Genomic DNA, 72,089 nt, shown 5'->3' on the forward strand with positions numbered 1-72,089 from the left:
AGAAATCAAAAGATATCTTAAGACAAGTGAAAATGAAAAAACAATGACCCAAAAATATATAGGAAACAACCAAAGCAGTTCTAAGAGTGAAATTCATAGTAATACAGGCCTACCTCCAGAACACGAAAAATCTAAAATAAATAACCTAACATTTCACCTAGAGGAGCTAAAAAAAGGAACAAAGGAAGCTTACAGTGAGTAGCAGAAAGAAATAATAAATCTCACAGTAGAAATAAGTGAAATACAGTTAACAAAAAACAATAAAAAAGATAAGTGAGATATGTGGTATATAAAACTGCAAATAACAAAGAACAAGACAAACAAATGAAGAAACAAACACTCATAGACACAGACAATACTTTAGTGGTTATCAGAGGGTAAGCGGGGAGGGGAGTGGTCAATGAAGGTAAAAGGGATCAAATATATGGTGATGGAAGGAGAACTAACTCTGGGTGGTGAACATACAATGTGATGTATAGATGATATATTACAGAATTGTCTACCTGAAGCCTATGTAAATTTACTAACAATTGTCACCCCAATAAACTTTAATTTTATAAAAATCAGTGAAATCAAGAGCTGGATCTTTGAAAGATAAAATTGATAAACCGTTAGCCAGACACATTAAGAAAAAATGAGAGAGGAGGGAGACGTCATCAAAATGGCGGCGTGAGGTGAGCCTCTGTAAAGCTCCCCTGGAATTTACAACTAATCGAGCAACAATAACTCCACAAAGAACTCCGTGCACAGCAGACAGGCAAGACGAAGAGGCCCACTACTGAATTCACCGAAAGGTGGGCAAATCGCACGACCGGGGAGGAGGAAAGGGAGAAGTGTGGAGATGGAGCCGCGTGAGCGGCACAAAACGCAGACCTAGCTCAGTGCTCCGAGCCCACTGCATCCAGGAACTACCGCATCTGCGGGAGAGGGAAGAAGTCAGACTGCTAGGGCTCCGCTTATGGCCCACAGGGCTGAGGGGCCAGCATATAACACGGCTGAACCCAAAGGTCACGGCAGAGACCACGGAGCAAAGACTGACAGAAGAAGGCTGAAAACGGTGGTTTAAGCCCTCACTGTTGAGCAGAGAACGGAAGTCTTAGGCACTGAGACTAGCCGCCCCCTCCCTACCCTCCCAGAGCTCGCCCCACCCCCAACTGCCCAGTGCTAGAAGCGTAACAGTAGCAGTGTCAGATCAAAAGAACAGAATATTTGCTGTTCTGAAAACTGGACCGCAGACACAGATTCGCAGCCCAACTAGTTCCCGCAGAGGGGAGGGAGCTGTGGAAGCAGGACCGGCTGTGGTAGTGGTTCATGCCATTGCTCTGGGCCACATCTCACAACTCACCCCGCCCCTGTCCCCACCTATCTGGGCGGATCCCTGCAGGAGTAAACAACTGCTGAAACATAAGGGCTCTGAATCTGGTGCAGGAAGAGCTTTGGAACTTCAAAAGTTCTCTGCATACCCACAGGGTCACTGCGTCCTGTAACCCAGGCGAACTATTAACAGAGGAGAAGCCCATCTCCCAGGGAATCCCACCATTCTGTGAGAAGCTTGAATAGTGCAGAGAAAATATAGCACTACCATGTCATAGAGAACCAAAAAGGTGCAGTTGGAGAGAAAATAAAACATTCTACCAACAAGTACTGAAAAACAAAAGAAAGACCTCTTCCTATCATACTGTTGCAGAGGCCACTCCTGTAGATGTCTAGGAAGAGAAATAATAAATCAGTAATTGCCATGAATAACCAAGGCAACAAAACAGCTCAGAAAGAAAGTGAAAAGTCTCCAGAAAAGGAACTTAAAGATATAGAAATATGTGACTTAAATGACAGAGAATTCAAGATAGCAATTCTGAAAAAATTCAATGAGATGTAAAAAAACACAGAAAGGCAGTATAATGAACTCAGAAACGCAATCAAAGAACAACATGAGCATTTTACGAAAGAGATTGAAATTTTAAAAAAGAACCAAATAGAATTTCTGGAGATTAAGAACTCAATAGAAGAAATTAAGAATGAAAAAACCAGCTTAGGTAGTAGAGTTGACCAGATGGAGGAAAGAATCAGTGACATTGAAGACAGAAACCTGGGAATTACACAAATGGAAGAAGAAAGAGACTTGAGACGTAAAAGAAATGAAAGAACTCTACAAGAACTTTCTGACTCCATCAGAAAGAGCAATATAAGAATAGGGGGCATACCAGAAGGAGAAGAAAGAAAGAAGGGAACAGAGAATATCTTAAAAAAATTGTTGATGACAACTTCCCAAACTTGTGGACAGAACTGGATCCTCGAATCCAAGAAGCAAATAAAACACCTAATTACCTAAAACCAAGCAGGCCTCCTCCAAGGCACATTGTATTGAAGCTGTCTAAAATCAATGACAAAGAAAGAATCCTCAAGGCAGCCAGGGAAAAGAAGACAGTAACCTACAAAGGAAAGCCCATTAGATTATCATCAGATTTTTTCAGTAAAAACTCTACAAGCCAGGAGGGAGTGGAACCAAATATTCAAACTATTCAAAGACAGAAATTATGAGCCAAGAATAATGTATCCAGCAAAGATATCATTTAGATATGAAGGAGGAATAAAGCCCTTTCCAGACATACAGAAGCTGAGGGAATTTTCTAATACACGACCTGCATTACAAGAAATACTAAGGAGGCTATTCGACCACCATCAATAAGGACAATTTGTGGCAACCAAAACATAAAAAGGGAGAGAGTAAAGGCCTGAACCAGAATATGGGAATGGAGAAAGTAAGCGTGCTAAAGAAAATGGAATACTCTAAATATCAAACTTTCTTTCACTTAAACTTAAGGGTAACCACTCAAGAAAAATCGTGAACTGAAATATATACTGTAATAAAAGAAGAAACAGAGGGAAACATCATAAAATACCACCATACAGAAATAATAGACAACAACAAAAAGGCAAAGAAACAATGGAGACACAACCTTCCCAGAAAACTAAAGATAAAATGACAGAAAATCCTCACATATCAATAATCACCTTAAATGTAAATGGACTGAACTCGCCATTAAAAAGGCACAGACTAGCAGATTGGATCAAAAAACTACACCCAACCATATGCTGTCTCCAAGAGATTCACCCCCAGTACAAGGACAAACATAGACTCAAAGTGAAAGGGTAGAAATTGACACGCCAAGCAAATGGTACCCAGACAAAATCAGATGTATCCATGATATCAGATGAAACAGACTTCAGGGTGAAAAAGATAACAAGAGACAAAGATGGACATTTCATAATGGTAAAGGGGACTATACAACAAGAAGACATAACAGTCATCAATATTTATGCCTCCAATCAGGGAGCACTGAAATATACCAAGCAACTACTAACAGAACTAAAGGGAGAAATTGACCAAACACAATTATACTAGGGGACCTAAACACATCACTGACAGCTATGGGTAGATCTTCCAAACAGAAAATAAATAACGAAATAGCAGCCCTAAATGACACAGTAGATGAAATGAACATAATTGATATATAGAGAGCACTTCATCCTAAAATATCAGACTATACATTCTTTTATAGTGTACATGGAACATTCTCAAGGATAGACCATATCCTTGACACAAAATCAGCCTCAGCAAATTTAAGAATATTAAAATCATACCTAGCATATTCTCTGGTCACAGGGCTTTGAAAATGGATATCAACTGCAAAAAGGAAGCAGGAAAAAACACAAATACATGGAGATTAAACAACATACTTTTAAAGAACGACTGGGTCAAAGAAGAAATAAGAGGAGAGATCAAAAGATACATAGAAACAAATACCAATGAAAATACATCCTACCAAAATTTTTGGGATGCAGCGAAAGCAATTTTAAGAGAGAAATTTATAACATTACAGGCCGATCCCAAGAAACAAGAAAAATCCCAAATAAATAACCTCATGTTACACCATAAAGAACTAGAAAAAGAAGAACAAGTGAACCCAAGGTCATGAGAAGAAAGGAAATAACAAAAATCAAAGCAGAACAAAATGAAATAGAGAACAAAAAGACAATAGAAAAAAATCAATGTGACGAAGAGCTGCTTCTTTGAAAAGATTAACAAAACTGACAAACCCTTGGCTAGACTCACTGAGATAAAAAGAGAGAAGACAATACTTAACAAAATCAGAAATGAAAAAGGGGAAGTTATCACAGACACCACAGAAATACAAAGGATCATCCAAGAATACTATGAAAGAGTATATGCCACTAAATTAAATAACCTAGAAGAAATGGACAAGTTCTTAGAAACATATAGCCTTCCTAGGCTGAACCATGAAGAACTGGAAAATCTAAACAGACCGATCACCAGTAATGAAATTGAATCAGTCATAAAAAACCTTCCCAAAAGCAAAAGTCCGGGACCAGACGGCTTCACTAGTGAATTCTACCAAACCTTCTAAGAGGATCTAATACCAATCCTGCTCAAACTCTTCCAAAAACTGAAGTAGAGACAATACTCCCTAACTCATTTTATGAGGCCAACATTACCCTGATACCAAAACTTGGTAGGGACAATACACACACAAAAAAAATAAAGACCAATATCGCTGATGAATACAGATGCAAAAAGTACTAAACAAAATTCTAGCGAATCGAACACAACAATGCATTAAAAAGATTATTCATCACGACGAAGTGGGGTTCATCCCCGGGCCACAAGGATAGTTCACATCTGCAAATCCATCAATGTGATACATCACACAAACAAAATAAAGGACAAATATCAAATGATTATATCAATTGTTGCAGAAAAAGCATTTGACAAGATACAACATCCATTTATGACTAAAACACTTAATAAAATAGGTATAGAAGGAAAATACCTTAGCATAATAAAGGCCACATATGACAAGCCCTCAGCTAATCTCATAATTAATGGTGAAAAACTGAAGCCCTTTGCTCTACGTTCAGGAACACGACAGTGCTGTCCCCTATCACCTCTGCTTTTCAACATAGTTTTGGAAGTCCATGCCAGAGCAATCAGGCAAGAGAAAGAAACAAAAGGCATCCATATGGGGAATGAAGAAGTTAAATTATCACTCTTTGCAGATGACATGATGCTACATATAGAAAACCCTAAAGACTTCACCAAAAAGCTATTAGAAAAAATCTGCGAGTACAGTAAAGTTCTGGCTACGAAATCAACGTACAAAAGTCCACTGCATTCCTATATACTAAAAATGAAATCTCAGAAAAAGAAATACAGAAAGCAGTTCCTTTGGCAATTGCAGCAAAATGAAAAAATACCTAGGAATAAACTTAACCAAGGATGTGAAGGACCTGTATGCTGAAAACTATAACACATTTTTGAAAGAAATTGAAGAAGACAGAAAGAAATGGAAAGATATTCTGTGCTCATGGATTGGAAGAATCAACATATTTAAAATGGCCTTATTACCCAAAGCAATATACAGATTTAATGCAATCCCTATCAAAATCCCAATGGCATTTTTTAAAGAAATAGAACAAAAAACATCAGATTTGTTTGGAACCACAAAAGACCCTGAATAGCCAAAGCAATTTTAAGAAAAAAGAACAATACTAGAGGTATCACACTCCCTGACTTTAGCTTGTACTACAGGGCTACAATAATCAAAAGAGCATGGTATTGGCAGAAAAACTGGCAAATACACCAAAGGAAGAGAATTGAGAACCCAGAAAAAAAAACGCATAAATATGGACAGATAATTTTTGACAAAGAAGCTAAAAACATACAATGGAGGAAAGAGAGCCTCTTCAATAAATGGTGCTGGCAGAATTGGAAAGCCATGTGCAAAAGAATGAAACTGGACTGCGATCTGTCACAATGTACCAAAATGAATTCAAATGGATCAAAGACTTAAGCATAAGACCTGACACAATAAACTGCATAGAAGAAAACATAGGTACTAAACTTATGGACCTGAGGTTCAGAAAGCATTTTATGAATTTGACTCCAAAGGCAATGGAAGTAAAAGCTAAAATAAACAAATGGGACTATATGAAACTTAAAAGCTTCTACCCAGCAAAAGAAACCATCGACAAAATAAAGAGGCAACCAACTGAATGGGAGATTTTTGCAAACAGTGCCTCCGATAAGGGGCTAATATCCAAAATATACAGGGAACTCATGAAACTCAATGACAAAGAAACAAACAACCCAATTAAAAAATGGGCAGAGGACCTGAAGAGACATTTCTCCAAAGAGGACATACAAATGGCAAATACACATATGAAAAAACGCTCAACATCACTAATCATCAGAGAAATGCAAATAAAAACCACAATGAGTTATCACATCACCCCAGTCAAAATGGCTGTCATCAACACGACAAATAGTAACAAGTGTTGGAGAGGCTGTAGAGAAAAAGGAACCCTCCTACACTGTTGGTGGGAATGCAGACTGGTGAAGCCATTATGGAAGGCAGTGTGGAGGTTCCTCAAAAAATTACGAATAGAATTACCATATGACCCAGCAATCCCTCTCCTAGGTATCTACCCAAAAAATCTGAAAACATTTATCCATAAAGACATGTGTGCTCCAATGTTCATTGCAGCTTTGTTTAGGGTGGCCAAGACATGGAAACACCCAAAATGTCCTTCGGTAGATGAATGGATAAAGAAATTGTGGTATATATACACAATGGCATACTACTCAAAGGTAAGAAAAGATGGTGTAAGAACATTTGTGACAACATGGATGGATCTTGAGAGTATGATGCTAAGCGAAATAAGTCAGACAGAAAAAGCAGAGAACCATATGATTTCACTGATATGTGGTATATATATCACAATCAACAAAAGAACAAGACAAACAAATGAGAACCAAAAACTCATAGACACAGTCAATAGGTTAGTTCTTACCAGAGAGTAAGGGGGGTGGGGTTGGGAGATGAGGGTAAGGGGGATCAAATATATGTTGATGGAAGGAGAACTGACTCTGGGTGGTGAACACACAATGGGATTTATAGATTATGTAATACAGAATTGTATACCTGAAATCTATATAATTTTACTAACAATTGTCACCCCAATAAATTCTTTAAAAAAAAGAAAGAAAAAAAAACAATATGGAGTTTCCTCAACAAATTGAAAATAGAGCTACCATATGATCCAGCAGTTCTTCTTCTAGGTATTTATCCAAAGAAATCCAAAACACTATTTCAAAAAGACATGTGCATGCCAGTAATTGCAGCATGATTTACAATAGCCATGATATGGAAACAACCGAAGTGTCCATCAATAGACAAATGGATAAAGAGAATGTGATATATATATATATATATATATATATATATATATATATATACATACACACATATACATATATATACATATATATGTATATGTATGTATATGTGGTGGTGTGTGTGTGTGTGTGTGTATGTATATATATATATATATACAAAATGTAATATTATTTGGCCCTAAAAAGAATGAAATCTTACCATTTGCAGCAACATGGATGGACCTAGATGGTATTAGTCTAAGTGTAATACACAGATTGAGAAAGACAAGTACAATATGATTTCACTTGTATGTGGAAGCTAAAATAATAATAATAATAATAAACAAACAAAACAGAAACAAATTCACAAATAGACGAAAAAATTGCTCGTCACTAGCCAAAAAGGGATTGGGTGAAAAATGTGAAAATGATTAAGAAGTACAGCTTCCCAGTTATCAAAATAGTAATGGGTATGCAAAATATAGCATAAAACTATTGTCAATAACATTGTAATAACTATATTATGTATGGAATCAGATGAGTTATAGGGTGATTACTTCATAAGTATATAAATGTCTAATAACTACCTTGTACACCTGAAACTAATATAAGATTGCATGTCTATTGTAATTGAAAAATAAATTTTTTATAAAAAGTTACTAGAATAGCTCTTTATCCCAGATTATGTAAAATAATTGACTTCAGCATATAAAAATCTTAGTGGATTCCAGAAGTTTTAATTGGTCAAAACAAAGAAACAAACAAAACAAAATAAATAAGTAAACAAATAAATAAGGCAGCCTTTCCTTTATAAGAGTCCTGGGACTTGCCTGTAAGATAATTAATTTTCAATTAAACAAAAGGCAAAAGAAGTGTTATTGAAACCAAACTGGGTTAATAGGGAAAGGGATTCAATGTGTACATTTATGCTGACATATATTAAGTTCTTGAAAAATGGGCCAATTATAATAGGATTGTTTTGTGTGTTCAAAGAGGTAGTTAATTTATAAATAAATAAATGTAGTCAGTCTCAGTGGAAAGGATCTAGATAGAAGTCATTTTCACTCTCTATAGCAAATGAAGCATCAATCTCTGTAAGTCTGTGTTTATAATGAAATATGCATGTATTTACTCCCATGTTTGAACAACCCAAAACTTTCACTCTAGGTTTAATATCTTTGTTTCCCTATTTAAAATTTGTATTTCACTAACGAAAATTATGGTGATATGAAAAAATTAAATAATATTTATACTCATGAAATATAAATGGATTAAACCCTCTAATGAAGACAGAGATGAAAAAGATTGATAAAACACATGATCCAACTATATGCTGTTTACTTTAGATCCAGAGACACATATAGGTTAAAAATGAAAGGATGGGAAGATATTCCATGCAAACACCATGTTTCCCCGAAAATAAGACCTAGCCAGACCATCAGCTCTAATGCATCTTTTTGAGCTGAGCAAAAATTAATATAAGACCTGGTCTTAATTTTAAGACCAGGTCTTTATAATATAACGTAATAAATATAACATTATATTATATTATATTATATTATATTATATTATATTATATATCTTATATAAGACCCAGTATTAATTAATTATATCAATTTTTGCTCAAAAAAATGCATTAGAACTGTTGGTCTGGTTAGGTCTTATTTTGGGGGAATCACAGCAGTAACAAAAATGGAGCAGAGGTAGGTATACTAATATCAGACACAACAAACTTTAAATCAAAAACAAAAGTTTACAAAGGACAAAGAATGACATTACATATTAATAAAAGATTCAATATAGCAAGGATATTACAATTATAAACACGCACTAGTAACAGACTAGCAAAATGTATGAAGCAAAAATTGACAAAATTGAAATAAGACATCAATAATTCTGCAATAATAATTGGAGATTTTAATACTTCACTATTAATAATGGACAAAACAACTAGACAGAAGATAAGTAAGGAAATAGAGGACTTGAACAACACAATAAATTAACAAGATCTAATAGACACTCTTCTCAGGTACATGTGGAACATTTCCCAGGATAGGCCATGTGAGGTCACAAATTAAATGCCAGTGGGTTTGTAAAGGTAAATATCATGCAAAGTGTCTTGTCTGACCACAGTGGGATGAAGTTAGAAATCAATAACACAAGGAAATTTGGAAAATCACAAATTTGTGGAATGTAAGCAATATACCTTTGATCAACAGATGGGTCAGAAAAAAAATCAAAAGAGAAATTAGAACGTGTCTTTAGACAAGTGAAAATGAAAACATAACATGACAAAATGTATGGGATGCAGTGAAAACAGTGCTGAGGGAAAATTTATAGCTAAAAAGGCTTACATAAAAAAAATTCAAATCAACAACTTTACTAAAACAACATTAGGAACTAGAAAACGAACAAACTAAACCAAAATCTAGAAGAAAAAAGAAAGTAATAAATATTAGAGCACAGGTAAATGAGATAGATAATAGAAAAACAATAGAAAAAATCAACAAAACGAAGAGTTGGTTGTATGAACAGTTCAACAAAATTGACGGGGAGAAAAAAAGAGAGATTTCCAGTCAAGATGACAGAGTAAGTAAGCATTGTGCTTGCCGACTTTCATGATTACATCAAAATTACAACTAAACTACAGAAAAACCATCATTCTGAATCACCTGATGTCTAGATGAAACAAAGTCCTACAACTAAGGACATACAGAAGAAGCCACCTCAAGACTGGTAGGAGGAACAGAGATGTGGAAAGTGCTGGTCTACACCTGCAGGTAATTGTTAAAAATTGGGAGGGATATCTTGGCTATGGAGGTCCCACTTGGTGAAGCAATGGGCCCAAGCCACCCACCAGGCTACTCAGCTCAGGGTTCTAGTGCCAGGGAAAGAAGTCATCACATTCTCTGGCCCTGTAAACCAGTGGAGATTGTGGCTGGGTGACACGGAGTGCTACTGGAGTTCCAGGTGTGCCTCTTAAAGGGCCTGCTCATGAACTTACTCACTGACAAATTCACCTTCTTTGAGGTCCAGCACTGAGGCAGCAGCTTGAAAGTTGCCAGAGAAGCACAGGAAAGAATTGAGTTGTCTGGATTCAGGATGAGGGCTAGAGGGGCAGGTTTCTCCCAGAGAGAAGTGCTGGTGGAATCCATTGTTTCTTAGTTGAGCCCTCCCCAATGCCAGCCTGCAGACTCAGGTGACCACCATATCTGATCAACCTAACTAACACCATTCATTCTCCCTGCCCAGGTGATTCCCTGAGACCCTACCCCACCCAACTTTTGGGCACACCTAAGCCACTTCCAGCGGCTTTTCCATACAATTGGCGACTCCTGCTGTGGATTTTCCTAAAATCTCTAAAAGGTTCACAAAATACAAACAAGCAGCATCTGGACTCAGTGTTTCCCATACCTCTTGTGGAGCAGCCCCAAGACTGACACTAGTGGCAGCTGTCATCAGTTCGCAGCTTGCCCTCTCAAGGCAACTGCAAGCCCAATGTAGGTGGAAGACATCAGCAAATTGCTTTGTAGCATATGACAGGTAGACCTGGGCAGGGCACAGGCTATGGCTGTAGTTGGTCTGCAAGGGGGGGCCCTGCCAGCAGTCCCCAGGGCTGGCACACCTGGTGGCCAGCATCAGACCAAGCCTGAGCATCATCTGGTAATCTAAAAGGATGACACATGCAAAGGGCAGTCTGGTCAGGCACCAAAGCTCTACTAAAATGAATCCTGCTCCATATGTCAGCCCCTGCACAGCAGCTACAGCCTGAAGGTCAATCTTTCCCATTGACATCCAAACAGCAGCAAAGGCTAAACTACAACAGGAGGGCACACACAACCCACAAAAGGGAAACACCTGTAGCACTCAGCTCAAGTGACCTGGGAGACTGCACCGCTGGACCCCACAGAACACCTACTACATAAGACCACTATACCAAGACCATGAGACATAGCAGCCTTATCTAATATATAGAAACAAACACAGAGAGGCAGCCAAAATGGGGAGACAAAGAAATATGTCCCAAATGAAAGTACAGAACAAAACTCCAGGAAAACAACTAAACAAAATGGAGACAATCAATCTACCAGACACAAAGTTCAAAATACTGGTTATAAAGATTCTCAGTGATCTCAGGGAGAGTTTCAACAAAGAGATAGGAAACATAAAATTGGAAATGGAAAACATACAAAACAACAAGTCAGAAATAAAAAATACAAGAATTGAAATGAAGAGTACATTAAAGGAAATCAACAGTAGATTAAATGAAACACGTGGTCGAATCAGCCATTTAGAAGATAAGGTAGCATAAAACACCCAATCAGAAGAGCAAAAAGAAAAACAGAACCCAAAAAAATGAGGATAGTTTAAGGGATTTCTGGGACAACATCAAGCATACCAACATTCACATCGTAGGAATGCCAGAAGGAGAAAAGAGAGAGCAAGGAATTGAAAAGCTATTTGAAGAAAATATGATGGAAAACTTCCTTAACATGGTCAAGGAAATAGGCATACAAACCAAGGAAGCACAGAGAATCCCAAACAAGATGAACCCAAAGAGGCCCACACCAAGACGACACCACATCATAATTAAAATGTCAAAGGTTAAAGACAAAGAGAAAATCTTAAAAGCAGCAAGAGAAAAGCATTTAATTACTAAAAAGGGAGCTCACATTAGTCAGCTGATTTCTCAATAGAAACTTTGCAAGACAGAAGGGATTGGAAGGAAATATTCAAAGCGATGAAAAGTAAGGACCTACAACCAAGATAATTCTACATAGCAAAGGTATCGTTAAGAATCAAATGACAGATAGTTTATAAGTTCATCAACACTAAAGCAGTATTGCAAAAAAAATGTTTGAGGGATTTCTTTAAGACAACAAATAAATAAATAGCCAATAACTACATATCAACAATTACTTTAAATGTAAATGAATGAAATGCTCCAATTAAAACACATTGGATAGTTGAATGAATAAGAAAATAAGACCTTTTCATATTCTGCCTACAAGAGACCCGCTTCAAATTGAAAGACACACAGAGACTGAAAGTAGAAGGATGGGAAAAGATATTTTATGAAAATGGAATCAGAAAAAAAAAAGGTTAGGTAGAATTACTTATACCAGACAAAATGACTTTAAAACAATAACAAGAAACAAAGACTTAGTAATCTCACTTCTGAACATTTATCCAAAGAAACCCAAAACACCACTTTGAGGGGATATGTGCATCCATATGTTCATTGTAGCATTATTTACAATAACCAAGATGTGGAGGCAGCCTGGGTGTCCATGAATAAATGAATGGATAAAATGGAGGTGGTACATAGATACAATGGAATATTGCTCAGCCATGGAAGGAAACAGGTTCTTGCCATCTGTGGTGGCATGGATGGAACTGGAGGGTACGGTGCTAAATTGAGTATGTCAGATAGAGAAAGATGAGATGCAATGTGATTTTGCTTATATGTGGAATCTAAGGAACAAAATACACAATCAAGTAAAACAGAAACAAACTCATAGATACAGTGAATACTTTGATAGTTGCTAGATGGGAGAGCAGTTAGAGGTAGATGAAAAAGGGAAAGGGATTAAGAAGTACAAACTGATTTTTACAAAGTTGTCATGGGGATGTACGATAGAGCATAAGGAATATAGTCAACGGTATTATAATAATTGTGTATGGTGTCAGATTGGTGCTAGATTTATTGGGGTGATAGATGGGAGGGTGGTACAGTGAAAAAGGTGAAGGGATTAAGAAATAAATTGGTAGTTACAAAATAGTCATGAGGATGTAACAGAAAGCATAGGGAACATAGTCAATAGTGTGTTAATAACTATGTATAGTGCCAGGTGGTATTGGACTATTCAATGGGATCACTTCTTAAATTATATAACTGTCTAATCACTATTAAAATAAAATAATACTGAATGTCAACTGTAACTGAAAAATTAAAAAGGGGGGAGGGAAAGGTGAAGGGAAATAGAGGTTCAAATTTCCAAGTATAAAACAAATAAGTCATGGTGATGTAATGTACAGCATAGGAAATATAGTGAATAATATTATGACAGCATGCTACAGTGTCAGATGGTTTCTGGACTTACATGGTGATCACTTCTTTAAGTATACAAATGTTGAATAACTCTGGGGTATACCTAAAATTAACATATTTTATGACAGATATATTTTAATAAGAATCTTTTAAAAAGATTGAAGATTTAAATTACTAAATTTAGAAATTAAAGGGAGACATTACTACTGAAACTACAAAAATAAAATGCATTATAAGAAAGTACTATGAACAATCATATATCAACAAATTGGATAACCTAGATGAAGTGGACAAGTTCCTAGAAATACAACATCTACCTAAACTAAATCATAAAAGAAATAAAAATTCTTGAAAGACCTATAACTGGTAAGAATATTGAATCCAAAATTAAAAAAAAAAACTCCCAACAAGAAAAATCCCAAACCCGATGACTTCACTAGTGAATTCTACTAAACATTTAAAAAAAAGTCCTTCTCAGACTTTTCCCAAAAAATTGAAGAGGAAGGAACATTTCCTAACTCATTCTGTGAGGCTAGCGTTGCTTTGATACCAAAGCCAAAGACACTACAAAATTGAAGACCACTATCCCCTATAAACATTGATGCCAGTATCCTCAAAAAAATACTAGCAAATTAAATTCAGCAGCATATTAAAAGGATTAAACATTATGACCAAGTTGGATTTATTTCTGGAATACAAGAATGATTCAACATACCAAAAAAAAAAAAAAAAAAAATCAATCAATGTAATACACCACATTAATAGAATGAAGGGGAAGAAAAACACATGAGTATTTCAATTGATGCAGAAAAAGCATTTGAGAAATTCAACTTTCATGATAAAAAACACTCAACAAATGAAGAATGGAAAGAAACTACCTCAATATAATAAAAGATACATATGAAAAATCCACAACAGATTTCATGCTCAGTGGGGAAAGGTTGAAAGCTCTTCTTCTAAGATCAGGAACAAGGCAAGGATGCCCACTGTACCATTTCTATTCAACATAGTACTGGAACATCTAGTCAGAGCATTTAGTCAAAAAAGAGAAATAAAAGTATTCCATGTTGGAAAGGAAAAAGTAAATATATCTCTGTGCACAGATGATATGACTTTATGTGTAGACAATCCCAAAGATTCCACACCAAAATAAAACTTTTAGAACTAATAAATGAATTCAGCAAAGTAGCAGGACACAAAAATTACTAACATTTTTACACACTAATAATGAACAATCAGAAAAGGAAATTAAGAAAACAATTACATTTACAATAGTATTGTGCTTGCTTTGGCAGCACATATACATTTACAACAGTATCAAAAATAATTAAATATTTCAGAATTAACTTAACCAAGGAGGCAAAAGATTTACACAATGAAAACTACAAAACACTACAGAAAGAAATTAAAGAATAAGTAAGCAAATAAAACTATGTCCCATTGTCATGGTTCAGAAGATTTAATACTGTTAAGATATCACAATTACTCAAAGTGATCTACAAATTCAGTACACTCTCTATCAAAATTCCAACAATGCTTTTTTTTGCAGAAATAAAAAACCCCATTTAAAAATTCATATGGAATCTCAAGGAACCCCAAGTAACCATAACTTTTTTTTTGAAAAAAGAAAAGGCACAATGTTGGAGGACTCATATTTCCTAATTTCAAAACACTACCTACATAAATTTGACAACTTAGATGAAATGAATCAACAACTTGAGAAACAGAAGCTACTACAACTCATCAAATATGAAATAGATAATTTGAATATCCCTATAGTTATTAAAAATTGAATTAATAACTAAGAAACTCCCCCCAAATAGATATCTGGTAAATACACTGGAGAATTCTACCAAACATTTAAAGAAGAATTAACACCAATTCTACACAATCTCTTCCAGAATAAAAGAAGAGAACACTACACAATTTATTTTATGAAGCTAATATCTTGACCCCCTAATCAGTCAAAGACAACACGCACACAAAAGAAATCTACATTCCAATATCCCTCAAAAATATGAACACAATAATTCTTAACAAAATATTATCAAACAGAATTCAGCAATTATTTTCAAAAAAAATTATAAACCACATGAAGTTTATTCCAGAGATATTCAATATTCAAATATTGGTCAATGTAATTTATTATATTAATGGGCTAAAGGAGAAAAAAATCACATGATAATATCAATGAATGCAGAAGAACATTTGATAATATTCAATACCCACTTATGATTTTTTTTTAAAAAAAAAAGCTCTCAGAAAAAATAAGAATAAAGAGAGCTTCCTAAACTTAATGAAGACCACCTACAACAAACCCATGGCTTACATTATATTTCATAGTAAAAAACTAAATGCTTTTCTTCTGAAATCAGGAATAAAACAAGATATCTACTCTCCAGTCTTACTAAACATAGTGCTAGAAGTTCTAAATAATGCAACAGGGAAGAAAAGGGCATAAAACATATACAAATTGGAAAGAAAAAAATCAAATTGTCCCTATTTACAGATATAATGCTTATCTGTGTAGAAGATCTCAAGAGATCTACTTTAAAAACTCCTAATATGTGAGTACAGTAATATTGCAGGATACAAGATAAATATAAATTTATATATTTATATATAAACATATTCTATATATTTATGTCATATATAAATGAGTATAAATACATTTTTATATTTCTACACATTAGCAATAAACATGTGACACTGAAATTATAGCACCGTTTACAATCACTCAAAAATTAAATACTTACATTTATATGTAAGTCTAACAAAATATGTACAGGATTTATATGCTGACATCTGCAAAACAATGATGAAAGAAATCAAAGACAATCTAAATAAATGGAATGACACATTATGTTCATGGACTAGAAGACTTAAACATATAAAAGAGGTCATTTCTCCCTAAATCTACATACAGGTTTAATGCAATTCTTATCAAAATCACAGAAAGAATTGTTTGTAGAATAGACAAGATTTCCTAAAATTTATATGGAACAGCAAATTAAAATAGCTAAAACAATTTTGAAAAAGGGAAATAAAGTAGGAGGACTCAGTCTACCTGACTTCAAGAGTTTTTATGTAGCTACAGTAATCAAAACTGTGTGGTACTGGCAGAGGAATAAAAATGTCAATCAATGGAATAGAATAAAGAACCCCAAAATAGATTTACACAAATCTATTTGCCCATCTGATTTCTGATAAACATGCAAAAGCAATTCAATGGAGGAAAGACCAGCTTTTCAACAGAAGGAGTAGGATAAAGATAAGAAGAGGAAGAAATGGAAGAGAAAGGAGGAGATGGGAGGAGAAGAGGAGGAGGAGTACATGAACCTAAGTCTCACCCTTTAAACAAAAATTAAGCCAAAATGGATCACAGACTTAAACATGAAAGCAAAACTATAAAACTACTTTTAATAGGAGAAAATCTTTGGAACCCAGGGCTCAGCAAAGAGATCATAGACTTGACACAAAAGGCACGATCCATAAAAGGAAACATTGATATATTGGACTTCATTAAAATTACAAACCTTTGCTTTGTGAAAGGTCCTAATAAGAGGATAAAAGACAAGCTAGAGAGTAGAAGAAAATACTTGGAAACTACATATCCTGCAAAGAACTAGTATCTAAAATATATAAAGAACTCTCAAATCTCAACAGTACAAAACAAACAATCCAATTAGAAAATGTGCAAAAACCACGAGGTAATATTTCATTAAAGAGAATATATACATGGCAAATAAACACATAAAGATATATTAACTATTAGGTAAATTCAATTAAAACCACAATGAGATAACATTATATACCTCACCAAATGATGGTGAGGATGCAGAAAAATTGCATCATTCATACATTGCTGGTGCGAATGTAAAATAGCATACCACTCTAGAAAAAGATGTAGTTGCTTCTTTAAAAACTAAATACACAACTACCATATGACCACAAATTGCACTCCTGGGCACTTATCCTAGAAAATTTAAGTTATGTTCACACAAAAATCTGTACACACATATTTATTGCAGCTTTCTTAATAAAAGTGAAAAAACTGAAAATAATCTAGATGAACAGGTGAATGATTAAATAACCTGTGGTACATCTACACCATAGAATATTATTCAACAATAAAAAATGAATTATTGATACACACAACAACATGGATGAATCTCCAAAACATTATATACTGTATGATTCCATGCATATAAAATTCTTAATATGACAAAATTACCAAAATGGAGAATAGATCAGTGTTTGCCAGAGGATAAGAAGGAGGTGGAAGTGAGAAGGTAGTGAGTGTGGTTATAAAAGAGCAAAATAAGAGATTCTTTGTGATGGAATTTTGACCGTATCAATGTCAGTGTCCTGGTAGTGATGTACTATAACTTTGCAAGATGTTACCATTGGGGGAATATGGACCAAGGGTACATAATATCGCCAAATATTATCTCTTGCAACAAGATGTGAATCTACAATTATCTCAAAAATAAGTTTAATTTAGAGGACGTCATCAAAATGCCGGTGTGAGGTGGGCCTCTAGAAATCTCCCCTGGAATTTACAACTAATCGAACAACAATAACTCCACAAAGGACTCTCTGCACAGAAGACAAGCAAGACGAAGAGGTTCACAACTGAATTCACATAAAGGTGGGCAAATTGCACGAGCAGGGGTGGAGGGAAGGGAGAACTGAGGAGATAGGGCCACGCAGGCACAAGATGCAGACCTAGCTCAGTCCTCTGAGCTCGCTGCATCACAGAACTACCATAGCCGTGGGAGAGGGAAGAACTTCACTGCTTGTCCTCCTCTTATGGCACACAGGGTTGAGGGGACAGCATATAAAACGGCTGACCCCAATGCTCATGGGAGAGACCTTGGAGCAAAGACTGAGGGAAGAAGGCTAAAAACGGTGGTTTAAGCCCTCACTGCCACAGAGAACGGAAGCCTTAGGCACTGAAAGCAGCTGCCTCTCCCTACCTTCCCAGAGCTTACCAGAGCTTACCGCGCCCCCATGTGCCCCGTGCTAGAAGTGAAACAGTAGCAGGGTCAGATCAAAAGAACAGAATATTTGCATTTCTGAGAACTATGGTACCCAGACACAGATTCGCAGCCCAACTAGATTCGGCAAAGGGGAGGGAGCTGTGTAAGGGGAGGACCGGCTGTGGTAGTAGTTGCCATCATTGCTGTGGGCCACCTCTCACAACTCACCCCGCCAATGGCCCCACCTATCTGGGTGGATCCCTGCAGGAGTAAACAGAATTGCTGAAACATACGGGCTCTGAATCTGGTACAGGAAGAGCTTTGGAACTTCAAAAGCTCTCCGCACACCCACATGGACAATGCATCCTGTGACCCAGGCAAACTATTAACAGAGGAGAAGCCTGTCTCCAACGGAATCCCACCATTCTGTGAGAAGCTGGAATAGTGCAGAGAAAACATAGCACTACAGTGTGAGAGAGAAAAAAATGGCTGCAGTCGGAGAGAAAATAAAACATTCTACCAACACGTACTGGAAAACAAAAGAAAGACCTCTTCCTATCAACCTGTTGGAGAACCCACTCCTGTAGATGTCTAGGAAGAGAAATAATAAATCAGTAATTGCCATGAATAACGAAGGCAACAAGACAGCTCAGAAAGTGAAAAGTCTCCAGAAAAGGAACTTAAAGATGTAGAAATATGTGACTTAAATGACAGAGAATTCAAGATTGCAGTTCTGAAAATACTCAAAGAGATGCAAGAAAACACAGAAAGTAAGTTTAATGAACTCAAAAACACAATCAAGGAACAACATGGACATTTTACCAAAGAGATTGAAATTTTAAAAAAGAACCAAAAAGAATTTCTGGAGATTAAGAACTCAATAGAAGAAATAAAGAATAAAATAGCCAGCTTAGGTAGTAGAGTTGACGAGATGAAGGAAACAATAAGTGACATCAAACATATAAACCTAGAAATGACATGGATAAAAGAAGAAAGAGACTTGACAGTTAAAAGAAATGAAAGAACTCTACAAGAACTTTCGGACTCCATTAGAAAGAGCAATATAAGAATAATGGCCATTCCAGAAGGAGAAGAAAGAGAGAAGGGAACAGAGAGTATATTCAAACAAATAGTCCTAAGAACTTCCCAAACCTGTGGACAGAACTGGATCCTCGAATCCAAGAAGCAAATAGAACACCTAATTACCTCAACCCCAACAGGCCTTCTCCAAGGCACATTGTATTGAAGCTGTCTAAAATCAACAACAAAGAATCCTCAAGGCACCAGGGAAAAGAAGACGGTAACCTACAAAGCAAAGCCCATTAGATTATCATCAGATTTTTCAGCAGAATCTCTACAAGCCAGGAGGGAGTGGAACCAAATATTCAAACTATTGAAAGAGAGAAATTATGAGCTAAGAATAATATACCCAGCAAAGATATCCTTAAGATATGAAGGAGGAATAAAGACCTTTCCAGACATACAGAAGATGAGGGAATTTTCTAATACACGACCTGCACAACAAGAAATACTAAAGGAGGCTATTCGACTACCATCAACAGGGACAATTTGTGGCAACCAAACATAAAAATGGAGAGAGTAAAGGCCTGAACCGGAATATGGGAATGGAGAAAGTAAGCATGCTGAAGAAAATGGAATACTCGAAATATCATACTTTATTTTACACAAACTTAAGAGTAACCACTCAAAAAAAACTCCAGAACTGACATATATACTGTAATAAAAGAAGAAACAGAGGGAAACATCATAGAATGCCACCACACAGAAATAATCGACAACAACAAAAAGGCAAAGAAACAATGGAGACACAGGCTTACCAGAAAACTAAAGATAGAATGATAGGAAATCCTCACATATCAATAATCACCCTAAATGTAAATGGACCAATAAAATGGCAGAGTAGCAGATTGGATCAAAAAACTAATCCTAACTATTAGAACTGATAGATGAACTTAGTACAGTAGCATGACACAAAATTAATATTCAGAAATCAGTTGCATTTGTATATACCAATAATAAAACATCAGAAGGAGAAATTTTTTTAAAAAATCCCGTTTACAATAGCTTCAAAGCCTATAAAATACCTGGGAATAAATTTAACCAAACAAGCAAAAGATCTGTATTCAGAAAATTATAAGACACTGAAGAAATAAATGAAAGAAGATAAATAGATGGAAATACATACCATGATCATGGATAGGAAGAATTAATATAGTTAAAATGTCCATACTATCTAAGGCAATATTCATACTCAACGCAATTCCTATCAAACTACCAACAACGTTTTTCACAGAAATAGAACATATAATCCTAAAATATATATGGAACCATAAAAGACCCCGGAAAGTCTCAGCAATCTTGAGAAATAAGAACAAAGTGGGAGGTATAACAGTACCTGACATCAAATTATACTACAAGGCTACAGTAATCAAAACAACATGGTACTGGCATAAAAACAGACACATAGATCAATGGAACAGAATAGAGAGTCCAGAAATAAATCCATGCCTATATGGCCATTTAATCTACGACAATGGAAGCAAGAATGTACGATGGGGTAAAGACAGTCCATTCAATAAATGGTGCTGAGAAACCTGGACACACACATGCAAAAAAATGAAGCTGGACCACCTCCTTACACCATATACAAAAATAAATTCAAAATGGCTTAAAGACTTAAATGTAAGATCTGAAACCATAAAATTCCTAGACGAAAATATAGGAAGAAACTTCACAGACATTACCCAGAGTAAAATTTTTACTGATATATCCCCTCACTCGAGGGAAGTAAGAGAAAAAATAAACATGTAGGATTATATCAAACTAAAAAGCTTTTTCACAGCCAAGGAAACCATCAATAAAACAAAAAGGGATCCTACTGAATGGGAAAAGATATTTGCCAATGATATATCTGATAAGGGATTAATATCACAAATTTACAAAAAAACTCTCTCAACTCAACTCCAAAAAAACAAACAACCCAAATAAAAAATGGGCAGAGGACATGAAGAGACATTTTTCTAAAAAGGACATACAGATGGCAAACAGACATATGAAGAAATGCTCAACCTCACTAACTGTGAGAGAAATGCAAATAAAAAACAAGATGAGATACGACCTCACCCCAGTCAAAATGACTATCATCAATAAATCAACAAAAAACAAGGGCTGGCCTGGATGTGGAGAAAAGGGAGCGCTTGTGCACTGTTGGTGGGATTACAGATTGGTGCAGCCACTATGGAAAACAGTATGGAGGTATCTCAAAAATCTGAAAATGGAACTACCTTATGATCCAGCAATTCCACTCCTAGGTATCTATCCAGAGAAATCCAAAACTCTAATTCAAAAAACTTTATGAACTCCTATGTTTAATGCAGCGCTATACACAATAGCCAAGACATCGAAACAACTGAAATGCCCATCGATAGATGACTGGATTAAGAAACTGTGGTACATTTATACAATGGAATATTACGCAGCCGTATAGAAGAAAGAAATCTTACCATTTGCAACAACATGGATGGATCTAGAGAACATTATGTTAAGTGAAATAAGTCAGACAGAGAAAGACAAATACCATATTATCTCACTTATATGTGGAATCTAAAGAAAAGAATAAGTGAATGAACTAATTAGAAACAGTTTTGGTGACATAGAGGAAAAACTGACGGTTGCTAGATGGGAGGGGTGTGGGGATAAAGGAGAAGGTGAGGTAACCAGAAAAGAGTCGGTAACCACAAGATGGTCATGCGGTTTTAAAAATTAATTTGGGGAATCTAATCAACAATGTTGTAAAGATTTTGTAGGGTATCCGATGGACACTTGTCTCATTAGGGAGACCACCTCAGGGATGATGTAGATGCCTGATGACTCCACTGTACTTCTAAGCTGAACAATAATGAATGTCAACTATAAATATACACACACACACACACACACACACATACATATATGTATACATGTATGTATATACTTACAAGAAGCAGAGTATAGCATTAGAAATAGAAACATTGGAAATATAATGGCTCTGTGATATGTCACAGGGATAGTGGAAGGCTGGAGGGGGGTTCACACAGTGTGAGGGATATAAATGATAAACGTCTAAGTATTACTTTGCCTTGTGCACCTGAAACTAATTAAAAAAATAATGAAAACAAATAAAAACTAAACCCAACCATATGCTGTCCCCACGAGACATATCTCAGCGACAAGGACAAGCATAGACTCAAAATGAAAGGGTGGAAATTGACACTCCAAGGAAATGGTACCCAGAGAAAATCAGGTGTAGCCATAATGATATCAGATGAACCAGACTTAAGGGTGAAAAAGGTAACAGGAGACAAACATGGACATGTCATAATGGTAAAGGGGACTATACAACAAGAAGACATAACAGTCATCAATATTTAAGCCCCCTTCAGGGAGCACTGAAATATACCAAGCAACTACTAACAAAACTAAAGGGAGAAATTGACCAAAACACAATTATACTAGGGGACGTAAATACATCATTGACAGCTAAGGATAGATCATCCAAACAGAAAATAAATAAAGAAATAGCAGCCCTAAATGACACATTAGATGATATGGACATAATTCACATTTATAGACTACTTTATCCTAAAACATCAGACTCTACATTCTTTTCTAGTGCACATGGAACATTCTCAAGGATAGACCACATATTGGGACATAAAATCAGCCTCAGCAAATTTAAGAAGACTGAAATCATACCAAGCATATTCTCTGGTCACAAGGCTTTGAAATTGGATATCAACTGCAAAAAGAAAGCAGGAAAAAACACAAATACATGGAGATTAAACAACATAATTTTTTTTTAATATATTGGGGTGACCATTGTTAGTAAAATTACATAGATTTCAGGTATACAATTCTGTATTACATCATGTATAAATCCCATTGTGTGTTCACTACCCAGAGTCAGTTCTCCTTCCATCACCATACATTTGATCCCACTTACCCTCATCTCCCATCCCCCAACCCCCTTACCATCTGGTAACTACTAAATTATTGTCTGTGTCTATGAGTTTTTGTTTCTCATTTGTTTGTCTTGTTCTTTTGTTGTTTTTGGTTTATATACCACATATCAGTGAAATCATATGGTTCTCTGCTTTTTCTGTCTGACTTATTTCGTTTAGCATTATATTCTCAGGATCCATCCATGTTGTCACAAATGGTCCTATTTCATCTTTTCTTACTGACGAATAGTATTCCATTGTGTATATATACCACAAATTCTTTATCCATTCATCTATCGAAGGACATTTTGGTTGTTTCCATGTCTTGGCCACCATAAAAAAAGCTGCAATGAACATTGGAGCACACGTGTCTTTATGGATAAATGTTTTCAGATTTTTTGGGTAGATACCTAGGAGTGGGATTGCTGGTTCATAGGGTAATTCTATTCGTAATATTTTAAGGAACCTCCACACTGCCTTCCATAGCGGCTGAACCAATCTGCATTCCCACCAACAGTTCCCTTTTCTCCACAGCCTGTCCAACACTTGTTACTATTTGTCTTACTGATGATAGCCATTCTGACTGGGGTGAGGTTATATCTCATTGAGGTTTTTATTTGCTTTTCTCTGATGATTAGTGATGTTGAGCATTTTTTCATATCTCTATTTGCCATTTGTATGTCCTCTTTGGAGAAATATCTATTCAGGTCAACTGCCCATTTTTCAATTGGATTGTTTGTTTTTCTGTTGTTGAGTTTCATAATTGCCTTGTATATTTTGGATATTAGCCCCTTATCAGAGGCACTGTTTGCAAAAAGCTTTCCCCATTCAGTTGGTTGCCTCTTTATTTTGTCGATGGTATCTTTTGCTGTGCAGAAGGTACTAAGTTTCATATAGTCCCATTCGTTTATTTTAGCTTTTACTTCCCTTGCCTTTGGAGTCAAATTCATAAAATGCTCCTTGAACCCAAGGTCCATAAGTTACTACCTATATTTTCTTCTATACAGTTTATTGTGTCAGGTCTTATGCTTAAGTCTTTGATCCATTCTGAATTAATGTTGGTACATGGTGACAGATAGCAGTCCAGTTTCATTGTTTTGCACATGGCTATCCAATTCTCCCAGCACCACTTATTGAAGAGGCTGTCTTTCCTCCATTGTATGTTTTTAGCATCTTTGTCAAAAATTATCTGTCCATATTTATGTAGTTTTATTTCTGGGTTCTCAATTCTATTCCATTGTTCTTTGTGTCTGTGTATCTGCCAATACCATGCTCTTTTGATTAGCCCTGTAGTACAAGCTAAAGTCAGGAAATGTGATACCTCCAGTATTGTTCTTTTTCTTAAGATTGCTTTGGCTATTCGGAGTGTTTTGTGGGTCCAAACTAATCTGACAATTTTTTGTTCTACTTCTTTAAAAAATGCCATTGGGATTTTGATGGAGATTCCATTAAATCTGTATATTGCTTTGGGTAATATGGCCATTTTAACTATGTTGATTCTTCCAATCCATGAGCACAAATGTCTTTCTATTTCTTTGTGTCTTCTTCAATTTCTTTCAAAAATGTCTTACAGTTTTCAGCACATAAGTCCTTCACATACTTGGTTAAGTTTATTCTTAGGTCTTTTATTCTTTTTGTTGCAATTGCAAAAGGAATTGTTTTTTGTACTTCTTTTTCTGAGATTTCATTGTTAGTATATAGGAATGCAATGGACTTTTTTACGTTGATTTTGTAGACAGCAACTTTACTGTATGCGTTGATTGTTTCAAATAGCTTTTTGATGGAGTCTTTAGGGTTTTCTATATAGAGCATCATTTCGTCGGCAAAGAGTGATAATTTAACTTCTTCACTCCCAATGTGGATGCCTTTTATTTCTTTCTCTTGCTTGATTGCTCTGGCAAGCACTTCCAACACTATGTTGAAAGTAGAGGTGATAGGGGACAGCCCTGTCGTGTTCCTGAACGTAGAGCAAAGGGCTTCAATTTTTCACCATTAATTGTGAGATTAGCTGAGGGCTTGTCATATGTAGCATTTATTATGTTAAGGTATTTTCCTTCTATACCTATTTTATTAAGTGTTTTAATCATAAATTGATGTATCTTGTCAAATGCTTTTTCTGCATCAATTGATAAAATCATATGATTATTGTCCTTTATTTTGTCTATGCAATGTATCACATTGGTGGATTTGCGGATGTTGAACCATCCTTGTGCCTCGGGGACGAACCCCACTTGGTCATGATGAATGATCTTTTTAATGTATTGTTGTATTTGATTTGCTAGAATTTTGTTTAGGATTTTTGCATCTGTATTCATCAGAGTTATTGGTCTGTAGTATTCTTTTTTTTGTGTTGTCCTTACCAGGTTTTGGTATGAGGGTAAAGTTGGCCTCCTAAAATGAGTTAGGGAGTACTGTCTCATCTTCGATTTTTTGGAAGAATTTGACCAGGATTGGGATTAGATCCTCTTTGAAGGTTTCATAGAATTCACTAGTGAAGCTGTCTGGTCCCGGACTTTTGCTTTTGAGAAGGTCTTGGATGACTGATTCAATTTCATTACTGGTGATCGGTCATTTAGATTTTCCAGTTATTCATGGTTCAGACTTGGAAGGCTATATGTTTCTATGAAGTTGTCCATTTCTTCTAGGTTATTGAATTTGGTGGCATATAGTCCTTCATAATATTCTTGGATGATCCTTTGTGTTTCTGAGGTGTCCATGATAACTTCCCCTTTTTCTTTTCTGATTCTGTTAATTAGTGTCTTCTCTCTTTTTATCTTAGTGAGTCTAGCCAAGAGTTTGTCAGTTTTGTTAATCTTTTCAAAGAACCAGCTCATTGTCACATTAATTGTTTCTATTGTCTTTTTGTTCTCTATTTCATTTAGTTCTGCTCTGATTTTTGTTATTTCCTTTCTTCTGCTGACCTTGGGTTTCACTTGTTCTTCTTTTTCTAGTTCTTTCAGGTGTAACATGAGGTTATTTATTTGGGATTTTTCTTGTTTCTTGAGATAGGCTTTTAATGATATAAATTTCCCTCTAAAAACTGCTTTCGCTGCATCCCAAAAATTTTGGTAGGATGTATTTTCATTGTCATTTGTTTCTATGTATCTTTTGATGTCTCCTCTAGTTTCTTTTTTCACCCAGTCATTCTTTAAAAGTATGTTGCTTAATCTCCATGTATTTGTGTTTTTTCCTGCTTTCTATCTGCAGTTGATATCCAATTTCAAACCCTTGTGATCAGAGAATATGCTTGGTATGATTTAAATCTTCTTAAATTTGCTGAGGCTGATTTGATGTCCCAATATATGGTCTATCCTTGAGAATGTTCCATGTACACTAGAAAAGAATGTATAGTCTGCTGTTTTAGAATGAAGTGCTCTATGTATGTCAATTATGTCCATTTCATCTAATGTGTCATTTAGGGCCGCTATTTCTTTATTTATTTTTTGTTCGGATGATCTATCCATAACTGTCAGTGATGTATTTAGGTCCCCCAGTATAATTGTGTTTTGGTCAATTTCTCCCTTTTGTTCTGTTAGTAGTTGCTTGGTATATTTCGGTGCTCCCTGATTGGGGGCATAATTATTGATGTCTGCTATGTCTTCTTGTTGTATAGTCCCCTTTACCATTATGTAACGGCCATCTTTGTCTCTTGTTGTCTTTTTCACCCTGAAATCTGTTTCATCTGATATCATTATGGCTACACCTGATTTTGTCTGGATACCATTTGCTTGGAGTGTCAATTTCCAACCTTTCACTTTGAGTCTATGCTTGTCCTTGTAGCTGAGATGTGTCTCTTGTAGACAGCATATGGTTGGGTTCAGTTTTTTGATCCAATCTGCTACTCTGTGCCTTTTTATTGTTGACTTGAGTTCAGTCCATTTACATTTAAGGTGATTATTGATATGTGGGGATTTCCTGTCATTCTATCTTTAGTTTTCTGGTAAGCCTGTGTCTCCATTGTTTCTTTGCCTTTTTGTTGTTGTGTATTATTTCTGTGTGGTGATATTCTATGATGTTTCCCTCTGTTTCTTCTTTTATTACAGTACATATTTCAGTTCTGGATTTTTCTTGAGTGGTTACCCTTAAGTTTAAGTAAAAGAAACGTTTGATATTTAGAGTTTCCATTTTCTTTAGCATGCTTACTTTCTCCATTCCCATATTCCGGTTCAGGCCTTTATTCTCCCCCTTTTTATGTTTTGGTTGCCACATATTGTCCCTGTTTATGGTGGTCAAATAGCCTCCTTTAGTATTTCTTGTAGTGCAGCGCGTGTATTAGAAAATTCCCTCAGATTCTGTATGTCTGGAAAAGTCTTTATTACTCCTTCATATCTAAAGGATATCTTTGCTGGATACATTATTCTTGCTCATAATTTCTCTCTTTCAATGGTTTGAATATTTGGTTCCACTCCCTTCTGGCTTGTAGAGTTTCTGCTGAAAAATCTGATGATAATCTAATGGGCTTTCCTTTGTAGGTTACCGTCTTCTTTTCCCTGGCTGCCTTGAGGATTCTTTCTTTGTCATTGATTTTAGACAGCTTCAATACAATGTGCCTTGGAGAAGGCCTGTTGGGATTGAGGTAATTAGGTGTTCTATTTGTTTCTTGTATTCGAGGATCCAGTTCTGTCCACAAGTTTGGGAAGTTCTCATCAACAATTTGTGTGAATTTATTCTCTGTTCCCTTCTCTCTTTCTTCTCCTTCTTTTAGGCCCATTATTCTTATATTGCTCTTTCTGATGGAGTCAGAACGTTCTTGTAGAGTTCTTTCATTTCTTATAAGTCTCAAGTCTCTTTCTTCTTCCATCTGTGGAATTTCCAGGTTTCTGTCTTCAATGTCATTGATTCTTTCCTCCATCTGGTCAAGTCTGCTCCCTAAGCTGGTTATTTCATTCTTAATTTCTTCTGTTGAGTTCTTAATCTCCAGAAATGCTACTTGGTTCTTTATTAAAATTTCAATCTCTTTGGTAAAATGTTCATGTTGTTCTTTGAATGTGTTTCTGAGTTCATTAAACTCTCTTTCTGTGCTTTCTTGCATCTCATTGAGTTTTTTCAGATCTGCAATCTAGAATTCTCTAGATTTAAGTAACATATTTCCATATCTTTAAGTTTCTTTTCTGGAGACTTTTCACTTTCTTTCTGAGCTGTCTTGTTGCCTTTGTTATTCATGGCAATTACTGATTTATTATTTCTCTTCCTAGACATTTATAGGAGTGGCCTCTGCAACAGGTTGATAGGAAGAGGTCTTTCTTTTATTTTCCAGTACTAGTTGGTAGAATGTTTTATTTTCTCTACGACTGCAGCCTTTTTTTTCTCTCATATGGTAGTGCTCTGTTTTCTCTGCATTATTCCAGCTTCTCACACAATGGGGGGATTCCATGGGAGATGGGCTTCTCCTCTGTTAATAGTTCAATTGGGTCACAGGGCACAGTGTCTGTGTGGGTATGCGGAGAGCTTTTGTAGTTCCAAAGCTCTTCCTGCACCAGATTCAGAGCCCGTATGTTTCAGCAGTTCTGTTTACTCCTGCAGGGATCGACTCATATAGGTGGCGCCAGTGGCGGGGTGAGTTGTGAGAGGTGGCCCAGAGCAATGGCGGCAACCGCCACCACAGCTGGTCCTGCTTCCACAGTTCCCTCCACTTTGCTGGAACTAGTTGGGCTACGAATCTGTGTCTGCAGTCCATAGTTCTCAGAACAGCAAATAATATGTTCTCTTGATCTGACAATACTACTATTCCACTTCTAGCCCTGGGAAGTTGGGGCAGGACGAGTTCTGGGCGGATAGAGAGGGGCTGTCTAGTCTCAGTGCCTAAGGCTTCCATTCCATTCCATTTGCATCTCGGCAGTGAGGGCTTAAACCATCGTTTTCAGCTTTCTTCCCTCAGTCTTTACTCCGAGATCTCTGCCATGAGCGTTGGGTTCAGCCATGTCATATGCTGCCCCCTCAGCCCTGTGGGCCATAAGCTGAGCCCTAGCTGCTCAAGTTCTTCCCTCTCTTGCAGCTGAGGTAGTTGCACGATGCAACAAGCTAAGAGAACTGAGTTAGGTCTGTGTCCTGCGCCCCCCGGCTCCGTCTTCCCACTTCTCCCTTCCCACCTCCCCCTCTCATGCGATTCGCCAACCTTTAGGTGAATTCAGTAGTGGGCCTCTTCATCTTCCGTATCTGCTGTGCAGGGAGTCTTTTGTGGAGTTATTGTTGTTCGATTAGTTGTAAATTCCAGGTGAGCTTTACAGAGACTCACCTCATGCTGCCATTTTGATGACATCTATAAACAACATGCTTTTTTTTTTTCCTTCCATCACCATATATTTGATCCCCCTTACCCTCATCTCCCACCCCCCAACCCCCTTACCCTCTGGTAACCACTAAATTACGTTCCCCAGATTAATTTTCAAGCCCGTGGCCATCCTGTGGTCACCGATTGCCCTCCAATCCCCTCACCATCCCCCCCGCCTCCCACCCCTCCCGCCCATCTAGCAACCCTCAGTTTTTCCTCTTTGTCTCCAAAACTGTTTCTGATTAGTTCATTCACTTATTCTTTTCTTTAGAATCAGCAAATAAGTGAGATAATATGGTACTTATCTTTCTCTGTCTGACTTATTTCACTTAACATAATGTTCTCTAGGTCCATCCATGTTGTTGCAAATGGTAAGATTTCTTTCTTCTTTATGGCTGCGTAATACTCCATTGTATAAATGTACCACAGTTTCTTAATCCAGTCATTTACCGATGAGCATTTCGGTTGTTTCCATGTCTTAGCTATTGAGTATATTGCTGCACTAAACATAGGAGTGCATAAAGATTTTTGAATTGGAGTTTTGGATTTCTCCCGATAGATACCTAGGAGAGGAATTGCTGGATCATAGGGTAGTTCCATTTTCAAATTTTTGAGATACCTCCATACTGTTTTCCATAGTGGCTGCACCAATCTGCAATCCCACCAACAGTGCACAAGCGTTCTCTTTTCTCCACATCCGCGCCAGCACTTCTTGTTTGTTGATTTATTGATGATAGCCATTTTGACTGGGGTGAGGTGGTATCTCATTGTGGTTTTTATTTGCATTTCTCTGATGGTTAGTGAGGTTGAGCATTTCTTCATATGTCTGTTTGCCATCTGTATGTCCTTTTTAGAAAAATGTCTCTTCAAGTCCTCTGCCCATTTTTTAATTGGGTCGTTTGTTTTTTTGGAGTTGAGTTGAGTGAGTTTTTTATAGATTTGTGATATTAATCCCTTATCAGATATATCATTGGCAAATATCTTTTCCCATTGAGTAGGATCCCTTTTTGTTTTATTGATGGTTTCCTTTGCTGTGAAAAATCGTTTTACTTTGATATAATCCTACATGTTTATTTTTTCTCTTACTTCCCTTGAGCGAGGGGATATATCAGTAAAAATCTTACTCCGGGTAATGTCTGAGAAGTTTCTTCTTCCATTTCCTTCTAGGTATTTTATGGTTTCAGATCTTACATTTAAGTCTTTAAGCCATTTTGAATTTATTTTTGTATATGGTGTAAGGAGGTGGTCCAGCTTCATTTTTTTTTGCATGTGTCTGTCCAGGTTTCCTAGCACCATTTATTGAATAGACTGTCTTTACTCCATTGTACATTCTTGCTTCCATTGTCGTAGATTAAATGGCCATATAGACGTGGATTTATTTCTGGACTCTGTATTCTGTTCCATTGATCTATGTGTCTGTTTTTATGCCAGTACCATGCTGTTTTGATTACTGTAGCCTTGTAGTATAATTTGAAGTCAGGTATTGTTATACCTCCCACTTTGTTCTTATTTCTCAAGATTGCCTTTGCTATTCGGGGTCTTTTATGGTCCCATATAAATTTTAGGATTATATGTTCTATTTCTGTGAAAAACGACGTTGGTAGTTTGATAGGAATTGCGTTGAATATGTATATTGCCTTAGATAGTATGGACATTTTAACTATATTAATTCTTCCTATCCATGAACATGATATGTGTTTCCATCTATTTATATCTTCTTTCATTCCTTTCTTCAGTGTCTTATAATTTTCTGAGTACAGATCTTTTACTTCTTTGGTTAAATTTATTCCCAGGTATTTTATAGTCTTTGGAGCAATTGTAAATGGGATTGTTTTTTTAATTTCTCCTTCTGATGTTTTATTATTGGTATATACAAATGCAACTGATTTCTGAATATTAATTTTGTATCCTGCTACTTTACTAAATTCATCTATCAGCTCTAATAGCTTCTTGGTGGAGTCTTTTGGGGTTCTCTATATATAGTATCATATCATCTGCATACAATGATAATTTTACTTCCTCCTTACCAATTTGGATGCCTTTTATTTCTTTTTCTTGTCTGATTGCTGTGGCTAGAACTTCCAGCACTATGTTGAATAGAAGTTTAGATAGTGGGCAACCTTGCCTTGTTCCTGATCTTAGGGGGAATGGTTTTAGCTTTTCCCCATTGAGTATGATGTTAGCTGTGGGTTTGTCATATATGGCCTTTATTATGTTGAGATATGATCCCTCTATTCCCACATTCTTAAGGGTTTTTCTCATAAATGGCTGTTGGATTTTATCAAATGTTTTTTCTGCATCTATTGATATGATCATGTGATTTTTATTTTTCATTTTGTTAATGTGGTGTATCACATTAATTGATTTGCGGATGTTGAACCACCCTTGCATACCAGGGATGAATCCCACTTGATCATGGTGTATGATCTTTTTAATGTATTGCTGAATTCCGTTTGCTAATATTTAGTTGAGGATTTTTGCATCTATGTTCATTAGAGATATTGGCTGTAGTTTTCTTTTTTTGTGGTGTCTTTGTCTGATTTTGGGATCAGGGTGATAGTGGCTTCGTAAAAAGTGTTTGGGAGTCTTCCTTCCTTCTGGATTTTTTGGAAGAGCTTGAAGAGAATAGGTGATAATTCTTTTTTGAACGTTTTGTAAAATTCACCTGTAAAGCCCTCTGGTCCAGGGCTTTTGTTTGTTGGGAGATTGTTGATGACTGATTCAATTTCCGTGGTGGTAATCAGTCTATTCAGGTTTTCTGTTTCTTCTTGAGTTAGCCTTGGAAGGTTGTACGCCTCTAGAAAATTGTCCATTTCTTCCAAATTGTCAAATTTGTTGGCATATAGTTGCTCATAGTAACTTCTGAAACCTTTTTGTATTTCTGCAGTGTCCGTTGTCACTTCTCCTCTTTCATTTCTGATTTTATTCATTTGGGTCCTCTCTCTCTTTTTTTTAATGAGTCTGGCTAAAGGTTTGTCGATTTTGTTTATCTTCTCTAAGAACCAACTCTTGGATTCATTGATCTTTTGTATTGTTTTTCTGGTTTCTATTTCATTTATTTCTGCTTTGATCTTTATTATCTCCTTCCTTGTGCTCCCTTGGGCTTATTTTGCTGTTCTTTTTCCAAATCCCTTAAGTGTGAAGATAAACTGTTGATTAGTGATGTTTCTTGTTTTTTTAGGTAGGCCTGCAAAGCTATGAATTTCCCTCTTAGGACTGCTTTCGCGGCATCCCATAGATTTTGAGTCGTCATGTTTTCATTTTCGTTTGTCTCGAGATATCTTTTGATTTCTTCCTTGATCTCCTGCTTAACCCATTCATTATTTAGTAATAAGTTATTCAGCCTCCATGAATTGGTGTGGTTTCCAGTTTTTTTCCTGTAGTTCATTTCTAATTTCATAGCATTGTGATCAGAGAAGACAATTGGTATGATTTCAATTTTCTTAAATTTATCAAGACTTGTTTTGTGGCCTAACATATGGTCTATCTCGGAAAATGTTCCATGTGCGCTTGAGAAAAACGTGTATTTTGCAGCATTGGGGTGAAATGTTCTGAAAATATCGATTAAATCCAAGTGATCCAATGTATCATTTAAGGCTGTTGTTTCCATATTGATTTTCTGTCTGGAAGACCTTTCCCTTGTTGTCAGAGGTGTGTTGAAGTCCCCTACTATGATAGTGTTACTGTTGATCTCTGTGTTTATGTCAGTCAGTACCTGTTTTATATATTTAAGTGCTCCTATGTTGGGTGGATAGATGTTTACTATGGTTATGTCCTCTTGTCGGATCGATATCTTTATTATTATATAGTGCCCATCTTTATCTTTTAATATGTTCTTCATTTTAAAGTCTATTTTGTCAGATATAAGTATTGCAACTCCAGCTTTTTTCTCGTTTCCATTTGCATGAAATACCTTACCCCAACCCTTTACTTTCAGCCTGTGTGTGTCTTTTGTTCTGAGGTGAGTCTCTCGTATACAGCATATACAAGGGTCTTGCTTTCTTATCCAGTCAGCCACCCTATGTCTCTTGATTGGAGCATTTAATCCATTTACATTTAAAGTGATTATTGATAGGTGCACAGTTATTGCCATTTTTAAATTTGTAGTTAGGTTGTTTTGATCTTTCTTCTATTTACAGAAGTCCTTTTAGTATTTCTTGCAATGCTGGCTTGGTGGTAATAAATTCCTTTAGCTTATTTTTTTCTGGAAAGCTCTTTATCTCTCCATCAACTTTAAATGATAGCCTTGCTGGATAAAGCAATCTAGGTTGTAGGCCTTTGTTTTCCATCACTTTGAGTATCTCCTGCCACTCCCTCCTGGCCTTCAATGTTTCTGTAGAAAAATCATTTGATAGTCTTATGGGAGTTCCCTTGTATGTAACCCTCTGTCTTTCTCTTACTGCTTTTAGGATTCTCTCTTTGTCTTTAAGCTTTGCCATTTTCACTATAATGTGTCTTGGTGTGGACCTGTTTGGGTTTATCCTGGTTGGAACTCTCTGCACTTCCTGGGCTTGTATGTTGGTTTCCTTCATCAGGTTGGGGAAGTTTTCGGACATTATTACTTCAAATATGGTCTCAATCCCTTGCTTCCTCTCTTCACCTTCTGGTATTCCTATGATGCGCATGTTGTTGCGCTTGATGTTATCCCAGAGGTCTCTTAAGCCATCCTCATTGTTTTTTATTCTTTTTTCCTTCTGTTGTTCCGTTTGGGTGATCTCTGCTACCTTGTCTTCTAAGTCGCTGATTCGATCCTCTGCTTCATCTAACCTGCTGGTAATTCCTTTAAGTGAGTTCTTAATTTCGGTAGTTAGGTGTTCTATTTGCAGAGCGCCTTGCGAGAGGCAGAGTCAAGTCTCATAACGGGTCAGCCCGGGAGTTAACCCCACCTACTCACAAGCAAAAAGCAATTAAAGATCTTCTTGAACAGGACAATATACACAACACAAGAGTCACCATTGGAGCACATGCAGAGGAGAAGGACGACGAGGTGCGAGTCAAATATAAAGAACACGTACTACATAAGATAACCTAGCAAGAACTAAGAACGCTAGGGGATCTACCTAATATATCAAAATAAACACAGAGAGTCAGCCAGAATGGGGAAACAAAGATACACGTCCCAAATAAAAGAACAGAAGAAACCTCCACAACTGGAACCAAATGAAGCCGACGTAACCAAACTTTCAGAGACAGAGTTCAGAACACTGGTGATAAGAATGTTTAAGGAGCTTAGAGAAGACATAAAGAAGGATGTAGAAATCATAACGAACAACAAGTTAGAACTAAAGAACACAATTCTACATATATGTAGAAAACCGTAAAGACTCCATCAAAAAGCTGTTAGAAACAATCAACGGATACAGTAAAGTTGCTGGCTACAAAATCAACGTACAACAGTCCATTGCATTCCTATATACTAACAATGAAATCTCAGAAAAACAAATACAAAAAGCAATTCCTTTGGCAATTGCAGCAAAATGAATAAAATACCTAGGAATAAACTTAACCAAGGATGTGAATGACCTATATGCTGAAAACTATAAGATATTTTTTAAAAGAAATTGAAGAAGACACAAAGACATGGAAAGACATTCCGTGTTCATGGATTGGAAGAATCAAAATAGTTAAAATGGCCATATTACCCAAAGCAATATACAGATTTAATGCAATCCCCATCAAAATCCCAATGACATTTTTTAAAGAAGTAGAACAAAAAATGATTAGATTTGTTTGGAACCACAAAAGACCCCGAACAGCCAAAGCAATTTTAAGAAAAAAGAACAATACTAGAGGTATCACATTCCCTGACTTTAGCTTGTACTACAGGGCTACAATAATCAAAACAGCATGGTATTGGCAAAAAACCAGACACAAAGACCAATGGAATAGAATTGAGAACCCAGAAATAAAGCCACATAAATATAGACAGATAATTTTTGACAAGGAAGCTAAAAACATACAATGGAGGAAAGACAGCCTCTTCAATAAATGGTGCTAGGAGAATTGGAAAGCCTCATGCAAAAGAATGAAACTGGACTGCTATCTGTCACCATGTACCAAAATGAATTCAAAATGGATCAAAGACTTAAGCATAAGACCTGACACAATAAACTGCATAGAAGAAAACATAGGTACTAAACTTATGGACATTGGGTTCAAAGAGCATTTTATGAATTTGACTACAAAGGCAATGGAAGTAAAGCTAAAACAAACGAAGGGGACTGTATGAAACTTAAAAGCTTCTACACAGCAAAAGAAACCATCGACAAAGTAAAGAGGCAACCGACTGAATGGGAGAAGATTTTTGCAAACAGTGCCTCCGATAAGGGGCTAATATCCAAAATATACAAGGAACTCATGAAATTCAACAACAAAAAAACAAACAACCCAATTGAAAAATGGGCAGGGTACCTGAAGAGACATTTCTCCAAAGAGGACATACAAATGGCAAATAGACATATGAAAAAATGCTCAACATCACTAATCATCAGAGAAATGCAAATAAAAACAACAATGAGGTATCACCTCACCCCAGTCAGAATGGCTATCAGCAACAAGACAAATAGTAACAAGTGTTGGAGAGGCTGTGGAGAAAAAGGAACTGTTGGTGGGAATGCAGATTGGTGCAGCTGCTGTGGAAGGCAGAGTGGAGGTTCCTCAAAAACTTACGAATAGAATTACCCTATGACCCAGTAATCCCACTCCCAGGTATCTACCCAAAAAATCTGAAAACATTTATCCATAAAGACATGTGTGCTCCAATGTTCATTGCAGCTTTTTTTACGGTGGCCAAGACATGGAAACAACCAAAATGTCCTTCGATAGATGAATGGATAAAGAATTTGTGGTATATATACACAATGGAATACTATTCGTCAGTAAGCAAAGATGAAATAGGACCATTTGTGACAACATGGATGGATCCTGAGAATATAATGCTAAACGAAATAAGTCAGACAGAAAAAGCAGAGAACTGTATGATTTCACTGATATGTGGTATATAAACCAAAATCAACAAAAGAACAAGACAAACAAATGAGAAACAAAAACTCATAAACACAGACAATAGTTTGGTGGTTTCCAGAGGGTAACGGGGAGGGGAGTGGTAGGTGAGGGTAGAGGGGATCAAGTATATGGTGATGGAAGGAGAACTGACTCTGGGTGTTGAACACACAATGGGATTTACAGATGATGTGGTACAGAATTGTACACCTGAAATCTACGTAACTTTACTAACAGTTGTCACCCCAATGAACTTTAATAAAAAAGTTCAATTTAAGATAATTATTATACAGTACTTTAGAAAATCTGTAAAAGACATATGTAGAAACACATACAGAAAAATAATAAAAATCATGTATACCGCTGGTGGACAAAAAATGTATATAAGTAGACACTTTGGTCATTGTTACTCTAGCACTAGTTCATCATAATCAGAAGTGCCTGGATGCTGATAGTTACCACTTTGAGCACCTTTTGTAATTGTAGAAGCCAAATGTGACTTGTACTCATCTTTTGTTATCTGTATGTATTATTACAATTTTAATAGTTTTTTTTTTTCATTTCTTAAAATGTGTATACATTTTTTGGCACCCTCGGTATTTCCACTACTCAGAGAAAACCACTTTTTAATAGTAAGGCATTTTTAAACAATGTTTTAAAAATCTTTCTGAGCATAAATAATTTCAAAGAAAGACCTATTTTTCAATGGAAAAGTAATCTTATATCCCACCTTCTCAGCACGAAAATTATTTTACTTCCGAAACTCCTTCTCCTACAATGGCCTGTGTTAGTCAGTGTTCTCCAGAGACACAGAAAATAATGTTTTTTAATTATATTTAATTTACATTTACATATATATAATGCTAATGAAATGAAATAAGTCAGATATGTATATTTGCCTCATGTGATTATGAAGGCTGAGAAGTCCCAAAATATGTAGTCAGCAAGCTGGAGATCTAGAGAGCCAATGGTATAGTTTCATTCCAAAAGCCAGCAGCCTCAAGACCCAAGAAAAGCCAGAAATCGAGGTTGAATCCAAAGTCAGGGAAAAAAACAATGTCCCAACTCCAAGCAGTCAGTACGGAGGAGCTCCCTCTTACTTGTGGGAGGGTCATCCTTTTTGTTCTATCCAGGCCTTCAACTAATTGGATGAGACCCACCCATATTAGGGAGGGCAATCTGATTTACTCAGTGTACTGATTTAAATGTTAGTCATATCCGGTGACACCCTCACAGGCACACCCAGAATAACTGCTGACCAACTATCTGGGCACACTGTGGCCTAGTTAAGCTGATACACAAAATTAATGATCACATGGCCTGATGCCATTTCCTGCCTCATTAGTGAATCATCACCCTTCCTCTGCCAACATTTTGGTTAATTTCCTGAGAGGTTTCTCATCTAAATAGAGACAAGACCAAACTCAGCTTTGTTTATAAAAACGAGTGAGATCATAGCAGTGATGCTGTGGAATTTTCTGTGATATTTTTCAGCCAAATATGCTATATCAGGAATAGGTCTCAAGGGAGTTACTAAGTGGTAGTACCAGGATGAAATGACCCAAATGGAATAGGGTGTTAGTTTTCTGATGATGAGATGAGTGATGTGGGGCAGCAGAGAAGTTATAGCACATACACATACTCGAAGGGACCTTGTGACCTGGAATGCCTGTTGTTTGCTCACTTGTTCTGTAGTGAACATCTCAGTCTGGATGGTGCAGACTAATGTTGAAACATTGTAGATGGGTCTAATCTGCACAGGAATTATTGGCCTTCCTTCTGCCACTTGGTGCTTCAACTTACCCAACCATAAAATGGGTATCTTTGATCTGTCTTTGGTTCATGGAAGTATTAAGAAGTATAGTGATGTCTCTACGGTACTTCAACCCCATTAAAAAAAAAAATCCTGCGTAAATAAAGTAAGGTCACTCTATAAGAAATGATTTCAAGTTAATTAATGGCCCACATGTTTGTGAGACTCTGTAAATATTTAATAAAAGTACACAAATGGTTGGCAACATGAGGATTCAGCTTATAACAGAGTTCAAAAGGAAAAGAACACAGAGAAAACTAAAACCCAAATGGAGCACCTGATGAGTGATTCTATTTGACCACACAGTTCTACTATTCAACAAACCAACTTCCCACTGGCATATTTTTCATCACACATTCATTTACTCTATGACCTAGCCATTCTACTACTGGTTTTTACCCAAAATAAATAAAACATGTGCCCACGAAAAACTTGCACAAATATATTAATAGCAGTGTTACTCATGGTAGTCAAAATCTAGAAACAACCGAAGTGTCTATTAACAGGTGAAGAGATAAACAGATTGTGGAATACTCATAAATAGTTTTTTAATATTGTCAAACTCCCATATCCAGGGGCAGGAAAACTTTCTCCCCACTGAATAAATTTTGAATGGGCACTGGGAAACAAAGTTTTCATTTGATCATATCCTTTGTGCTTGTTAAACATACCCATTAAATACATTACTTACTACTTATTTTGTACAAGAAAGGTGGAAAGGAAGGAAGAAAGGGGATGTCTGACATCCTCCCTGACTTTTGCTGTTTAATACACTTACTTCCCTTCCTCTCAGCTCTATTATTTTATCCATTTAACATTTCCACATCTGTCTCCACCCAGACGCTTGCTGTTCTCATGGACAGCCAACCCTAAGGTGGTTAGCTGAGTGGAAATAAAGCCCTGGAGGAAGCAGAGAATGACACAAGACAATATATAATTGAGGGTTCATTTGCACTTTGGCTCCAAGTGCCAAAATTAGAGAAAAACCTTTTCAAAGGAAAGGTGGGCAAGGGATACGTTTCACTAAGGCAATGGGATGAGTGTACTCTGAAGAAATGGGAGTGCTTTGATCAGTGGAGACACAGAAGAGGGCATAAGGGGGTATCATAACCAAAGGCACAGAATAATCAGAAAAGCACCAAGCACATTAGAGAAATAAAAAGGATTAACTTAGCTAAGATTTGTTGAATATCTTTGTTTTGTCACCGATAGATGTAAGCATCTATTTCCTTATTTAGACTTCAGGACATCTCCTCATTACACAGATAAGAAAAAGGAAGACATAGGCAAATTGGGGAACTTGCTCAAGTTCTCCCAGCTAACAAATGCATAGCTAGACTTTGAATCCAGGTCCATAGCTCATGTACTTGCAAACAACACCAGGTTTGTGCAGATGAGGTTGCAACAAGGGTTTTAAGGCATTTTTTAGCAAAAGGCAGGAAATTAGTTCATTAATTAATTAACTAATTAATTAATTCAAAGGTAGGGGTTGCTTAGAAATATTGAGGTGACACAGAAAGAAAAGTTGGGGAACCAGAACATAGACAACCTTCAATAACAAGTTAAAGAGTATCAATTTTATTGAAGGTACAGAGAAGTTATTAAAGTTCTTAGAGCAAAACCACGTGAATATGAAAGAAATGTTTGAAGAAGATTGTTCTGGCCATGATGAACAGGATGAACTGGGTGGGAGGGAACCAACAGCAAGAATAGCAGGTAAAAGAATATCAGGATACTGTGTTATTTCCAATAAGGTACCATTTAATGGACAGTGGTGAGACTATAATAAAAAAAATATTCAAGAGACATTATAAAAGAAATATGCTCTAGGCCTAGTGTCTAATAGGATGAAAGGGTGAATGAGGTAAGCTAGGAAAAAAGACAGTTCTGGAGGTCAAGCCTTGGTCCTGGGAAAATTATGTCTGTGTTAGAGAAGTCAGGAAGGAGAGCTGGAAGGAGGGGAGGGTAGACAAGCTAATTAGTTCAGCACATTCGGGGTTTGAGATCTGGTGGGACAGGCAGATATGATGAGATCTGCATGGCAGTGATACAGAAACAGGGGACCGAGTCACAGAACCAAACCTTGAACAATAAAGCTGCCTGGTTAAGGGCTTGGACTAAAGCCAGAACAGACCAAGATTTGATACCAACCAGCTATCTTAACCCCGGTTCTTCCTCTAAAAACGAAATAAAATACCTGGTGTACAGAGTTGACAGGATTTAAATACACAGTAAGTACTCAATAAATGTCAGCTCTGGTGATTGAGGGATGCATGTATTGGGGGAGAAAGAAGAGAAAGAAAGGCCTAGAAGACCCAGATGAAGAAAAATCAGAGAAATTCAGAAAAGACTTAGAAAAGTGCCACATGACATATACCCAGAGCCTCTTAAGGAGAAATTGATAAGCAACTGAAGGTGGGGTCAGAATGGGCCACTGATGCTGGCAATCAGGAGATTTAAGAGAGGCAAAGTCAAGCTTCAGGGGATTAAAGGGACACTGGAAACTGTCACAATGGAGATAAGAGATGTAGACAAGACAGGTAGTAAGAGAAAAGAGAGATCTTGAAACAGAACAAATTCAATGAAGATTTATTTTCAATATCAAGAAGACTGGACTATGATTGAAAGCAGAATCATTCAAGTAAGGGTCAAGTGAACAAAGAAACATAAAATACATTTAGGAGAAATGATAATTAAGGAGTAAAATCACAGATAGAGGCAGAAAGTAATGAAATCAAAGGAAAATACCGATGAATTCGCCTGAGAGATAGAGGGAAATCTCTTATCTGGAGACTATGGAAAGGAGATAAGAGAAAATGAGGTAAAAGAAGGAGAGAAGACTGGTGTTCTGAAGCTCTGTGGATGGTGGAGAAAGACTTGACCTCAAACTTAAGCCAATCCAGTTTTTTGGATTCTCCCTGTGAGAAGGGAACCCCATAGCCTGATGCCACAAGGAAAGGAGCTAAACTCACCCCTCATTCCCACTGAGCCCCAACTTGAATAAATACGCATGGTTTTACCGTCAAAGGGAGAATATTTGTGTTCCATACAAATAAATGGAATCCACACAGGCTGTTTGAGGAGTTACTTTCAGTTGCTACCTCTTCAAAGGATCGCCATGTATTCCCATGACACATAGCAGAAGTTGAAAATTTAGGTTGTATTGACGTCATCAAAATGGCAGTGTGAGGTGAGCCTCTGTAAACCTCCCCTGGAATTTACAAGTAATGTAACAACAATAACTCCACAAAGGACTCCCTGCACAGCAGACAGGCAAGACGAAGAGGCCCACTACTGAATTCACCTAAAGGTGGGCGAATCGCGTGAGCGGGGTAGGAGGGAAGGGAGAAGTGCGGAGACTGAGCTGCACTGGAGCAGGACGCATACTTAGCTTAGTGCTCCGAGCTCGCTGCATCCCGGAATTACCGCAGCTGTGGGAGAGGGAAGAACTCAGATTGCTAGGGCTCCGCTTATGGCCCTCAGGCTGAGGGGGCAGCATATAACAAGGCTAAACCCAATGCTCATGGCAGAGACCTCGCAAAAAAGACTGAGGGAAGAAGGCTTAAACGGTGATTTAACCCCTCACTGCTGAGCAGAGAATGGAAGCATTAGGCACTGAGACTAGCCGTACCCTCCCAGAGCTCGCCCCGCTCCCACCTGCCCAGTGCTAAAAGTGGAACAGTAACACTGTCAGATCAAAAGAACAAAATATTTGCTGTTCTGAGAACTGTGGACTGCAGACACAGATTCGCAGCCCAACTAGTTCCAGCAAAAGGGAAGGAGCTGTGGAAGCAGGACCAGCTGTGGTGGTGGTCGCCGACATTGCTCTGGACCACCTCTCACAACTCACCCTGCCACTGGGCCCACCTATCTAGGCAGATCCCTGCAGGAGTAAACAGAACAGCTGAAACATACGGGCTCTGAATCTGGTGCAGGAAAAGCTTTGGAACTTCAAAGTTCTCTGCATACCCACAAGGACACTGCACCCTGTGACCCAAGCGAACTATTAACAGAGAAGAAGCCCGTCTCACAGGGACTCTCCCCCATTGTGTGAGACGCTGGAATAGTGCAGAGAAAACATAGCACTGCCGTGTGAGAGAGAAAAAAAAAGGCTACAGTCGGAGAGAAAATAAAACATTCTACCAAAAAGTACTGGAAAACAAAAGAAAGAACCCTTCCTATCAACCTGTTGCAAAAGCCACTCCTATAGATATCTAGGAAGAGAAATAATAAATCAGTAATTGCCATGAATAACCAAGGCAAAAAGACAGCTCAAAAAGAAAGTGAAAAGACTCCAGAAAAGGAAATTAAAGTTATGGAAATATGTTACTTAAATGACAGAGAATTCCAGATTGCAGTTCTGAAAAAACACAATGAGACGCAAGAAAACACAGAAAGGCAGTTTAATGAACTCAGAAACACAATTAAAGAAAAACATGACCATTTTACAAAAGAGATTGAAAATTTAAAAAAGAACCAAATAGAATTTCTGGAGATTAAGACCTCAACAGAAGAAATTAAGAATGAAATAACCAGCTTAGGTAATAGAGTTGACCCGATGGAAGAAAGAAACCGTGACATTGAAGATAAAAACCTGGAAAGTACACAGATGGAAGAAGAAAGAGACTTGAGACTTAAAAGAAATGAAAGAACTCTACATGAATTTTCTGACTCCATCAGAAAGAGCAATATAAGAATAATGGGCATACCAGAAGGAGAAGAAAGAAATAAGTGAACAGAGAATATATTCAAACAAATTGTCGATGAGAACTTCCAAAACTTGTGGACAGAACTGGATCCTCAAATCCAAGAAGCAAACAGAATACCTAATTACCTCAATCCCAACAGGCCTTCTCCAAGGCACATTGTATTGAAGCTGTCAAAAATCAACGACAAAGAAAGAATCCTCAAGGAAGCCAGGGATAAGAAAACGGTCACCTACAAAGGGAAGCCCATTAGATTCTCATCAGATTTTTCAGCAGAAACTCTACAAGCCAGAAGGGAGTGGAACCAAATATTCAAACTATTCAAAGACAGAAATTATGAGCCAAGAATAATATATCCAGCAAAGATATCCTTTAGATATGAAGGAGTAATAAAGACTTTTCCAGACATACAGAAGCTGAGGGAATTTTCTAATACACGACCTGCAATACAAGAAATACTAAAGGAAGCTATTCGACCACCATCAACAGGGAAAATTTATGGCAACCAAAGCATAAAAAGGGGGAGAGTAAAGGCCTGAACTGGAATATGGGAATGGAGAAAGTAAGCGTGCTAAAGAAAATGGAATACTCTAAATATCAAACTTTATTTAAACTTAAGGGTAACCATTCAAGAAAAATCCAGAACTGAAATACATACTGTAATAAAAGAAGAAACAGAGGGAAACATCATATAATACCACCATACAGAAATAATAGACAACAACAAAAAGGCAAAGAAACAATGCAGACACAGCCTTATCAGAAAACTAAAGACAGAATGACAGGAAATCCTCACATATCAATAATCACTTTACATGTAAATGGCCTGAACTCACCAATAAAAAGGCACAGACTAGCAGATTGGATCAAAAAACTAAACCCAACCATATGCTGTCTCCAAGAGACACATCTCAGCTACAAGGACAAGCATAGACTCAAAGTGAAAGGGTGGAAATTGACACTCCAAGCAAATGGTACCCAGACAAAATCAGGTGTAGCCATAATGATATCAGATGAAACAGACTTCAGGGTGCAAAAGATAACAAGAGACAAAGATGGACATTTCATAATGGTAAAGGGGAGTATATAACAAGAAGACATAACAGTCATCAATATTTATGCTCCCAATCAAAATCAGGGAGCACCGAAATATACCAAGCAACTACTAACAGAACTAAAGGGAGAAATTGACCAAAACACAATTATACTAAAGGACTTAAATACATCATTGACATCTATGGATAGATCATCTAAACAGAAAATAAATAATGAAATAGCAGCCCTAAATGACACATTAGATGAAATGGACATGATTAACATATATAGAGCACTTCATCCTAAAACATCAGACTATACATTCTTTTCTAGTGCACATGGAACATTCTCAAGGATAGACCATATATTGGGACATAAAATCAACCGCAGCAAATTTAAGAAGATTGAAATCATACCAAGCATATTCTCTGATCACAAGGCTTTGAAATTGGATATCAACTGCAAAAAGAAAGCAGGAAAAATCACAAATACATGGAGATTAAACGACATACATTCAAAGAATGACCAGGTCAAAGAAGAAATTAGAGGAGAGACAAAAAGATACATAGAAACAAATGACAATGAAAATGCATCCTACCAAAATTTTTGGGATGCAGTAAAAGCGGTTTTGAGAGGGGAATTTATACCATTACAGGCCTATCTCAAGAAACAAGAAAAATCCCAAATAAATAACCTCATGTTATGCCTTAAAGAACTAGAAAAAGAAGAACAAGTGAAACACAAGGTCAGCAGAAGAAAGGAAATAAGAAAAATCGGAGCAAAAATAAATGAATTAGAGAATAAAAGAACAATAGAAAAAATTAATGTGACAAAGAGCTGGTTCTTTGAAAAAACTTAACAAAATTGAGAAACCCTTGGCTAGACTCACTAAGATAAAAAGAGAGAAGACACTAATTAACAAAATCAGAAATGAAAAAGGGAAGTTATCACGGACACCACAGAAATACAAAGGATTATCCAAGAATACTACGAAGGATTATATGCCACCACATTCAATAACCTAGAAGAAATGGACAAGTTCTTAGAAACATATAGCCTTCCAAGACTGAACCATGAAGAACTGGAAAATCTAAACAGACCGATCACCAGTAACGAAATTCAATCAGTCATCCAAAACCTTCCCAAAAGCAAAAGTCCGGGACCAGATGGCTTCACTAGTGAATTCTACCAAACCTCCAAAGAGGATCTAATACCAATCCTGCTCAAACTCTTCCAAAAAATTGAAGAAGAGACAGTACACCCTAACTCATTTTATGAGGCCAACATTGCCCTGATACCAAAACCTGGTAAGGACAACACAAAAAAAGAAAACTACAGACCAATATCTCTGATGAATACAGATGCAAAAATCCTAAACAAAATTCTAGCAAATCGAATACAACAATGGATTAAAAACATCATTCATCACGACCAAGTGGGGTTCATCCCCGGGGCACAAGGATGGTTCAACATCCGCAAATCCGTCAATATGATACATCACATACACAAAATAAAGGACAAAAATCATATTATATCAATTGATGCAGAAAAAGCATTTGACAAGTTACAACACCCATTTATAATTAAAACACTTAATAAAATAGGTATAGAAGGAAAATACCTTAACATAATAAAGGCCATATATGACAATCCCTCAGCTAATCTCATAATTAATGAAAACTGAAGCCCTTTGCTCTACGATCAGGAACACGACAGGGCTGTCCCCTATCACCTCTGCTTTTCAACATAGTTTTGGAAGTCCATGCCAGAGCAATCAGGCAAGAGAAAGAAATAAAAGGCATCCACATTGGGAGTGAAGAAGTTAAATTATCACTCTTTGCAGATGACATGATGCTATATATAGAAAACCCTAAACACTCCACCAAAAAACTATTAGAAACAATCAACGAATACAATAAATCTGCTGACTACAAAATCAACGTACATAAGTCCATTGCATTCCTATATACTAACAATGAAATCTCAGAAAAAGAAATACAAAAAACAATTGCTTTTGCAATTGCAGCAAAAAGAATAAAATACCTAGGAATAAACTTAACCAAGGATGCGAAGGACCTCTATGCTGAAAACTGTAAGACATTTTTAAAAGAAACTGAAGAAGACACAAAGAAATGGAAAAAGATTCCGTGCTCATGGATTGGAAGAATCAAAATAGTTAAAATGGCCATATTACCCAAAGCAATATACAGATTTAATGCAATCCCCATCAAAATCCCAATGGCATTTTTTAAAGAAATAGCACAAGAAAATCATCAGATTTGTTTGGAACCACAAAAGACCCCTAATAGCCAAAGCAATTTTAAGAAAAAAGAACAATACTGGAGGTATCACACTCCCTGACTTTAGCTTGTACTACAGAGCTACAGTAATCAAAACAGCATGGTATTGGCAGAAAAACAGACACATAGACTAATGGAATAGAATTGGGAACCCAGAAATAAAACCACATAAATATGGACAGATAATTTTTGACAAAGAAGCTAAAAACATACAATGGAGGAAAGAGAGCCTCTTCAATAAATGGTGCTGGGAGAATTGGAAAGCCACGTGCAAAAGAATGAAACTGGACTGCTATCTGTCACCATGTACCAAAATTAATTCAAAGTGGATCAAAGACTTAAGCATAAGACCTGACGCCATTAACTGCATAGAAGAAAACATAGGTACTAAACTTATGGACCTTGGGTTCAAAGAGCATTTTATGAATTTGACTCCAAAGGTAATGGAAGTAAAAGCTAAAATAAACGAAGAGGACTATATGAAACTTGAAAGCTTCTGCACAGCAAAAGAAACCATCGACAAAACAAAGAAGCAACCAACTGAATGGGAGAAGATTTTTGCAAACAGTCCCTCCGATAAGGGGCTGATATCCAAAATATACAAGGAACTCATGAAACTCAACAACAAAAAAACAAACAATCCAATTGAAAAATGAGCAGAGGACCTGAAGAGACATTTCTCCAAAAGGGACATACAAATGGCAAATAGGCATATGAAAAAATGCTCAACATCACTAATCATCAGAGAAATGCAAATAAAAACCACAATGAGATATCACCTCACCCCAGTCAGAATGGCTACCATCAACAAGACAAATAGTAACAAGTGTTGGAGAGGCTGTGGAGAAAAAGGAACCCTCATACACTGTTGGTGGGAATGCAGACTGGTGCAGCCGCTATGGAAGGCAGTGTGGAGGTTCCTCAAAAATTATGAATAGAATTACCATATGACCCAGCAATCCCTCTCCTGGGTACCTACACAAAAAGTCTGAAAACATTTATCCATAAAGACACGTGTGCTCCAATGTTCATTGCAGCTTTTTTTACAGTGGCCAAGACATGGAAACAACCAAAATGTCCTTCGATAGATGAATGGATAAAGAAGTTGTGGTATATGTACACAAAGTAATACTATTCCACGGTAAATAAAGATGATATAGGAACATTTGTGACAACATGGATGGATCTTGAGAGTATAATGCTAAGCGAAATAAGTCAGACAGAAAAAGCAGAGAACCATATGATTTCACTGATATGTGGTATATAAACCAAAAACAACAAAAGAACAAGACAAACAAATGAGAAACAAAGTCATAGACACAAACAATAGTTTAGTGGTTACCAGAGGGTAAGGGGGGTGGAGGGGTGGGAGATGAGGGTAAAGGGGATCAAATATATGGTGATGGAAGGAGAACTGACTTTGGGTGGTGAACACACAATGGGATTTATAGATGATGTGATACAGAATTGTACACCTGAAATCTATGTAATTTTACTAACAATTTTCACCCCCATAAATTTAATTTAAAAAAGAGCTGATTATAACTACAAATCTTGAATTCAGTAATAAAACCATCACAGAGAAAAAAATTCAAATTCACTAAGATTAAATCAAATTTAAAATTAAAAAAAAGAAGTTTAGGTTGTAGACTTGATGAAGGTGTGCTCTCAGCAAGATTCCTGTGGATCAATGATTTCTGTGAAAATTCTAAATGCTCTAGTAATCTGATGTATGTTGCTTTGAAGACTTAGTCTCATCGGAGCCTAATTCAACATTTGGCAATCCACTGGCATATGTGGTACTTGGCATTTTCATTGCTTCGTTATTTAAAGGGCAATTCATTATGTGCAATGGAAACAAATAAAACTCTATTTCTGACATTTCTAAATCTGAACCCTGAACTCTCAATAAATCTTCAGTTTCAAAATAATTATTTAAGCAAAGCCCTGGTGTATTCACTTTAAACCATTGAGTAGTGCTTCTAATGGTTAGTGGCTCAGTCTCTGATCTTGAGACTTGAGTATTGGAAGTTCCCTAAAGAATATTAAACAGTCCCCTATGCTGCAACCCATTAAAAGCAATCTTGTCCTCACAGGCCTCAATTACATTTGCACAGCAATTAGTCCTGCACAGGGTTTCATACATTTCTTAATTATAAAACAAGTTTGTACTCTATTGGCCCTTTCAGATGGGTTAAAGGAACATTAATTACTTCCTCTTGAGACATCAAAGAGTTGGGTTTTTTTAAATCCCTATCTTAGGTATGAACAAAGCAAGGTATAGAGAGGAACTAACATGAACTAACATCTATTGAGCACCTACTATGTGTTAAGTTCTATCTGGGGTGATTTACTCATGTGTGAATGAGCTTATGGGCAAAATTTTAAATCCTGTTTTGCAAATGAGAAAAACACCTTTGGAGAACTTATATTACCTGTCATTGGTCACATTGCTGTCTGAAAGTGAATTTTGTATCATGGTGCCTCTTGAGGGTGATTACCATGATGATGATGGTGATGGTTATCCATCATGTATTTTTTTATCAACTTCTGTATGCCAGACAGGGTGCTATGAGCCGGGAAGAATAAAATGACTGGGTCCCCGTTCACGGAATAGACGAGAAACAGATAACTCTGCTCTGGAGCTTCTCTAATCAAACCATCCAGATTGCTGTGGGACGACCCAGCAGGCAGCCATCAGCTCCCGGGTGGGTAGGCGCTGCGCTAGAGTTCACACGATCTAAGGTGGGGTTCCTTGGGATCCAAATCCCGGGAAATCGCCACCTCTCCTTTTCATCCTAGTCTGAGGCATCACACAGAGAAGGAAGTTAAAACACCTCAGAAACCAGCCCTCCTCCCCCCACCCCCAGGAAAAGCACCTAAGTATCCTCGTGCCTAATTTTGGCATCAGAAAATGCCAACTGCTTTCTTCCCTTCTTTGGACTCAGGCAACCCAGCCCCTGCCCTCCGTAGCAGCCCTCCCTCACCTGCAGCCAGTCTAGTTTTGTTTTGTTTTGTTTTGTTTTTTCATTGTATTATAATCTTCTAAATTGCGCATTTCATAAAACCTTCAGGAAAAAGACAGGAAATGAGGTTTAGAGGAAGACAGAGGAAAGTAGGGGGCTGGGAAGGGAGGGCGGAGGGGGAAGCAAACTATAGGATAGCAAGGCTTTCATTACCACGACCTGTTAGGCGCACATCCTCTCCCTATCCCTGCGCCACCCTCTCGCTGGATATGAGCCATCCTCCGGGCTAATGAGCAGAGCGCAGGAGATAACTAATCCTAATGCAATTACCGCTGCCCATTACACTGACAGGTTTGAGGCACTCCCCGTATGCCCTGCAGCCTGAGACAGCCTCCTGCAGATGTGCCTGAGCCTCCTGTTTGAGACTTTTGACAGCTGTATACAGTCCCGGGCCCCTCCCCCTGACAGCGTCCCGGGAGAGTGATCTTTTAACAGCGGGTCCCCACGAAACCTGTCGGAGGTGAAATGAAATCTTAGCAGTTTGTGGGAAGCTTGGCCAGGCGTGCATGTTCGGCAGCTATTTCCAGAGCGGTGCTGGAAGAAGCAGGAGAGACAGGCCCCCTCTGTGGGGCCACAGACCGAAGCTTATGGGGTGAAAAATTATAGCGCGCAGGCCCAGCCCTCTCCTGGCAGTGCTGGCGCCCCAGTGATAGGGGGATGGTTTGCAGCACACATGTTCCTTTGTTTGGCCGGATCACGTGCTCTGTTTGCACCGCAGCATGTGGTACCACTGGAGGAAATCGAACCAACACTGAAAGTTCAAGGAACAGCTAAGCTCTGCTGGGAAGCGGCTGGGCCACGGCGGGGTGAAGTCGGCCGGGTGAACTGATGCAGCAGGAGGCAGGCCTGACTCCCTCCCGGAAAAGCACAGGGCATGGCGGGGAACGCTGGGGGAAACCGCCCTTTTGGATGAAGGAGACTGCAGGTTTCTGGCACCAAGCACACACTGGGAAGGTTGTCCTCATAACCAACCAGTCCTGCCTGGGATGGGGAGTGGATTCTGGTTATGATAATAATCTCTTGTATTTGAAAGAGCTTTATAGTTGATAAAACCTTCTCACAACCTTTATCTCATTTAATCCTTACAAAAATATATGATGGTAAAATGCCTCTACTTCTTGGGGTAAAGAGGGAGAGGGGAAGGACTGGAGCCCTCCCCGCCCCCACCCCAACCCTTGAGTAAGTGGTCTGAACTATCTAGAAGGCCTGGAAGGCTGGCTCCAACGATGGTTGATGGCGAAATGCATGAAACAATAATCATTTGTCTTCCACTTTCTCTCTCTCTCTCTCTCTCCCTCTCTTTTTTTTTTAAATTACAGTACAATACACACAGTTTTAAAAACACCCAAACAATACAGAAATGTATGAAACATAAATGTACCATGTAAAAAGGGAAAGTTTTCCAAAATCCAATTTCCCAAATATTGTCAAGGTTAAGATTTTCAGTCATTTTCTTACTTACCATGTATGTCTGAACAGTTATTCAATTTATAAATACTTATGTCTTTATTTAAAAGAAAAAGGGGAATCTTACATACATACTATTGAGTTAAATCTGTTCAATTTAACAATATATCAAAGGATATCTTTCCAAAATAGAAGATATAAATTTACACCATTGTTCTTGTTAAGAGCTGCAGAATATTTCTTTGTATAAATGTTTCATTATTTAACTACACATTCAAATGATTTCTAGTTATTGTTTATTAAAACAATGCCAAAATAAACAGCTATGATATATGAGTATTGCATATGAATAACTCTCAATATATGAATATATATCATATATGAATATATACTGCACATTGTGAAAGTATTATTTAGGATCAGTTCCTAAAATTTCTCATTCAAAACAATGTTGAGTAAAAGGTAAACTTACATTTCAACAGACATGCCCAAATCATTCAACAAAAATGTTACACTAACTCACAATGCATGTAAGGTTAACTGTTAGTGCACGACATGAGTGTATGAAACTTAATTGCTTCCATACATACCTGGTCTGAGTATTCGTAAATTTTTTAAATTCTTGCTAATTCAAGAGCACAAATAACTGATGTTTGTAAAAGTGGAGATGAGCATGTTTCTTTATTTTTATGGGCATTTGTTATTTTGTCTTCTATAAGTTGTATTTCTATTGATTTAATTATTGTTTCTTATTTATTTGAAGAAATACATTTAAATACTTTGCAAAGATCTTTCCTAGTTTGTTTTCTGCCTTTCAATTCTGTAATACAGAAATGTTAAATGTTTAATGTAGTCAAATTAGTCAGTCTTTATCTTCATGGTTCCTAGGTTTCATGCCATGCTTAGAAAAATTTTCTCAAAATTCCAGAAAATAAAACATTCTGCTGTATTTTCTTTTAACATTTTTATGATTTTTAAAATTTTATCTAACACATTTTTATTTAGCAACTAACATATGTCAGACACTATTTTAGAAGCCAGATTTGGGCCAGGCCCAGTGGCTCAGGTGGTTGGAGCACTGTGCTCCTAACATGTTTATGACGTGCTCCTGATGCTGAGGTCACCAGTTCGATTCCCAGGTGGGCCAGTGAGCTGCACCCTCTACAGCTGAGATTGCTAACAACAGCTCTCCCTGGAGCTGGGCTCCCCTGAGCTGCTATGGGCTACCGTGTGACAGCAGCCAGAGAGAGCTGTCATGAGCTTCCCGTGAGCTGCTGCCTGACTACCTCAGCCAGGGGGAGTGCAAGTCTCGTAATACCATCATGGGCCAAAGAACTGTGTCCTACACAACTAGACGGAGAAACAACAGCTTGAACCGGAGTGGGGACTTGGAGTGGGAACTTGAACCGGAGTGGGGGGGAAGGGGAGGCGGAAGAAAAGAAAAAAAGAAGTTAGATTTGTACACATCGTTTCTGAATTCAGGGAGCTTGTGTCCTGGTATAGAAGATAAACACTAAACAAACAAGCGAATGAATAAGTAATTACAAAATTCAAAGCACTATGAAGAATTAAAGAGAATAACAGACAATACCTACTTAGAGAGAGTGGTTAGAGAGTGGTTATAGAAGGGAAGATTTAAACTAAGATCTGATGAATGAGAAATAGCCAGTCATGGAGGTGAAGATCATTCCAGGCAGAAGGAACAGTACATGCAAAGACTCAGAGAAGGAAAATAATTTGAAGTATTTGAGGAATTTAAAAGTCAGTGTGACCAGGATACTTTAAGCAATGTAATGAGACAGAACATAAAGAGCCTTATACAAGATGAGGAAGAAATTAGTATGTGCCTTACAGATACAGGTAAGGAATCGATTTTATTTTAAATGCAGTGGGGAGCTAGTAAATAGTTTAAGGAGATAAGTTAATTAATCTGATTTATGTTTTTATGTTTTGAGTTATTTAAAAGAATGTTCTAGCTTCCTTGAGAATGACGTAAAGGGGGTAAGAGATGAAGTTAGGATGCCAAGAAGGATTCTGGGGGGAAAGATGGTGGCTTGCTGAGTAGTGGTCATGAGAGATAGAGATGGATAGATTCAAGAACCATTTGGGAGTACATTGACCTGATTCGTTGATGGAATAGATGTGGCTGATGAGGGAGAAGAAGGCATCAGCAGGGCTTCTAGGTTCTAATTTGAACAACTGGGTGGATGATGGTGTTCCCAAACTCAAGGGGTTCGCTGCTTAGGGTGTTCTATTCAAGAACAAGGAGTGGTTGTTGTTTAGGTAGTTTTATTTACTTGCAACAAGTAAAGGAGACAGGGGATTCACAGTCAAAGCTCTGTCTCCCCAAAGGAAGGCTTAGCCATTGCTTATGTACACTATTTGGTTAATTACATGCTGATTTCTTCTTTGCAGTTAGCTAAACTTACCCAGTTGTGATTCCAGTCAAGGTCCTCAGGTTGCAGCTGCATCTGCAAAATACTGTGCTACATTTTAGCATTTAGCAAAAATAGAATTTAGTAAGGACTACCCAGACCTTGAGGCCTTTGTCCTATCTAACAGTGGAACCATTACCTGAGAAGTATAGATTAGAGAAAGATGTGGGAGTGAAGTAGGGAGAGTCTAGGGATCACTTTGAACATCTTAAGTTTGAGATAATCATGAGATATCCAAGGGTATCCATCAAGTATGTGGTTGGCAACACAAAACCGAAACTCAGGAGAGAAGACATGGTAGGAGGCAAAAATTTGGAAATTGCTGGCCATTAGATATTTAAGTCCAGGAAAAGAGCATATGGAGAAGAGCAAAGGGCCTGGCTACAAGCCCTGAAGAACTTCCATATTTAGAGTTGAACTGAGGAGGAGATGCCAGCAAAGGAGAGTGAGGAGCAGTCCCCTAGGGAAGGCAGAAAACTTGGAGAGATTGGTACCTCAGAGATTAAGAGAGGAGGAAGAGCATGCAGCAACAAATGCTGAGGAGATGTACCGTAATATATGAGGACCAAAAATAATCCATTAGAGTTGACAACAAAGAGCTTACTAATGATATTGACAAGAATAGGTTTAGCAGAATGAGGAGTTAAAAGCTGTAATTTGAGAACCATGGCCATCTCCCAGAGAGAAAACTTGGAATTTAATAGGGGACTTCTGTAGATATAATGTGTTAATTGGGTATTTCTCAAACTTTGTTGAGCATTAGATTTATCTAGTTAAAAGTACAGTTGCCTGAACCCCATCCCCAGAGAGTTCGACTCAGTAGTCTTAAGGTCAATCATTTAATTAAGTTCTTCAGGCAATTCTGATACGTAGCAAAGTTTGAGAATTACTGCCCTAACCCACGGAAGGATAGATTTCCCAGAATGGAATTTCAGATTCAATCTCTGATTGAAAGACTAAAGATTTGAGGACAGAAGACATTTCAGTACTTTTTAGATCATATCATATAAGCAGCTTCCTACTCTTTTATGAAAATAGTGACTGTACAGAAAAATACATCACTTGGCCTTATACTCAAGTGTTTTAACCTGGACATAAATTGGATTCACTAAATACAAGCTGAACTCCCTACTTCTCCTGCCTATTTGGCTATAACCACAAGTAGACTCAAATAACATTTTATAGGTGAAATTCTTCTTTATGTTAAATAAAGTTCTTCCCAGAATTGAAAAAAAATAAAGTGTCTTCTTCCGTTGTTCTTCTAACTAACTAGATTGTGTAAGACTGAGACCATGTCCTTAAAGGCAAAACAACTTCTGGTTTGGGAATTTATAATCAACTCCTTTTTATTTAGCAACCACACTATAGGCAAGAATTTTTATATACGTTATCTCAAAGAACCTTCATATGAACGTTTTGAAGCGTTTACTTTTATTTCTATTTCATAGATAAAGAACTGTTACTAGAATAAATGGTGCTGAAATCAATTATTAGAGATGTCTCAAAAAATAGCATTCCTTGTCTATGTATAGATTTAACTGTGTTATCCAGACTGTTGAAAGAAAAAATGGGTGGTTCATTGCCCAAAAATGTCTGATATTTGCCTTACCTTACCCTCCTGGCTCAGCTGTGTAGATCAGGTTGTTCACAGTGTAGGATCCTATATCAGCTGGATTTTTATTGTTTACCCACTTGGACATGGAGTATTATGTTGTGGAATGCGTATGCATGAGTTCCAGGGTTCAAATTCTGTCCCTTAATAGCTCTGTTGCCTAAGTTGACAAGTCATTTTTAAGCTTCATTTTCCATTTTGATCATGTATGAATCAAAGAGCACTCAAAAGAATGTTGTGAATATTAACCGATACATGTTACATACACAGTATGCTCAATACTCTATTATTATTTTTAATACCAAATTCCATTTCACTCCTCAGTCAAATCCCAATTTCATCCAAATCTCTCATAGGATATATTCCTAAAATCCTTTTTAGAAGGGACTGATGTATCTCGATCCTCTCCAACCCAGGGGTTATTTCAACCGTCTTCTGCTCCTCTCCTGAGTTCCACTTAGCCACACACCTTCTTAAGATCTTATTTTGGATCCTGAAAGAGATGCTGTGTTCAGACTCTTTCTACCCATTTCTTTCTAAATCCAGCATTAACACAGATACCATTACCCAAGGAAGTTAAGAAAAGTGAAGGGTTTTGCCAAAACTAACCAACTTCATAATAAATACATATTCAAGTCTCTAGTATCTAAAAATACAATATTTCCCATAACATCCCTATCAGCTGGTGATGTAAATAATGGTGGGATACCTCCAGAGATGAAGAACTCCAGCCCAATCTTTTCATAGTTCTGACTAATGGAAGCTTCTTGCTAATGTCTATTAAAATCTGTCTCCTATAGCTTCCATACTACCCTTAAGAACCATAAAAAACAAACCTCTCAAATATCTAGCAAAAGCTGGAAGAGCCTTCTAGAGTTTTCTCTCTTCCAGTTACATGTCCCCAGATGCTTCAATTAGTCCTCACATAATGTGTTTTTTGGTCTCTTCATCATGTTCACTGTCCCCAAATATATTATTTATCTCCTTCCCTCTTAAAGTGGGCTACCCAAAACGAAACACAAAGGTGAGATTTAACCAGCACAGAGAGCAAGCTCATCCCCACCTCTGTTCTAAACACTGTTTACTTTACCAAGTTAACATGGTATGCATTTCAATGCTACTGTCACGGGCACGTATAGTTGTGGAGACTGTGATTTTCTGCAGCAGGTTGAAGTTTCCAAAGCACTAGCTTTATGGGCAGTTCAGGACAGTTGTGAGACAGTTGGCTTCCGGATTCATGTTTGGAACTCAATAGGTCTTGTGGTAGCCTCCTGATTCCTCTTCCTACTGATTGTGGCAGAAGTGGAAGTGCCCCTGGCAAACCAATTCCACAGTATTTTTCTAAGAGTCATTCCTGGAGGCCCAACCTACAGCCTGCTTCTCTAGCACATCCAAAAATTTTGTAAGTACCCAATTCCTTGTATTAAATCTCTTGCTGCCTGAAATGGATAGAGTGCTTTTTGTTCACTGCAATTTTATGCCAATCATTTTGAACAATGAGTAGGACTTCACAAGACAGGAAAGATTATAGCAGTTTAAAGTGTTGCTGTATACATGCATAGATGTTATATCTAAGGGGATAGAGTATGGATGGAGAGAGGGTTGGACTTGTGGATAGATGGATGTGGGAAACCTATCTTTCTGTCTCCTTATGTTTATCTCATAAATTCACAGTGTAGTAGCAACACTGGCTGGCATCTCTATTACTGATCAAAATATGTAGTTTGGCCTACAATTATAAATTCAACAGTATTGATCAGGACTCTTGATTACAAAGCACAGAAACGTAACTCAGAGCAATTTAAGAAAAAGAGGGGGATTAATAATAATCCAACAGCAGAAAGGGAAGGAGTAGATTTGGCCTTAGGGAGCAAATGTTCTAAGGAGTCTCTCTCTTCATCTGATCTCTGCATCTCTCTGAATATTTGATTTATTCTCCCAAACTATCTTACCTAACAGAGTGGAGTACGTGGCTGCTGGCTACTCCAGATTTATATACCAAGTACTCCAAAACCAGAGATGAAAATGAAGGTCCTTTTCTCTTAACTGAAATTTGAAAAATCCCAAGACAAAATATCTGAACATGGTTTGGATCTTATGCCCATCTTTTGGACCAATCGCTATGGCCTGGGAGTGAGATACCATGAATAGCCTAGCCTGAACCACGTGATCATCCCTGTGGCCAGGGGAGTGGAAGCTATTAGCAGGAGAAGGCAGGAGAATAGGTGCTGAGCAGACAGAGCAATACTCACTCCCACATCTGAAATGATCTGAATGATTCATCAATTGCAGCTGTTAGGCTTTCAGATGTTAACTGTTCTCAGAGGATTTAAAATCACTGACATGACCACTACATTGAGAATCCTATCTCGGTGTTAGTACTCTAGTGAACAGTGTCTGATGTATTTCATCCATGGAGGATTTGGGTAATCAGACAGTTATCTCAAGGTTAGTTATTTAGCCACATCAGCTATTTAGAATTTAGAAATTAAAAAAAAAGAAAGAAAAAGCTTTTGAATAGTAGAAGCATTTTAAAAATCAAGTTATAGGAATGATGAAAAAGTCCTGGAAACAGACACTGGTAATGGTTACACAATATTGTGAAGGTACAGTGGTACCTTGGTTTTCGAACGTAATCCACGAGTTCTGAAACATTTGAAAACAGCCCACAGCTAGGCCTCAGGATCTTGCACTCAGCGGAAGCTGTGTGACATGTTCAACTTCTGAGTCATGTTCGAAAACCAAAGCATTTACTTCTGGGTTTACGGCATTCATAAACCAAAATGTTCGTCAATGGAAACGTTTGAAAACCGAGGTACCACTGTACTAATGCCACTGAATTGTACACTTAAAAATGCTTAAAATGTTAAATCTTATGCCTATTTTACCACAATAAAAAATAAAAAAATAAAGCCATGGATTTCATTCTTTTATCCACTCATGAATTTACTGATTTTACTTCAGTCTCAGAGGAAAATATGCATTAAAAATATTTTTCACATAAAGGGGTCCATGCCATTCATAAGATTTTGTGATCCACATTTTATCACTTTATGTTAACATTTTTTCCTTCTCAATAGATACACTTCTAAAACATCATTTAAATGAATGGATAGTATTCATTTATTGTCTCTATGTTATTTTATTTAATAAGCTCTTAGTGTGGGATACTTAGGGTATTTCCAATTTCTTTTTACATCTTATCCTTAAAGCTAAATTTTAGCAGTTTATAATGATAAGTTCTTAGATCTGGAATTCCTGTCTCAACATACTTTTTTAAAGGTTTTTGATACATAATACCAAATCGTTTTCCAGAAATTTTTTATTAATGTTTAATGTCCCAATAGCAATGTAAGAGAGTACCTGTTTCCCTATATATTTTCCATCAATAGGAAAAATCATTCTGTTCTCATTTTTAACCAATTTGATAAGTTTCAGTTTACATTTCTGTGCTTACTAGGGAAACTGAACATTTTAGGCTGGGAGTTGTTTTTTAACATAGGCTTCTGAAAATAATAAATTCATCAAAAACGGATAAATGGCTAGACTTCAAACTTTAAAATTATAACAGGCAAATTTAATCTACCAGTAAATTTCAAATGTAATTTGACAATACCTCTCTCTGCCTTTCTTTCTTCTTAAGTGCTTCTGTGTTTGAGCTATTCTGAAATAGTCACAGTGACTTAGTATAGAAAAGAGGAGTGGAAGTCAAATGTTGTGACATATCAGAGACCCACACTAAGTTCAATTCCAGTTAAACAGGTGAACTGGGGTTAGTGAGGGGCCTTATTTCATTTGTGATGGCTCATTGGTCCCCACCTTTAATGCATTTAATGACTTTGTAAGCTTAATGACTGTTGCAATTAAAGTCACCCTGCTTGAGCATTGTGAATTATATTATGCTTGTTAGTGGTGCCTTTGATAAAACGTAAAAGCAAGCCGTCTCTTTTACATCATAACTCATTTTAAATATTACTTTTCCATATCTGTTCTTGCCCAGTTTATTTATTACCTGGTACTCTTAAGAAGTGTAATAAAAAGAAAGTTAGGACTTGAGTAATTCTTCCGGTGTCTGGATAAGCATATGGCCTTCTGATTGGTTAGCCCAAAAATGGAGGTGGAAGTGAAGGTGGCAATCAGGAATTAGACTCATTATACAAAGGAAAATATTAACTTTTTGTGGCCTCTTTGCCCTCTCTCCCTTTGCATGGAAAATCAACAAAGGCCAGGTCTCACCAGAAAGATCTAAGATATTTATTTATCCAGATAAACCAGGGGAATGGATCTGAGAGCCAAGGCCAGGGACAGGGGCTGGGGAATATTGCATGTCTCCTTTTTGTCTACTCAATTTTACCTAGGAAAATTTTGATATAGATATTTGAAATCAAAACTGAACAAGAATCTTGTGAAATCAACCAATGTTGATTATTTAATTTAAAAAAACAAACAAAAAAATCTTTATGTTGCTTTTTTGTTAAGTACTCTCCACCATCATCTTTAAATTGTAGAAATCATTTTCATTCTCTTCTTCATTTTGTTCCAGAAAAACCAAGCCTCAGCCTTTTGGCCATTCAGTCCAAATATTTTCCTGGAGAGAAGCTCACTCATAACTAATGTTATTTTAATGTGAGTCCATAACACTTCTATCGAAAATCTTTGTCCTAACATTCACACAGGATGCATTTGGAATTGGAAAGGTATTAGTTGTACTAGATATAACAAATGTCAATGATTCAGTGATGTTACTCTGATTACTCTCACATGACAACACAGAATTAAAGGGGAAAGAAGTGCCTGTGAGGGTACACCATCAAGTTCTTGGGGGTCAATGAAGGATTCTCTCCCTATATGTTATTTTGGTGCTTCCTTAGTCAACTGCAACTGACTCCTTTGTGATATCTATATAATACAATAGGGGTTTTTCATTTCACACACCCAACAAAAGGTCTTAAGTTGACAAATACAAAGAAGAGTTCATAAATCTGTGCAATATCACTTACTAACAAAATTATTTTTTGAGAGACAAACTGATTTCATAGAAAATACACTACCCCAACCTGAAGAGACATTTCTCCAAAGAGGACATACAAATGGCAAATAGACATATGAAAAATGCTCAACATCACTAATCATCAGATAAATGCAAGTAAAAACCACAATGAGATATCACCTCACTCCAGTCAGAATGGCTATCATCAACAAGACAAATGGTAACAAGTGTTGGAGAGGCTGTGGAGAAAAAGGAACCCTCACACACTGTTGGTGGGAATGCAGACTGGTGCAGCCGCTATGGAAGGCACTGTGGAGGTTCCTCAAAAAATTACGAATAGAATTAGCATATGACCCAGCAATCCTTCTCCTGGGTATCTACCCAAAAATCTGAAAACATCTACACATAAAGACACAAGTGCTCCAATGTTCATTGCAGCTTTGTTTACGGTGGCCAAGACGTGGAAACAACCAAAATGACCTTCGATAGATGAATAGATAAAGAAGTTGTGGTATATATACACAATGGAATATTATTCGGCGGTAAGAAAAGATGATATAGGAACATTTGTGACAACATGGTTAGATCTTGAGAGTATAATGCAAAGCGAAATAAGTCAGACAGAAAAAGCAGAGAACCATATGATTTCACTGATATGTGGTATATGAAACAAAAACAACAAAAGAACAAGACAAACAAATGAGAAACAAGAACGCATAGACACAGACAATAATTTAGTGGTTACCAGAGGGTAAGGGGGATGGGGGGTGGGAGATGAGGGTAAGGGGGATCAAATATATGTTGATGGAAGGAGAACTGACTCTGGGTGGTGAACACACAATGGGATTTATAGATGATGTGATACAGAATTGTACACCTGAAATCTATGTAATTTTGCTAACAATTGTCACCCCAATAAATTAAAAAAAAAAAATACAGGATGCCCACTTCAAAAAACAAAAATAGAAAATACACTACCCCAAAAAGAAGGAGATGTGTGCTTGAGACCTACGTTTGGACGTACCCTGCTATTTCCCCTTTGACAAATTATTCTAACTTCAACAGACCTCAATTTCCTTATCTACAAAAAGAAAGGTTAGACTATACTATCTCTCATTCCCTTAAGTTCTTAATGACTATGATTCTACATTGCTGTTCTGGTCACTTCCAGTGGGTCTTGTGATATAAATTAAGTAATTTTTCCTTTCAAAACATTTTTTCCATAAAGATATTCATTGTGAAAGCATTTGTCCCCTTATTACCTGGACAAAAGAAAATAACAATGTAAAAACTTTAAATGAAAGTCAAATAATACTACTAATAAATGTATACATATACACAAATCATACATATGTATACACACACACACACACCTTTAGCTTTGGGTTTTAATTCACCTGAAGAGAGAAAAAAAACGCTGATAATGTAGTAAAACAATGGGCTCAGATTGCCTCTTCCATTTTTAATGTATGCTTTATTTATTCTTAAATTTTAATATATTTCCTTAGATTACCATGATAACATAATGGAGACTAGTCTACAGAAGACTATTTCCTTCCTAAATTGCTGTAGTAGGCATCTTAGGTATGTCAGTTGTCTAAACTCAAATGTTTCTTAGGAAATAATAAAAATAACAACCATAGCTCACACTTGTATACCTATTATTTGAAGTAAATGTCAGGAGACATCATCAAAATGGCGACATGAGGTGAGCCTCTGTAAATCTCCCCTGGAATTTTCAACAAATTCAACAACTATAACTCCACAAAGGACTCCCTGCACAGTAGACAGGCAAGACGAAGAGACCCACTGCTGAATTCCCTAAAGGTGGGCAGATTGCACTAGCAGGGGAGGAGAGAAGGGAGAAGTGCAGCGACTGACCCCTGCGGGCGCAGGACGCAGACCTCTCTCAGTGCTCCATGCTCGCTGCATTCCAGAACTACTGCAACTGCAGGAGAGGAAAGAACTCGGACTTCTAGGGCAACGTTTATGGCCCACAGGGCTGAGTGGACGGCATATAACACAGCTGAACCCAACGCTCAAGGCAGAGAACTCAGAGCAAACACTGAGGGAAGAAGGCTGAAAATGGTGGTTTAAGCCCTCACTGCCGCACAGAATGGAAGCCTTAGGCACTGAGACTAGCGGACCCCTCCCTACCCTCCCAGAGCTCACGCCGCCCCCACCTGTCCAGTGCTAGAAGCGGAACAGTAGCAGTGTCAGATCAAAAGAACAGAATATTTGAGGTTCTGAGAACTGTGGTCCACAGACACAGATTCACAGCCCAACTAGTTCCAGCAAAAGGGAGGGAGCTGTGGAAGCAGGACTGGCTATGGTGGTCATTGCCACCATTGCTCTGGACCATCTCTCACAACTCACCCCGCCCCTGGCCCCACCTATCTGGGTGGATCACTGCAGGAGTAAACAGGCCTGCTGAAACACACAGGCTCTGAATCTGGTGCAAGAAGAGCTCTTCTTCGTGTGGGGATCAAAAAATTTCTGCATCCCCACATGAACACTGAGCCCTGTGACCCAGACAAACTGTTAACAGAAGAGAAGCCCGTCTCCCAGGGAATTCCCATCATTGTGTGAGAAGCTGGAATAGTGCAGAGAAAGCATAGCACTACCATGTGAGAAAGAGAAAAAGGCTTCAGTCGGAGAGAAAATAAAACATTCTACCAACAAGTAATGGAAAACAAAAGAAAGACCTCTTCCTATCAACCTGCTGCAAAACCCACTCCTACAGATGTCTAGGTAGAGAGATAATAAATCATTAATTGCCAGGAATAACCAAGGCAACAAGACAGCTCAGAAAGAAACTAAAAAGTCTCCAGAAAAAGAACTTAAAGATAAGGAAATATGTGACGTAAATGACAGAGAATTCAAGATTGCAGTTCTTAAAAAAAATCAATGAGATGCAAGAAAACACAGAAAGGCAGTTTAATGAACTAAGAAACACAATCAAACAACAACATGAGCATTTTACCAAAAAGATTGAATTTTAAAACAAAACCAAATAGATATTCTGGAGATTAAAAACTCAATACAAGAAATGAAGAATGAAATAGCCAGCTAACGTAGTCGAGTTGACCACATGGAAGAAAGAATGAGTGACATAGAATATAGAAAACTTGAAAAGACACGGATGGAAGAAGAAAGAGACTTGAGATTTAAAAGAAATGAAAGAAATCTACGAGAACTTTCTGACTCCATCAGAATGAGCAATATAAGAATACTGGACGTACCAGAAGGAAAAGAAAGAGAGAAGGGAACAGAGAGTATATTCAAACAAATAATCGATGAGAACTTCCCAAACTAGGAAAGAACTGGATCCTCGAATCCAAGAAGGAATAGAACACCTAATTATCTCAACCCCAACAGGCCTTCTCCAAGGCACATTGTATTGCAGCTATCAAAAATCAATGACAAACAAAGAATCCTCAAGGCAGCCAGGGAAAAGAAGACAGTCAGCTATAAAGGAAAGCCCATTAGATAATCATCAGATTTTTCAGCAGAAAGTCTTCAAGCCAGGAGGGAGTGGAACAAAATATTCAAACTATTCAAAGACAGAAATTATGAGTCAAGAATAATGTATCCAGCAAAGATATCCTTTAGATATAGAGGAGGAATAAAGACCTTTCCAGACATACAGGAGCTGAGGAAATTTTCTAATACACGACCTGTAATTCAAGAAATACTAAAGAAGGCTATATGAGCACCATCAACAGGGACAATTTGTGGCAACCAAAACATAAAAAGGGAGAGAGTAAAGGCCTGAACCGGAATATGGGAATGGAGAAAGTAAGCGTGCTGAAGAAAATGGAATACTCTAAATATGAAAGTTTCTTTTACATAAACTTAAGGGTAACCACTCAAGAAAAATCCACAACTGAAATACATACTGTAATAAAAGAAGAAAGAGAAGGAAACATCATAGAATACCACAACAAAGGAAAAATAGACAACAACAAAAAGGCAAAGAAACAATGGAGACACAGGCTTACCAGAAAACTAAAGATAGAATGACAGGAAATCCTCACATATCAATAGTCACCCTAAATGTAAATGGACTGAAATCACCAATAAAAAGGAACAGAGTACCAGAGTGGATCAAAAAATTAACCCAACCATATGCTGTCTCCAAGAGATGCATCTCAGCTACAAGGACAAGCATAGACTCAAAGTGAAAGGGTACATTTTGACACTCCAAGCAAATGGTACCATAATGATGAAAATCAGGTGTAGCCATAATGATATCAGATGAAACAGACTTCAGAATGAAAAAGATAACAAGAGACAAAGATGGACATTTCATTATGGTAAAGGGGAGTATACAACAAGAAGACATAACAGTCATCAATATTTATGCCCCCAATCAGGGAGCACAAAAATATACCAAGCAACTACTAACAGAACTAAAGGGAGAAATTGACCAAAACACAATTATTGACAGCTATGGATACATCAGCTAGTACAACATTGACAGCTATGGATAGATCATCCAAACAGAAAATACATAATGAAAGAGTAGCCCTAAATGACACATTAGATGAAATGGACATAATTGATATATATAGAGCACTTCATCCTAAAACATTAGACTATACCTTTTTTTCTAGTGTACATGGAACATTCTCAAGGATAAACCATATATTGGGACATAAAATCAACCGCAGCAAATTTAAGAAGATTGAAATCATACCAAGCATATTCTCTGATCACAAGGCTTTGAAATTGGATATCAACTGCAAAAAGAAAGCAGGAAAAATCACAAATACATGGAGATTAAACAACATACTTTTAAAGAATGACTGGCTCAAAAAATAAATTAGAGGAGAGATCAAAAGATACATAGAAACAAATGACAATGAAAATACATCCTACCAAAATTTTCGGGATGCAGCAAAAGCAGTTTTAAGAGGGAAATTTATATCATTACAGGCCTATCTCAAGAAACAAGAAAAATCCCAAATAAATAACCTCACGTTACACCTGAAAGAACTAGAAAAAGAAGAACCACTGAAACATAAGGTCAGCAGAAGAAAGGAAATAAGAAAAAACAGAGCAGAACTAAATGAAATAGAGAGCAAAAAGACATTAGAAAAATTTAATGTGACAATGAGCTGGTTCTTTGAAAACATTAACAAAATTGAGAAACCCTTGGCTAGACCAACTAAGACAAAAAGAGAGAAGACAATAATTAACAGAATCAGAAATGAAAAAGGGAAGTTATCACGGACACCAAAGAAATACAAAGGATCATCCAAGAATACTACGAAGGATTATATGCCACCACATTCAATAACCTAGAAGAAATGGACAAGTTCTTAGAAACATATAGCCTTCCAAGGCTGAACCATGAAGAACTGGAAAATCTAAACAGACCGATCACCAGAAACGAAATTGAATCAGTCATCCAAACCTTTCCCAAAAGCAAAAGTCTGGGACCAGATGGCTTCAATAGTGAATTCTACCAAACTTTCAAAGAGGATCTAATACCAATCCTGCTCACCTCTTCCAAAAAATTGAAGAAGAGACAGTACTCCCTAACTCATTTTATGAGGCCAACATTACCCTAATACCAAAACCTGGTAAGGACAACACAAAAAAAGAAAACTACAGACCAATATCTCTGATGAATACAGATGCAAAAATCCTAAACAAAATTCTAGCAAATCGAATACAACAATGTAATAAAAAGATTATTCATCACGACCAATTGGGGTTCATCCCCGGGGCACAAGGATGGTTCAACATCCGCAAATCCATCAATGTGATACATCACATAAACAAAATAAAGGCCAAAAATCATATGATTATATCAATTGATACAGAAAAAGCATTTGACAATATACAACATCCATTTATAATTAAAACACTTAATAAAATAGGTATAGAAGGAAAATACCTTAACTTAATAAAGGCCATATATGACAATCCCTCAGCTAATCTCACAATTAATGGTGAAAAACTGAAGCCCTTTGCTCTACGTTCAGGAACACGACAGGACTGTCCCCTATCACCTCTGCTTTTCAACATAGTGTTGGAAGTCCTTGTCAGAGCAATCAGGCAAGAGAAACAAATAAAAGGCAGCCACATTGTGAATGAAGAAGTTAAATTATCACTCTTTGCAGATGACATGATGCTATATATAGAAAACCTAAAGACTCCACCAAAAATCTATTAGAAAGAATCAACACATACAGTAAAGATGCTGGCTACAAAATCAATGTATAAAAGTCCATTGCATTCCTATATACTAACAGTGAAATCTCAGAAAAAGAAATACAAAAAACAATACCTTTTGCAATTGCAGCAAAAAGAATAAAATACCTAGGAATAAACTTAACCAAGGATGCGAAGGACCTCTATGCTGAAAACTGTAAGACATTTTTGAAAGAAACTGAAGAAGACACAAAGAAATGGAAAGACATTCCGTGCTCATGGATTGGAAGAATCAAAATAGTTAAAATGGCCATATTACCCAAAGCAATATACAGATTTAATGCAATCCCCATCAAAATCCCAATAACATTTTTAAAAGAAATAGCACAAAAAAAAATCATCAGATTTGTTAGGAACCACAAAAGACCCCTAATAGCCAAATCAATTTTAAGAAAAAAGAACAATACTGGAGGTATCACACTCCCTTACTTTAGCTTGTACTACAGTGCTACAATAATCAAAACAGCATGGTATTGGCAGAAAAACAGACACATAGACCAATGGAATAGAATTGAGAACCCAGAAATAAAACCACATAAATATGGACAGGTAATTTTTGACAAAGAAGCTAAAAACATACAATGGAGGAAAGAGAGCCTCTTCAATAAATGGTGCTGGGAGAATCGGAAAGCCACGTGCAAAAGAATGAAACTGGACTGCTATCTGTCACCATGTACCAAAATTAATTCAAAATGGATCAAAGACTTAAGCATAGGACCTGATACAATAAACTGCATAGAAGAAAACATAGGTACTAAACTTATGGAGCTTGGGTTCAAAGAGCATTTTATGAATTTGACTCCAAAGGCAATGGAAATAAAAGCTGAAATAAACGAATGGGACTATATGAAACTTAAAAGCTTCTGCACAGCAAAGAAACCATCAACAAAATAAAGAGGCAACCAACTGAATGGGAGAAGATTTTTGCAAATAGTGCCTCCGATAAGGGGCTAATATCCAAAATATACAAGGAACTCATGAAACTCAACGACAAAAAAACAAACAACCCAATTGAAAAATGGGCAGAGTACCTGAAGAGAGATTTCTCCAAAGAGGACATACATACAAATGGCAAATAGACATATGAAAAAATGCTCAACATCATTAATCATCAGAGAAATGCAAATAAAAACCACAATGAGATATCACCTCACCCCAGTCAGAATGGCTACCATCAACAAGACAAATAGTAACAAGTGTTGGAGAGGCTGTGGAGAAAAAGGAACCCTCATAAACTGTTGGTTGGAATGCAGATTGGTGCAGCCGCTATTGAAGGCAGTGTGGAGATTCCTCAAAAAATTATGAGTGGAGTTACCATATGACCCATCTATCCCTCTCCTGGGCATCTACCCAAAACATCTAAAAACATTTATACATGGAGAGACGTGTGCTCCAATGTTCATTGCAGCTTTATTTACAGTAGCCTAGACATGAAAACCAAAATGTCCTTCAATAGATGAATGGATAAAGAAGTTGTGGTATATATACACAATGGAATACTATTCGGCAGTAAGAAAAGATGAAATAGGACCATTTGTGACAACATGGATGGACCTTGAGATTATAATGCTAAGCAAAATAAGTCAGACAGAAAAAACAGAGAACCATATGATTTCACTGATGTGGTACATAAACCAAAAACAACAAAAGAACAAGACAAACCAATGAGAACCAAGAACTCATAGACACAGACAATAGTTAGGTCGTTACCAGAGGGTAAGGGGTTGGGTGGTGGGAGATGAGTGTAAGGGGGATCAAATATATGGTGATGGAAGATTGCTGACTCTGGGTGGTGAACACACAATGGGATTTATAGATGACAGAATTGTAAATCTGAAGTCTATGTAATTTTACTAATAATTGTCACCCCATTAAACTTTAAAAAATAAGTAAATAAATGAAAGCTTATAGAATTGAAGAAAGAAATAGACAATTCAAAAATAGTGATTTGAGACATTAATACCCTACTTTGAATAATGGAGAACAAAAGAAGAGAGTATCAACAAGAAAATTTGAACTGGAGCAATAGTATGAGCCCACAAGGCCTAACAGACATCTATAGAACACTCTACCTAACATCAGCAGAATTCACATTTTTCTCAGGTGCATATACTATAACAATTCCCCAGGACAGACCATATATTAGGCTGTGAAACAAACTGCAATAAATTGAAAAGTATTAAAATTGTACAACATATGTTCTCCAGCCACAATGGAATGAAATTAAAAATCGGAGAAGAAAGAAATTTGAGAAATTTACAAATATGTGGAAATTAAACAACACACTCTTAAATAACAAATGGTTAAAAAAAAAAAGCAAAAAAACACGGAAAATTAGAATATATTTTGAAGTGAATGAAAAGCAAAATACAACATACCAAAACTTATGGCATGCTGTGAAAGCAGTGCTCAGAGAAAATTTTGTAGTTATAAATGTCTGTATTAAAAAAGAAGAAAGATCTCAAATGAATAACCTAAGCTTCCACCTTAAGAAATAGAAAAAGAGCAGACTAAAGTCAAATCAAGCAGGAAGGAAATAAGGAAGATTAGAAAGGAAATAAATAAAACAGAACACAGAAAAACAGAGAAAAACAACCAAACCAAAGTTTGGTTCTTTAAAAATATCAACAAAAATAGGCAATCATTTAACCACTGATTGAAAAGAAAAGGAAAGAACTGAGAAAGAAGTCTTAAATTATTAAAGTCAGAAATGGGAGGAGAACCAAGATGGCAGAGTAGATAAATGCTGTGCTTGCCTCATCCTGTGAACACATGAAAATTACAACAAAATTATAGAACAGTCAACCTGGAGAACCATCTGAAGTTTAGCTGAACAAAAGTTTTATAACTAAGGATATAAAGAAGCCACATCGAGACCAGTAGGAGGGGTGGAGATGTGAAAGTGCTGGTCCCACAACCACTTGTGGTGGCTGAAAATCGGGAGAGATATCTCAGCCACCAGGGTTCCCCACAAAGAAATGAAAAACCCCAATCCCCCACACCAGTCTACCCAGTCCAGACTACTGGTGCTGGGAAGAGAAGCTCCCACATCATATGGCTGTGAAAAACAGTGGGGAATCTGACCATCCAGGTGGGACAGAAGGCTGCAGGAAACACAAACATCCTCTTAAAGGGCCCATGAAGACATTCACCCTGGGCTCCAGTGGAGGGACGGTGACTCTGGGAGCGTCAGAGACTGAGTTGTGTAACTTCGGGACGAGGACTGGAGGAACAGTCTCCATATTCCCTGTTTGGGACCCTTCTCCAGTGCAGCCAACAAGTGGGCGACATCTTTCCTTTGTTGAGCCCATGCCCACAGGCCAAATCTGAATTTGATTGGCCTGATAAGCTCTACTGCTCCACACTGCTGACTCATGCGAACCTGCCTCACCCAACTTGTGAACCGCAGAAGGTTTTATTAACAGCTGAACCTTATGGAAGCTGGCAGGTGGTAGCAGGCCTCAGAGTGTCCCGGCTTTTTTTGCAGCTTCTTCAGACCTGGCACTTGTGGCAGCCATCCTCGGTTCACAGCATGCCCTCTACCATGTGCCTCCAGGTACAGCACAGTCAGCGAACAACAATGGATCCCATTGTAGCTTCTACTAGGTACTCCCCAGCCGGTCATAGACAGTAGCTGACCGGGACATGCACTGAGCCCCTCCCAAGAGGCCCCAGAACCAACATACTTGGAGGTCGCTTTAGACCACCCACAGCAAAGTACTACCCAATTAGCCCCACAGGTGGCACACACAAAGGGAGGTCTCAACAGGCACCAGAGCCCACTGAGCTGAATCCCACTCAGTGGGGTAAGCTCCCTGCACAGCAAACCCATAAGCTGTGGATATGGCCAAACCCCACAGCCAGTCACCCTGAGGGTCAACACAACTCACTGACATGCCAAAAGCAATCAAGGATCAACTACAAGAGGAGGACACATACAACCCACACATGGGACATTCTGGGAGCACCCAACTCAGGTGATCTGGGAGACTGTACCACTGGGCCCCACAGGACACCTACTATTTAAGACCATCTGACAAGAATAGCAGCCCTACCTAATACATAGAAACAAACACAAAGAGGCTGCCAAAATGAGGAAACGAAAAAATACTGATATATATTTTGTTCCAATATTGATACATCATTTGATCTTAAATGAAAGAACAGGAGATACTCCAGAAAAAGAACTCAACAAAACGGAGGCAAGCAACCTACCAGAGTTCAAAACAATGGTTATAAGGATGCTCAAAGAACTTTTATCTCTGTAATATATTTCTTTACATATTTTATAGCTATATCATTAAGTGCATTTAAATTTAAAGTTATGATCCTCTCAACCCCTTTATCATTATAAAACACTATGTTTTTCTCCAATAATATTTTTTGTGTTAGAGTTTGGTTTGCCTGATATGTGTATAGCTACAACATTTTCTTTTGGTTATCATTTCATGTTAAATCTTTCATACTAATACTTTCAACCTTCGAGTCCATATATTTGAGGTGTATCTATTACAAGCAACGTATGATTGAGTGTTTCTGTCAACTTTGACCATCTTTGTCATTTAATTGGAGTATTAATCCAACTAATTAAGTGTAATTATTGATATATTTGTATTTAAATCTACCTTCTTACTGTAAAGCACCTTCTGTTTTTTGTTTCTTTTGTTCCTTTTTTGGGGTTAATCAAGGGTTCATTATTCTTTTTGCCCCATCTGTTAGACTGTTATTGAGACATTTACTTTTATTCTGTTGGTTACCCTAAAATAAGAGATCCCAATAGTCATCTTTTGGTTATTATTGTCTGTCTATCTTGTTTTAGTATATTTTTGGGTAATACTTTTAATCCTACTTCTATTTTAAACCCCCAAATGATTATTATTAGTGTGTGTATTTAGATTTATTCATTTACCCTTACCTGTGTTTGTAATTTGTTCCTGCAGTTCCAGGTTTAAACCTGAAAAAAAAAAAATCCCTTTAGAATTTCTTTTAGTGTAAGTCTGCTGGAAACACATTCTCTCTGTCTTTTTGCCTTAAAATTTATTTCACATTCCTTTCTGGTGTATATTTTTTGTGACTATAGAATTCTTGGTTGTCAGTTATGTTTCTTTAGAACTTTAAAGATGTCATTCCATTGTCTTCTGGATTCCATAGTTTCTATTGAAAAGTCAGCCTTAAATCTTATTTTTGCTTCTTTGAAAGTAATGTATTTTTTTCCTCTGACCACTTTTAATATTTTCTTTTTATCATTGTTTTCCAAATGTTTGAATATGGTGCTCTGGGTATAGTTTTCCTTGCATTTATCCTTCATGTGGTTTGTGAAGTTTCTTGAATTCATGAGGTGCTGTCTTTTATCAGTTTTGTAAAATTAGTTGCCAACAGTATTTGAAATGTTGCTTTTTCTCAATTCATGCTTTCCTATCCTCTGAAACTCCAGTTATATCAGATATATACAGATATATATATATATATACATATATATATGTATATATATATACTGATATATACAGACATATCAGACTTTTAATTCTGTTCCTCATAGTTCTTACTTCCTATTCTGTATTTTCCATCCTTTTTATTCTCTATACTTAAATTTGAATATTTTCTATAGCCTTCTCTTGTAGTTCACTATTCTTCTCTCTCATGTGCCTAATCTATTATAGCCCCATCTGTTAATTTGTCTTAGTTCTTGTAACTTTTAGTTCTAGCATATTCATTTGGTTCTGTTTTTTACATACTTGGTAATTTTTTACTTGAATGCTGAACCTCCTGTGTGAAAAACTGCAGAGTCTACATGAAGTTATTCTTTTTCCAGAAAGGATTTAATACGCTCCAGTCATATGAAGTATGGAACAATCACATTACTCCAGTCAATGCTAAATTTCAGATTTTGTTAGCCTTGTCAAATTCCAGTTTGTTCTGTTAAAACATAGCCTTGAATTTTTAAGGAGTAGCCTTTTTGGGTTCTCCTCAGAAATCCTCAGGTGTTTATTTGGGCTCTTGCA

Source organism: Rhinolophus ferrumequinum, chromosome 25 (assembly GCF_004115265.2).
Source record: "Rhinolophus ferrumequinum isolate MPI-CBG mRhiFer1 chromosome 25, mRhiFer1_v1.p, whole genome shotgun sequence".
Classification (NCBI taxonomy): Eukaryota; Metazoa; Chordata; class Mammalia; order Chiroptera; family Rhinolophidae; genus Rhinolophus; species Rhinolophus ferrumequinum.